The sequence below is a fragment of the Pogoniulus pusillus genome, chromosome 23 (genome assembly GCF_015220805.1).
Source record: "Pogoniulus pusillus isolate bPogPus1 chromosome 23, bPogPus1.pri, whole genome shotgun sequence".
Classification (NCBI taxonomy): domain Eukaryota; kingdom Metazoa; phylum Chordata; class Aves; order Piciformes; family Lybiidae; genus Pogoniulus; species Pogoniulus pusillus.
Window position 1 is genome coordinate 22,388,696 of NC_087286.1, and position 61,845 is coordinate 22,450,540.

At 47.7% G+C, this 61,845-nt stretch overlaps 1 protein-coding gene across 1 annotated transcript; it reads left to right on the forward strand.

Annotated features, from left to right (window-relative positions):
* The first annotated feature begins 29,559 nt into the window (after window positions 1-29,559).
* Window positions 29,560-59,945, forward strand: XIRP1 (xin actin binding repeat containing 1). Its single transcript, XM_064162963.1, has 7 exons — window positions 29,560-29,684; window positions 31,062-31,116; window positions 31,556-31,966; window positions 32,458-32,539; window positions 48,515-48,675; window positions 50,672-50,725; window positions 52,281-59,945. The coding sequence occupies exons 1-7, from the start codon at window positions 29,560-29,562 to the stop codon at window positions 59,943-59,945; spliced, it is 8,553 nt and encodes a 2,850-aa protein (XP_064019033.1).
* Window positions 59,946-61,845: the final 1,900 nt, after the last annotated feature.

Consider the following 61,845-nt stretch of genomic DNA (forward strand, 5'->3'; position numbering starts at 1 on the left):
TAATTCACATTCTCTTAAGACAAGACTTAGGTCATAAAGGACAAGCTCATTATTAATGGTGGGTGTTGGGAAGGAAAGTCTCAAGTGTACACAGAACCTCATCCCTACCTAATTCTCCCATAAATTGGCAAAGATACATCACTGCCTGCAGAGCAGGAGACAGAGAGAAATTGGATGTTAAGGAGAGCTTAGTTTCCTAGGAATACAGATGTGCCATCAGTTGAAGAAAACTGCAGTGAGGAGCAAGGGAAGAAGATACATCAAGGAGGAAGATTATCTCCTTTTAAGGCAAGGAAAACTTACCATGAAAGAAAAAAATAGAACAGATGGAAAGATTGTGGCCACTGCAACTGCAACAGCACAGGGACTGCTGAGCTGATCTGACTGAATAAACAGATGACAAATCCAAGTCACTGTCACCCAGAAGAAGACTGAAGAAGAGAGGAGCCAAGCACCTATTCAGCAGAGAAATGCTGCTGGAGAAAATTGATCATGGTGTTTGGGAGTTGGAAGGAACATGCAATGGATACAATCATGTGCTGTCTCAACACAGATTTAAACCTCAGCCCTGCAGAGAAAAGTTCCTCTGAGGCCACTAGATTGTAGATGGTGAAGAGCTTCCTATCTCTGGTTGGAAGCCCATCCATGTCTATCTCTGTGGCTATGGGCACCCTGTGTTTTCCCACCTCTCAACATACAGTACAGAAACATCCTTGGGGAAGATCTGCTTCCTGCCTGTACTGGCAATGGGTTCAGAAGAGATCTCACAATCCCAACACTAATTGTAAACTAGTAAGAATAACATAACAATTAATAACAATAATAAATATGTCTGAATATTGCTGGAGACACAACTCAAGCATCTACAGCATCCTGAATCCTAGGAACATCAGTCTGGATCTATGCTCTAGGTGAGCATCAGTATGTCATCCATGTGCTTCAGCAACCCACTGGCCCCCCTGCTCTGCACAACAGTAAGCTAGCAGCACCACCACCAGCAGAATCCCCAGCAGTCCAGAGACAAAGTCTCCATGCTGTTGAAGCACAAAGGAGCCTGTGTCTGCTGCCTGGCCCTACAGAAACCAAGCATTTGTATCTGTCCTCAGATACTAAGGCTTCAAGTTAGAGGCTGACAGCAGAAGTGGGTAGAAGATGAAGCATTGCAATATTTCAGCTTTCTAATGGCATTCTCCAGCTCTGCAGGGGCTATTGGGAAAGCAAGAAGCAAGCAGCTTAATGGCTCTATTTCAGCTGGCACCAGCACTGTAAAGCCTGTGTCATGGGCCAGTTTCTCTGCTGCTCTGAGATTTGCTTGGCACAGCAACTCAGTGGGTCTTGAGGGAGCCCATGGCTACTCTCTGATGCTCCAGCTGAGTCCCAGCCAGACCCTGCAGAGCTAACAGCCACCCCTGCCATTGAGGGAGCACAGCCAAGTGGGGCACCCTAGCCAAGCTTTGTCTTAATGCTTGCTCATCCAGTCAAGGAAGAAATGTAGTGGGGAACTGAGCACCACCTTCACTGAGGAAAAATTCCTTCCCAAGAAGTGTATCCAAACACCCTGGTGACACATCAAAGGGGAAAGCTGTAGAGGAATCGCAAAGCTCAGGGGTGGGGGTTCAGAGGGACCTCTGCAGATCATCTAGTCCAACCTCCCTGCTAAAGTAGGGTCACTCGCAGAAGGTTGCCCAGGATTGTGTCTAGTTAGGTTTGGAATCTCTACAGAGAAGCAGACTCTACAACCTCTCTGGGTAGCTGTTTCAGTGCTGCAGCACCCTCACAGGGAGGTTTTCCTTGTGTGCAGATGGAACATCCAGTGCTCTCATTTGTGCCCACTGCCCCTTGTCCTGTCACCAGGCATCAGCAAAAAGAGTCTGGTCACACCCTCTTGGCCCCTTCTGCTTTAAATTTTGGTAAGCACTCTTGGTGTCTGCAGTGAGCTGAAGGCAGAAGGGAGCAGGGTCTTGGCTCTTCCTTGCGCTCACAGGAGCCACCCTTGGTATGAAAACGGCCAAGTGCCCAGTGCGCCGTGCGTCGATTGCACTGCCCCCTGCACACACTCGCAGGGTGCTCTGTCCTCCACAGGAATCCATGGCAGCAGCAGCGAGGGCAGGAGAAACCCCAAGATTGTAATGTTTTGTCTGCTCACTTTCTAAAAACACTTCCTTTCCCTTTCTGTGTGGGCTCAAAGTCAGAGTTGAGCACTTTTAGAGCTCTGGTACCTTCAGTCTGTGTCTCTTTATAGGGATTCCCTACATCACGAACCTCAGGTGGCTTGGAGATGTTCTGCATGTTGCAGACACTACTTAGATCTGGGCAGAAGAAAACCTTCTAACAACAAGAAAAACGCTGCAGTCCCCCATAGGGCTGCCAAAATGGGGAGAGTTAAACCTCTTGCTCGACTTCACCTTCAAGGTCCTCTTGGCAGGGCAATTCAGCAGGAGATAATGAGGAAAATCCTTCAGTAAATCTGGCTGGGCAGGAGGAGAACTGGGGGGAAAAGCAGCTCTATCATCTCTCCACTAGCATCTCTTTTTCGTGGAGACTCTGCACACATCTGTAGGTGTCTATGAATATGTATGTGTGGCACATCATGTTCCAGGCTGTTAGGCAGGTCAGGTTTCTTCACAAGGAATTCGCAGTTTTCCCTAACAGAAAGATCTGCACTCAAGCACAAGCTAAAAACATGTAGCTTTTCATAAGGAAAACTAATCCTGGATGTGGAGCATTCACTGCAATAGTTTATAGTGTTCCCAGGTGGATTTTTGTTGATGTTTGTTGTTTCCCAAGACCCCAGCAATGGCCCTTTTGTGGTCTCTGTTCAGAAGGGTTCAGCTTCACAAACAGTGTGGTTTAAGGCATGACCTCTAATGAACTTGTTGAGGATTTCTGCCCACACCAGAGTGCCACCCCCAGCAGCTATATGCTAGTATATTCTTAAAAGTACTGTGCAAAATGCAACCTGCTTCCTCTGATGCCCAGACAATGAAGAAATGAGGGCAGCAGAGCACATCTTCAGAGGTGTGCAGCCAAGGAGTTGCACAAGTACAGCCAGATCATTAAAAGCTGACATTTCTGTGCAGTCTGATGAATGACAACTGAGTGGCAGACCTCATCAATACTGAGGGTTCACCTCCCAAAGCACTAACGTCAAGGGAAACAATCCCCTTGACTTGGAGATTGAACCGGGCTCCAAACAGGGATTGTGGGCAAGAGCTTGGTTTCCAGGACTCCAACGCAGTAGGTCCTCAAAACTCTTCCACTAAAACATAAAATGGTTTAGCTCCTTTGGGTCTGTTTTCACTGCAGGCATGATCCAGTCAGTCCCACAAGTCCAGCGGCACCAAATTCGAAATCAGAGAACCACTAAACCTTTGCAACTGAACAAAGACTCTTCTAGAAGGTGAGCACTGCAGATCAGGGCCTCCTGCTCAAAATCTGATGTAATCCTGAAGGGCAGCAGTGTGATATAGATCCCAGCAAGGAAATGCAGTCATTGCTCAAGCCCAGATCTCCTGGGAGATGAGAACAAATCTATCCTTCACGAAGGAAAAGGTTGAAGCACTGCTGTGTTTGTGTTCCCCTACAGTGGCAGAACTGGATCTCCTGCAACTGATGAGGAGGAAGGCAGGGTGGGATAGGTTTCACCTAGTTAAAGATGTATGTGGTGAAGTCTTTCTGAACACCTCAGGTGGGACTCCCACTAGAGACAATGGGGGAAACACATCCCTGCAGGGAACATCACAGTTTCTTCTACTTTGGTATCCACCTTAGATAAGAAGAGTCACATTCTGGATCAGACTTCCACATAATGATTGCTGAGGAGACCAACTCCAATGCAGAACTTGTACCTACCCCATAGGTGACTACATCTGAACCACTCACCCCCAGCTCAGGCTGTGCAGGCTCTGTCTCCAAGCTCTGGAGATCCTTGCCCTGTTTTGGAAGCCTGTTAAGGTTCATCACTAAACCCAAGAGCCAGTCCATTCTCTTCTTATTTTTCACCACAGCTAGGGCCACAAAACTGCTTTTATTCCATCATTTTTTCTTCATAAACCTGCAAACTGCACAGTGCTAGCAAGGAACCAGTACACAGAGTCAGAGAATCATTTAGGTTGGAAAAGACCTTTAAGATCATCGAGTGCAACTGCAAGACTATCACTGTCCAGTCCAGCAAAAGAAGTAATGGAGTCACCAAACCTCCTTCTCTAGATGCTCTCTTCAGTGCAGTTGGAGGTGACAGCAGCAAGAGGAGGGTTAGAATTTTTAACAGACTTTCCTTCTAGTTCTTCTGACATTTTATCACAGGCTTGCACAAGCTCCCAGTGTGTTGTTTCCACCTGTAGTCAGACAATGCTGAACTAACACTAGACACTCTATAGATGCTGAGATGCTATATTTAGCACTTCTTTCATGTCCTGCACAGAACACACACACACAAATTCTTGTAAGAGGAAAGGGAAAATCCATCTGTAGTGATTCTGAGGTGCCTGCACAAAGCCCTGAAACTGGTGCAAGCAAATTGTTTCAGACACTCTTAAGCAGTTATTTGACTTCTGCTTCCCTTCCATTGCAGCTGAAGGTGCCATGCTCCATCACATTTGACAGCATGCAGGACAGCTCTGTGCTGTCCAAGGAAATCTCTTTACCACCAGCATGTTGCAGACCCCCTCAGAGATTCCTGGGGTGCATAACTCAGCCAACGAGTGACGGATATATTTAAGAGTTCTGCATGTTCTAAATTGCAGAGCTGCAGGGGGAAGAATGCCCATAGCCACCAAGGTTCTCAGTCACTCAGAAATGGAAAGCTTTCCTCCTTTGCACAACCTCCCAAGCATGGCATGTGGCCTAACTGTCTAATTACACAATAGATCTGAATTGCTTCAAAGGAGCTGCTGTGTTCCAGCAGGTACATAATAAGTTTATGGTATCAACTAATTACACTGTTACATAAGGGTCCAAAATGACTTTTTAAACCAACAGGCAGAACTTTGAGGCTCTCAAACACACACTGTTTTGTTTGGGGATATTTTTAATACCTCATTATGAAGGCAACCTGTGCTTTCTCCAGCACTTCTAGAGGGGATATAAATGTTAATGCTTTGCAGAAAGTGCTAGGCATTATACTGAGCTGGTGCATAGCATCTCCACTGACCTCAGTAGATCATTTTAGATGCCAGCAAAATCCAAATAGCACACATAAATCAGCAGCTCAGAGTTTGTGTTAACCAAGACTGTGGAGACATAATCAAATGGGAATTGTCTTGGGGTAAGCAGCTCCTGCCAACTATTTTCCATCTTGCATCATGGAGGTTTGAGCTCACTTGTTCAGCTTTACTGGTGAGAAAGATGTGAAAGCACACAGTGATGGACTCCACTGAAGGGGTCGTCTGGTCTGTTACAGCAGCTCAGTCACACCCAGTTGTGCCTTTATCCCCTCTGTACATGGAAGACATGGAAATAAAGGTCAGGTTTACCACAAATAGCCTCACCCAGCACTGACCCTTGCTGATAGTCTCTTTCATGGACTCTGAGCCTCTTGAGGGCTCCAGCCAAGAAAAAAATCCACTTCCCTTTACAAACCAGCGTGAGGCACAGGCTCCCCCAAAACATGGGCAACACTTCATCATGTTTCATCAAGGAAAGGTGGTCAGAGTGGAGCAGAACCACACAGAAGGCCCTGAGAAGAGGCATAACACTAGAGAGGTGAGGAACAGCCTCAAAGGTAATTCCTGCCTGGATATCTGCATCTTCTGGAAAGTACCCTATCCAGCAGGAATGGAGACTCAAAGGTGTGCTCAAAGGAGCCCACTAGAAGTCTTCCCCAAGCCTGTGCTCATTTGCTCTCCTGTCATCTGATCCACTTATTGCACATACATCACATAACACCCAACAACCCCTTGCCCCTCAACACCCCATGAAAGGCTTTCCCACTAGAGCAGGGAGAAGTTGAGCTGTCTATCTTGGCAGCAAAGAAAGGTGAAATTAGAAATCACTCCATCAGTCTCCTCGAAACTGCTGTTACTGAAGGCAGCATGGTGGGCAGGACTTTCTAAGGCAGAGATGCAACACGCGTGGGGTGTGTTGCCATCGCTGCACCATTCAGAGAGCAGCTGGGATTCCCCAGCTGCCACAGGAGGTCTGTGGAGCTGTAACTTTCTAAACTCAGCTCTGTCTTTCAGGAAGAGATTACTGATTTTATCCAGGCCATTCATCCACCCTTAATTTGCAATGGAAAGGGGAAAAAAAAGAAAATGGAGAAGCTGTTGCAGGATTATTATTAACTATTGGCCAAGACAGAATGAACTCTGGGCTTGGCTGACTCCCTCTTTGGTAGAGAGCAACTGCAAAGACAGCAGACACATTGCTGGGTTTCTTCCCAAGGATTTCTACTCCTGAGGATGTTTTGTAGCCAAAGTAACAGAAGAGCCTTAATTTCACTGGTGTAGCTACCTTGTCCAAGCTCCACCTCAGACAATTGAACTTGGAGACCTTTGGTCACCTAAGGCCTTGCTCCCCCTCCACTTGCTCAAAGCTGCAGCAGCACTGTCAAGTCCTTGCTCTGGTAAAATGAGCAGAAGAAAATCCCCATTGGCCTCAGGGAGGGTCTGAAATCAGGTCTCAGACACAGAGAGCTGTGTTTCGCCATCAGCTTGTGAAGTTCACGTTCACCCACTCCCCGCCAGCAGAGCGGCACCCCTGAGCGCTTGTTGAGGACAGGATTTATTGCAGTGCAGAAGGCCATGCTCACATCACTCAGTCAAGTGCGTGAGATGATCCTCAGTCTTGGTACAAGGCCAAGGAAGCAGTGTGTTAGTCTGCCCTAGCACTGCTTCCCAGGGCAGAGATGTTAAAGCTCCAAGCTGCAGACCTAGAACCAGCCAGAAGGAAAAGACCTCCAGCTATACCCCTGCCTCGGACTATGCCACACCCTCAAATCAGCTTTCCCAGGAGGTGTTTGCAAAAGGTGGTTAATGACACCTCTTGAGCCATGATAAATCCTTTTCGTACAGCAGGTAAAGCGACAACAGCAGGAGAAAGAAATTACAAGAAGTCCACATGCTGTTAGCTGGGCTGGATTCAGCAATTCCCTTTTAAGCAGGACCATTGCACCCATGGTTACCTTTCCCCTCGAGCCGCCGTACAAACCAGCTACCTTTACGCCTGCTGGTGTAGGATTTGCCATTTGCTTTCACCCTACTTTTTCTGTTTCACCCTGGGAAGAGCACTTTTGCTCGCCCAGCAGGTAAGCTCATTGCTCCACCTGCTTCTGCTGGCATCAGGATTGGATCCAGGCAGCACCGAACAGCCCTTCACCCTTGACATCAGTTTGCACCCAAAATCTGCCAGAACCTCGTCCCAGAATTTCCTACCAAGCCCCTGCCAAATAAGAGGGGAGGGAGGAGACAGAGCAGCCCCCAGAACAATATACCCTGGGCATGAGAGTGTGCAAGGCTGTGAGCTGCAGAGACTTCCATGGTAACTCTGTGGGTAAACAGCACCAAACAGCCTCAAGTAGCGGCTTTCCTTGCGAGGCCGATGAACAAAGTATCTCTGTAGCCTGGCCAAGGCAGCGAGCTCCAGCCAAATGTAAATAGCCCGCAGGGCTTCTTGGCACTTGGCTCTCTGCTTTGCATACAGCTGGTTATGTTCTAAAGGCCAGGCCCAGCCAAGGGTAATGCTGCCAAGAACAGAGCAGGAAACACTCCGTGTACAGAAAAGGGTCTCAGGAGAAATCAGGGAAATCTTAAGACCTTTTGTGTTTCTTTCTCCCTGCCCAAATCAGTGTTTCGTTCCCAGAGCTCCAGGTAGGCTGCCTGGTCTCAAGGGCTGCGCTTGGCGCTGCGGGAGCTGGGTAAGGAAGGAGTCGCTTGGGAGCCGCAGGCGCTCGGACAGCTGCTGCGTGTGGGCAAGCCCTGCGGAACACATCCCCCACGCCTTCCAGGGGAGCACTTGCTGCAGCCAGCTGACAGGAGTGCAAAGTGTGAGGGCTTGCGTTAAGGGAAGATCAGGATTATCGAAGCATCTAGTGACAGTCTTTGGACCTTCGGCAGTGACAACACCAAGGAAATGTCACACAATCTCACCTGGGTTAGGGCAGTGTTCAGTACCAATACAGGCTGGAAGATGATTGGATTGAGTGCAACCCTGTGGAGAAGAACTTGGGTGTACTGGTGTGTGAAAAGCTGGGCATGAGCCAGAAATGTCCACTTGCAGCCCAGGAGGCCAGCCATAATCTAGGCTATGGCAAAAGAAGTGTGGCCAGCTCAGTGAGGGAGGTGGTTCTGCCACTCTTCTCTGCTTTGGTGAGACCTCACTCTGGAGCATGAGAGGGAGATGAACCTGTTGGAGCATGAGAGAGAGATGAACCTGTTGGAGCAGATTCAGAGAAGGCCACAAAAATCTCTGGCTGGATGAGGCTGTGGCCAGCCTGATCTAGGGTAGGGTGTCCCTGCCTATGGCAGGGGGGTTGGAACTAGATGATCTTCGTGATCTCTTCCAACCCTGACTGACTCTATGATTCTAAGATCCCCAGAGGGTGTAAAATCTCTGCTATGAAGAAAACCTGAAAGAGCTGAGGTTGTTCAACCTGCAGAAGACAAGGGGAGACCTCACTGCAACCTTTCCATTCTTAAAAGGGCCTACAAGAAAGCTAGGGACACTCTTTTTAGCAGGATCTGTTGTGATAGGACGAGGGGTGATGGTTTTAAACCTGTAGTTTAGAGGGGAAATGTAGACTAGATATAAGGAACCCATTTTTTGCACTGAGGATGATGAAGAGAGGTGGTAGATGCCTACTAACATTCAAATTCAGGTTGGATAGGGCTCTGAACAGCCTGATCTGTTCAAATCCCTGCTCTCTGTGCAGGGATTGGACTAGAGGACTTCTAAGGGTTCCTTCCAAGCCAGACAATTCATTGATGACTCTATGATTCTGTTTCCAGTTGTCTGGGTATCACTCAGTCTTGTGGAAGACTTAGGGCTGTCACGATCGAGGGAGGCAATACCTACTGCAAGTGCTACTGTACACCTTCTCCCTAGCCCCTTGTGCCTGCTGATCAGAGATTTTCCTCTTCAAAGGAAACTGAGGAACTCAGAGTCCTGCTCTTTTCTTTGGCTTATCAACTTATCACCTCTGTGTAGAGTACAAAAAGGAGAAATTTGGCTCTCCTGAAGCCTCTCCTGCTCCTTTCTGCTGGAGCAGAGGGCTGGGGAGGGGATGCAGGCAGAACAGAAAGGCACAATATTGCAGTCAACATTTTCTTTGTTATCATGTGTGCAAAAATACAGTGTGTCAGGGTGGGAGTTTTGATCTCTTAGCCCTCTCCTTTCAGTCTCATTGTGTTTGAATGTGGCTGTGCGTGAGGACCATCATATCCTAGAGGAAGATCATCCTTCTGTTAGCTGTCCCAGTTACTTGATGACTCAGGGCTGAGCAGTGGGTGCTGGCTGAGTTAGCAGCAGCCATTGAAGCTGGCAGCAAAAGGGAATATATGTCAATAGCTCAGAAATGGGAAGCTGAGATGACTTGGAGAGGAGCTGTCAGTACATCCTCATGAAGTGAAATTGAAAGCTCTGTTTATCATAATTTATTGTTCTTTACTTTGCATTGCATCCCTGTGTGTCCTTCCACAGGTAATTCAAGTGCACAAAGCCTAACAGCTCAAAGTTAGCAGGACCAGTTGCTCTCCACTCACGGCTTAGTGCCCTTCCCTCTAATCACCTTTGGCACGTGTATGTTGGAGCTCCCGTGGGCTGCAGAACCTCCGGTGTTACCAGGTGCCGAGGCACCCAGCTGGCCCTGGCCCGCAGGACGTGATGATGTGCAAACACACAGTCCCAGTCTGCAAGCTGCAGCAAGCACAACTGCCTTTCTGCACTGCACTTCAGCCTGGACAGGCTTCTGGCCCTTCTTGTGAGCACCTATCCCACTCACCCCAAATCTTCTCCTTTCTTTTCCAGACCAGACAAGGAATGAATTCCCACTCCTCTCCTTGCTTTCTATGGGAGTTTTGAAACCTAAATTGAGATTAGGCCTCACAGGAAGAACTTAATCTCTAAAATGTTCCTGCCTCTTCCCTTGAGAGAGAGAGAGTGAGAGAGAGGTGGTACCACAGATCTGAAGATCATCTGGAAGAAGGAGATAAAATCTGTCCTTGTCCTACATTTCTAAATATCCTTTTCCAGTCCTTACAAATGATTGGCACACATGCAAATGTGTCTGCACAGTTTTTGTGCCAAGTAACTTTCCAACCTGCTAGCCAGATGCAGAGGAGGATACCTGATCATCAGCTACACTACATGAACAAATGCAGAGGACAAATTAATTTCCTAGAATCAATTTATCCTTAATAATTTTGCAGCCCAGAGGAGCTGATTCCTATAATCAAACATGGTTACTGGCAAGCCCAAGGAGTGTGAGGAGCAGTGATGGGTTTAGTCAAGGAGAATGCAAGCTCTTAAAATAAGTAATTAAAAATAAAAAAAAAATCAATCGGGAGATACTGATCCACAGGGAAGTGGAGACAGTGCTCATGAAGTGCCACTTGTCAGCACTTACCTTCCTGTCGTACCCGAAACGCTGAACTGTGACATGACTACTGCAACAGGGGGGAAAGTGAAACCTTTCAGACATTCAAGCTTGAATCAAGAAGCAAGTCCCCTGCTTATCAGAACAGCTCCCTATGGGCTGCACCAGCTGCTGAGAGTGACTGGCTCAGACCCACCGAGGGCCTGCACAGCCACTGGGCTTGGACCCGGAGGAAGTCAATGTGGCTTGGGTTGAGCAAACTGATGCCAAACAGGACATTAGCCTGGAGGTGTCCTGGAGCTGGAGTGGAGGCACTGCTGTCCAGCATGACTCCAGCCCTTTGCTGGGCTAGGGGAACAGAGGTGGGATGGCCATGCAAGACAAGCAAGCACAAATGGCTAACAGCTAGATAAATATGCCACATTAATGTGTGACAGTGCAGGAGGCGGCACTGTAAGCTTGTCTTATTGCCCCTTGTCTGCAGAGGCTGACATCACTCACTCCCTTCACCCTGCTCTGCCATTCATGAGTAACGAGCTCACCTGAACACATGCCAGTAAAACCCTTCTCACATCCTGCACTGAGATGTGCAACACCCTGCTGGGTGAGGGCATAAAGGCACTGGGACCTTTATACCGATCCATCTCTTGCTCTCCTGCATATCTGCTGTGGAGTTCACTGACTGGCAAAGCAATCCGATCTTTCATGTCAGTTCCTACATATCTGCCTCTGAGTTCCTTCAGGACTGATATCAGTACAAGTGAACCCAACTCCTGCTGGCAGAGGTCCACAGTGTATTGTAGGCAGCCCACAAGTACAGTCCATGCTTTGGGCTGAGGAGGTCTGTGCAAACAGCCAGCACAATGTCCTTAGCCAGGCAAGCACCCTGGAAGCTGGCGTAGTCTGTCCTGCCTCTCTGTAGGGTAAATGTGGCTTTTGACTTGTTTTGGCTTGCAGTAAGCCATGCAGGCATACTTGCAGAGCCAGGCTGTGCCCAAAGGTGCTAATAAGGCCCTGACTTCCAGTAGGCACAGAAAATCTGCCTCATGGTTTAAGAATCATAGAAGTATTTAGGTTGAAAAAGACCTTTAAGATTATTGAGCCCAGCCATTAACCCAGCCCAGTAACCCACATCTCTCAGCACCACATCCACACATCTTTTATAAGGGATGGGCAGCCTGTTCCAGGGCTTGACAATGCTCTCAGGGAAGAAATCTTTCCTGATGTTAAATCTAAACCTTCCTTGGCACAACCTGAGGCCCTTTCCTGAAGTTGAGAGGCGCACATCGAACAACCAGTGGCTCAGGTGCTGGCAGATGAGAGGTTAACACTCACTGCCTTTTTGCTGAACATCAGCTACTTCTCACCTGCTCCAGAGGACCTTGAACTCATGTGATGTTCCCCTCCTTCAGTGCCCTGGCCAGCCACATCCCCACAGACCACTCCAGCCTACATCCACCGGGAAATGTGACAGGGGAGGCATGTGTGGGACTGACCGTGCCAGAGCCAGGGAGGAGGAGGCTGGATCAGGCTTGTGGATATGCAAAGAGAGGTTTCTGCTGCCTGAGGTGAGGCTGTGCTCCCCAGCCCACGGATGTGCAGGCATGCTAGAGCCCACATCAACACAGCCTCTGCCTCCCCAGGGGAGCACTTCACAGCCACTTCACAGTGGGGATGTCTCTGCCCTGTACTCACAGACTGAGGCCAGCCAAGCAGCCTTCATAGGAGGCAGAGCCAGGGTCATGCAGTTCCTGCCTCGCCCTTTCTGTTGAAGTGTAGAGGCAAAAAGAGACAGCAAAAAGGGAACACGGGTCAGTAAAGAGAGACAGAGTCTGCAGAGCCCACGAGGGAAGATTTCTGCAACCCTGTGCACAGGATATCAATGGGTGCTAGGGTGAGTGTTGAGTGATGCACAGGCAGAGGCCTGGTCCCCAGAGCTGATCCTCCTTCTTCCTGTTACAGACCATGTGTTTGTGTCATGTTGGTCACCATGGTCACAAGAAAAAGGGGAAACAGATAGTTCTTGTTGCCTTCCCATTACTGTGTGGCAGTAGCATCTCCTTAGCTTGCACAGTCTGCATCACCAGATACTATTGTGGTGCTACTTTTTCTGGGCTGAGAGATGGAAGCTGTAAATCAAGGTATCCAGTGGGAGATGTTAAGGGGATAAAGCATTCAGAGTAAAATTTCTCTGATAAGTAGTCACAGTTGAAGCATCACTTGATGAATGGCAGCAAAATCCCCAACGCAAGGTGATGGATTCTGCATGGCTGAGAGCAGTCTGAACTCTGTTTTGACTGTCAGGGCTTTAGGACATTTACCACTTCAGCAGGTACATGTGAGGATGTACCCATCTCAAAACCTGCAGCACAGGTAGCTCTCTCTTCCAGCTACCTCCATCTGAGGAGAGATGAGTTTGTCTTTATCCATCAAGAACAGAAAATCAATTTTAGTCCCACCTTGGGCACATTGCTCTTCTTCACCTCCCAGCCCATGTGATAAAATAGAATAGGCATCTGCCTCATCCATCTAGGGTGATATCTGCAGGGCAGAGCCTAAAGCAGTAGGACCTCAAAATCATTTAATCTTTGCAAATAAGTGTATAAAATATCACTATTTTGCCACAGCACAGTGTCAAAATAGTGGAGTTGCAAGGATCATGACATCTACATTAGGTGCTAGAACATGGGGCACTCACTTTATCAGTGTATGTGCTCTAGAACTGGAGCCAACACCAATACTGAGCTCTCTCCTTTCTCTGCTGGTGATGGTAGGCTGCTTCCCAGGGTGAGCTCAAGAAAGCTCACATCCTGATTAAAGTTCAGCACCCCAAGGATTACTTTGAGGGTGGTGGGAATGTCTTCCATTTCCTGGGATGATCTCCAGAAAAACCAGCATCTGCAGTCACCCTGTAACAAATACTCATCTCCATTTGTGACATGTTGTAGCAGGAAGTATAGAAGATAAAACAGAGAAATGGGTTGGAGGAAAAAACAATCTTTCCATTTCTCATTGGTTTCCTGGAATTACCAGGAATTTCAATAGATGAGGTACTTCTCTACCATATCCTTGGTAGTCTGTGTGCTGAGCATCAGCCCTAAGAATTATTTGAGCCATAAGGACTGAGGTTGTCATGGGAAGCTTCCCAGAACTAAAGAAATGAGTCTCAAGCCCAAAAGCACTTACAGTATCTCAAAGATAAAATATGGGTGCTTAAATCCACGCAGCTGGAATAGATACAGGATTGAGTTTCCTTTGGTTGGTTTCTACCTTGAGATTTTTCCAAGAAAATATAAACTGCCGTTTTAGTCAAAGATTTCTAGAGAAACTGTTTGGATTTTGCCAAAGTTTCCTGCTTTTGAGATTGTGTTTCTCTGTACTAAGCAAGACTCCTCAGTGGTTCTCAGCGGTGAAAGGAAACAATGCATCATTGAGTTCGTTGCCCAGGGCACATGGCCTGGTTATGTATCTCTGCCCACAGAGCAGAGGAAAGAGCAAAATACAACCCCCCAGAAGCTACCACAGTTCCAGACCAGTGCAGCAAATACATGACTTGAAATAAATGTGTCTGACCACAGGTAGAGCTGCATTTGTAATGCTGCACTGTGGTCCATTTTTTCCCTTGAAGCTTCCTGTGCTGCACAGAACCCAATGGCCTGAACCTTAATCCTCTCTCTTGGGAACATCAGCATCTGGGACTTGCTGGACAGAGAGGTCCTACTACCAGCTGTTCTCACCTATGAACAGTACCACGAGCTTGACCTGGTCACGTCACCAACATGCCCATGTTGCGCTTACCAGACCCAGCACAGAATTCTCTCACACGCTGGGGAGGAAGAGATTCATGGGAGGTGAGTCTCACTTTTCAGCTCAAGACTTCAGTGCTCAGCAGATGTTTTTAATGAAAGAGAGGAACTGTCACAGTTCTTAAACAGTGGATTCTCACCAGAAAATAAAATAAAATAAAGAAGAGGAGAAAGGAAGGAAGAAGGAGAGGAGGAGAGGAGGAGAGGAGGAGAAAGAGAGAAAGAGAGAAAGAGAGAGAGAGAGAGAGAGAGAGAGAGAGAGAGAGAGAGAGAGAGAGAGAGAGAGAAAGAGAAAGAAAGAAAGAAAGAAAGAAAGAAAGAAAGAAAGAAAGAAAGAAAGAAAGAAAGAAAGAAAGAAAGAAAGAAAGAAAGAAAGAAAGAAAGAAAGAAAGAAAGAAAGAAAGAAAGAAAGAAAGAAAGAAAGAAAGAAAGAAAGAAAGAAAGAAAGAAAGAAAGGATGAAAGAAAGTGAGTATGTTTAAATCTGATTTCTACTTGGAAAAGCTCTAGTGTCGTTTTGTGACTTGCTGTGGGTGCTGCATAACTGAAGCATGCTAAAAACCAGTCTGATCTGCGCTAAAAGAGGAAAATCTGCATTACAATTGAGCACTCTCTACTCATATCTCCCTTTCTGCAAGGCCCAGCCACAGAAAGGGAGATGATCACAGTGCTATACACCACAGCCACACACCATGCAGAGCTGACACACTATGGTCACACTCTGGAAACAGCCTGCACGTGGCAAGGGCTGTAATGAGCACTACTGCAAGACAAACCCATTCAGAGAAGGAGGCAGAAGTACCCAGACTAACATGACTCCTGCATTAAGTGCTATTTTAATTCTGTTTGCAGGAGCTCTTGGCTGTGTTTGGGTTCACCCATCCCTACAGGTCCAGGTGAATCTAAACCACCCAACATGGCACACGCAGTTCTGGCTGTGCAGCCACCTGGGTAGGGATGTGTTGAAGTCTCAGCTGCTGTGTCACTGTCAGAGCGGTCAAAGCACGCCATGATGAAGGGAACAGTGATGCATTTGCTGCACAGGGAGTCACTGTCCCTGCAAGTGACCTGGTTAATTTGCCCTGAGAAATTCTCCTTGATGACATCTGGATGAGGTCTTCTTTTCAGTTCTGTTTGCTGGGGCAGATATCTTGGCTGCACTGTGTGCTACTCGGATGAGGATGGAGTGCCATGAGCTGCTATCTAGAAGCTACAAGAAGTTACCAAGATTCTTCAGCTTTCTTTTCTCCCTTCTTTCCCAGATCAGGAAAAACTCTGTGGAAGACTAAACTGACCTTGTACTTCCACTCTTAATCTCCTTCTCTTGCTTCAGGTACCAGCCAAAAGAACCAGCACGTACTTGGAGCTAGCAGAAGGGTGACATTAACTAAGGATTCACAGTTTCTGAAATCAAATTTCACCGGGAGAAAGACTTGGGTTTTCTTGTGCATGACCCTAAAACAGGGTAGGTGACTTTGAGAGTCACCCCACTGATGATCCTTATTGTATAAGCTTGTTTGAGGGCTGCCACTTTTACACATACTTCAGCAGATGGAATCATGCCCTCTGGAGCCAAAAATAGTTGTTCCTGCACCCACAGTAAAAGCTTTACAACTGGGGGCACAGCAGACTCACATTCCTGGCAGGGAGGACCCAGAGATGAAATTGTTAGTGGGTACCAGGCAGGAGTTACAGCACCTTGAGCCTTTAGGTAGTCCCTCAATGGTGTGAGCACGACTTCCTCCATGAACACCAGGGGCTGCTCAGGGAGCTGAGATGCATGAGCATCTAAAATAAGGATCAGCTCAAGCACTCAGTCGTGCTTTTGAGTGGACAATACTGGAGAATTGCATCCTTTTGACAGACGTTGACTTGGACCTGTAATGCAAAAGCTGTCACTGCTACAGAAACTGCTACATTTGGGGGGGAGTCACAGGGCTGTTACCATTTAGCACTTTGGCTCTGTCTTCGCAGCAACTTGCCTTCCTGCTAATACAGATTAGATCAGCGCTGACAAGGAGCATGATGGAATCTAACAAAGTCAGACAGTTGGAGAGCTGCTCTGATGATGTTTAAACCATCCGGTCCAATGTGTTCTGGATTTGGGGTTCTGTTCAATGCAGAGGACAGGGCCAACCCAACGCCAGTGGGAATAAGGAAGAACTGGCAATTTCCAAGCAACTTCATCTGCATCTGGTTTTTTTTTCCCTATGTATTTATATGTGTATTTAAAGTCTGCAGCTAAAGTGGGAAGTTCCTATAAATGTCTCTTACACTTTAACACCTTACAAGTGCAATCACTGTCTCCATGGTGTTTTTGCCTTTTGAGGGTCACATCAGCAGCTGGAGTACAGAGCTGTGCCTTGATATCTGCTGCAGATCCAGTTCCAAGCCCTGTCAACAGCAGGAAGATCAGCCTGTAACAGTAAATGAGTGCAGTCTGGATACCAATGATGGAGGGTGGTCCTTCCTTTTAGCCATTAAAAGGGTCCTGGGCTCCTTGATGGGATCTGTCTATCCTAGGTCAAAACCTCCAATGAAGTCAAACAACTGTGACCTTCACAAGTTTTGACTGCAGTAGCCAACCTTGAAGACACAGTTGCTACTTCCCAGCTGGTGGAAGAGGTTATCAAAGATAACCATTTCTAAAGTGTCCATTCAGCAGGATTCGTCCAAGCTGAGCTTCCAAAAAATATTTCCATGCCTTCTTGGGATTTTATCCGCTGAAGAGAAGACTCAGGTCTGCACTGCTGTACTGCATTTAGCATTACTTTGATGTCTGGCTACAATCTGTTTCTAGTAACTGTGCATGAAAGATGTGACCCTGATCACATGTTGGAATTATTCTGGTGGTGGTCAGTGGAAGGAGGACTGGAACTGGCCTTGGGAATCTTGCCTTTTAATCTTTTGTTTTGCTTACTGTGCCAGCTAGCCCTGGTAAAGTCACCCAGCACTTCTGCCTCACCTCATTCACAGGACGAAGAATGGACAACTCCAAATTCCCAAGATGTGTCCTCTGCCAGTGCTTAACTATCATTGATATTTGTCCTGCATGGTCAGGTCGAATGTCAAAAGGCTGCATCTTGGGCAAAGAAAGGGCAAAGTGTGAGGACCTTGGTCTTCATGGGGCTTTAACTGCTTGCCTGCTCAACAATTGATGCAATCTAACTAGAAGATGAGGCTGGAGGAGAATTCCAGCCTAATTACACATTACAATGGTGCTGTGCTTCTTCTGGGAGAGCAGCCAGGCATCTGGAAAAAGGCTTGGCTCTCAGCAGGGGAGAGCTGACAGGGCAAAGGAGAGAAGGCTGAGGAATATGCAGGACAGAAAATACAACTACAGGAGGGTGGCCCAGCTTCAACCAGGGAATCAATGGCAGTATTACCAACACCAGGCAGCATGGACGTGGCAGCCATGTGATCAGTTTCAGAGTTACATCTGGGCCATAGGAGGTTGAATCCAGGTGCCTCCCATTGTCCCTCAGCTTGCTGAGAGCTTTGCACCAGAAGCACACATAATTCATAGCTGCGCTTCTCAATTGCCATGGGCCACCTTGGAGATTTGTTTTTCAGAGCCATCCCAAAACAATGCCTGAGAGCACTGCTCCCTTTGGGCCACCTTGGAGGTCGTTTCAGTGAGTCATTCCAGCACAGTGCCTAGGAGCTCTGCTTCATCTCCTATCGATGCAACAGCCCTGCACGGTCCGTGGAAACAAACTCTGTCTGCATCTCACTGCACCAGGACACGGCTAAGGTCATTCCCCAGCTTCTCCCCACTGGACAGATCTCCTATCCTTCCTACACAGACTCCCAAGGCAGAGGTGCAACAACAGAACCACTTTTGCCACACTTCCCCTCTATCACCAGACTTCCCTGGCTAGGATCAGCAGCTGGGAATGGTCAGTAAACATTGAACTCATGTCCCTTGCGAACAAGGGGTGGTCTTCTCTTTCTTGGCATACAAAGCAGCAGAGGATGGTGCCCTGGCAGCTGCTGTTTGTAAACACTGCTTAAGTGACTGTGAAGAGCCAGATGGACTTCGGCCCTGAAGACTTGAGTGCCCTATTTAGCCACAGAGTGGGGACTCAGTGAGTGACTGCAGATTTCACATGCAGGCTGCCTCAGTATTCTCCAGTCCTGGTTTGGAGGACTTCATCCAGACTGGATCCACAAACCCATTCAGATCTGCCAACAAACTGCCGGAAGAAGCTCGGGGAGCTGAGCAGCAAGAAACCAGCCCATTTCACGAGCCCTCAGATGGTAACAATCCTTCCCAGCCTGTAAGCCTGCAAAGCAGCAGAGGGGAAAGGCTCCAGATTTCATTCTTAATCTTCCAAGTTATTCATACTACCCCCATTCCCCAGCATTAGGAAGGGCAATGTTCCCTTATATGGTCAAGAGAAGTGGAGAATATCTGCACTACATTATCACATCTGTGCTCAGCCAAGCCTGGCCAGCAAGTCCCTGAGAATACAGGGGTCAGAGCTGCCAAAAGCTGTGCAGCAGAGTGCCTCCACCCAGGCATTTTGAAAAGGCAGGCACGGGGATAAATAGGTAAAGGGAGGATACATTGCAGAATGCATCCCATTAATAAATGCTGCTCAAGGGTTCACAGTATCTGATTTGGGATGTTTTCCTGTGAGAGCATGGAGCCCAGTGGGAAAAAACAACTTGTAAATGTGAAAACAGCACTAAGAAAATGCTACAAGGTCAAGTCCTGGAGAAGTACCTAAAATGGGGCATGTAGACCCCCAAAGGACCCAGGGGATAACTGGTCCCATTTGCTGTGAAACTCCCCAGCATCAACTTGTCTGATATGAAAGTCAAAGTTTTAAGCTGTGGAGGCTTAGAAGGAAGAAGGATGGCTCAGACTGGCTTTTCTGGGAGAGGGGACAAGAACATTGAGAGGATCTTTCCACCAGGCAGCATTAGAGTTAGAAAGAGGTAGGTGTTGCTGCATTTCTCTGCTGATGGAGAAATAAGTGCTGGTTTGGAGTTTTAAATACCTGTGCCACCTCCTGTACAAGAACTTGACCCACCTGGAAGTTTGCCCACACAGTGTCCTTAATCACAGTGACTTCTTCCACCTAGCTGTACTATTTCTTTCAGAAGGGGTCAGATGTCTGGGGGATGGATTTAGCTTCCACAGAACTCGCATGGAGAACCAAACACATGTTAAAGTGTAATCCCCAAGTCTGAAAGGCCTCTGGGCTGTGTTCCCATGGGATGCATTCCATCTTTTCAGTGAAATCCAGGGCAATGTGACCACATCCAAACCAGACTTAAGCATTGCCTGGGGCAAAACCACTCCGGATCAAAGCAGAGACAGGGTGCATGCTGATGCTGAAAAGGTGCTTGGTAGCAACCTGATGGTCTCCAAAAAGGATCTGCCCAGGATACAAACTATCCTACTATCCTTCTCGACCCTCCTGCTACCTTGGCCTTGGCTCTGTGGCCAAAATCCCTCAAGCTGATGGTGCAGAAAGGAGGCCATTAGGGACCGGGGCAGCGAGCTGCCTCAAAGGTAGCTTGAGTTTCCTCCCTGCCTTCCCCCTCCAGCCCTGTCAGAGGCTGCAGGCCCAAGAATCAAGCTGGCATCAGAAGTTGCCATGGTTGGGGTGAGGCCGAGGGAGAGGCTTGAGGCAGGGAAAGGAGGAGATAGACACAACCTCATCTTACTGGCAACGATTTTTTTCTTCTGATGAACATTTGGATTCTGCATGGGATGAGACAGTAGAGAAGAGGGGGTCTGGTTTTGTCACTTGTGACTGGTTGAAAGGGAGCAAACAGTTCCAGAGCCTGGCAGTGCTTCTCACAAGGCCCCTCACCGACTCCAGCCCCAAGAAGCTATGGATGCTCTGCAAATCAGAGCCTTTCTGTGTCAGGCTCCCTATTTGAAGACTTAGAGGTCCTCTGGTTTTCCAAAGTGCCTTTAACATTTCCCCCTCCAATGTTTTTTCTTGCTCTTTTAAAATTAGAACACTTTTAAAAATCCTGTAGCAGGTTTGGGGAGTATGCAGTGCAGAACAGTGCTTTACACACCAGAGAAGGGTCTGCTTTTCAGGAAAGACTTTTCCTCCCATCAGCAGTTCCCGCAGGACAGGCATCTTAAACCATCTTAATGCAACAGTCTTTTTCTTTTTTTTATATTGGCTCCCAACCCATCCAGTGTCAGTCAGCACTTACAAAACCCACCACTGTCCATATCCTCGAGGCTGTGCAACCCTAGGAAAACTTAAAGCCCTGCTGGTAGGATGAAAAATGTCCCAGTGCTTGATCTTCTCTCAAGTGTCGTACGGAGAGACGTAGCTGGCAGCATGTTCTGTGCCCTTCTCCAGATCAGCCTTGCTCCTGCTATAAACATTTTGTTCCGTTCTGTCATGTCTGTAGCAAAAGCATCCCTGTCCAAACACAAGGAGGAAAACCTGTGCTGAAATGGAAGTGATGGGACAAAGATGCAGAGGAAAAGCCTGGCACTGGCTAATTGGGCTCTATTTATGAGTAGGCAATTAGGTGCAGTTGCAGAACTCTCTGCTCCCACAGCTGCAATGAGACAAATGTGTTCCCACTGCACTCTATACTCCTCTGGGAACGGCCTGTCTGGAACAGCCTACAGCATCCCTTCAAGGGGGATAGAGGAAGGAAAGCAGACTCCAACACGGGAGACTCCTTCTGGGTCCCAAGAGGGAGGCAGCACAGGAAGACTGCCTTTATGCTATCCCTGCTGTGCAGCTGAAACATGTGCAGGCTGTTGTTCAGACACCAGATCTGGAGCATTTGGGTATAGCAGTGGAAACAAAAATAAAGAAGATAGCTTTTATTGCCATTGTTGTGATTCTTGTGTGCATCACAAGTCAGCATGGAGATCAGGGAGTCCTGTGTCTCCTCCACAGCATAGCTGGGATACAGCCAACAGCAGGTTACCACCTTCTGATAAGAACACTGGGGTGAAATTACCTTTATTAAATGGACATAAGCAGGGTGCTTTCACAACTTCTCACAGCTTTCTTACGTATTCTGCCTCTCCTCCTTGGTGGTGAGGAGACCAGGAACTCACTGCACCTGCTGCTGCACCAGCCGTGGCAATGAGCACAACATTTGTCCCCTCTCGCTTCACATTGTCTGTTGCTACCTCAGCTTTTCCCTGCATCCATCAAGTCTGTTACAGTCAGAGAGGATCTCAGCGATGCCATTTGGACATATCTGTGTTTCTCACAGTGAATCATCAAAACTAATGGCATATCTCAGAGCAAGTGTCCCCTGAGATACTGTTTGAAAAGCTACCAGACCCTGGAGTGGAAGCAGCCCCTATTTTGCATATATACGTACCGTTTAACTACTCTGTGAGAGGTTCTGGAAATCGGGCAAGTATTCAGCTCAATGCCTTGCAAGCACACATGAGAACGAGTTCCCTGCTTTAAGGACCTTCACTTAACCTTCTCCAGACGGTGGGGTGAAAAGCAGAGCCCTGCCGGCAGATGCGGACGTGCGCCGCAAAAGCGAGGTGGAAGCGCCCTCTTGTGTCCTTGCAGGAGGCCAGGTGGGCTTGGCGCCCAGAAACAGACCCCTTGGCACAAGTCACGAGGATGGGACTCGATGACCTTCGGAAGGCACTTCCAACCCAGGGCATTCTGTGATTCTAAGTCGGGAACACCATCGCTTCCTAAAGGGCAGAAGGTGGGGGAACAGAGAGTTGTGACGCTCTGGTCCTGAGAGGAGCATCATCTCTTGCTGTAAAAGCAGCAGAGGTAGCACGAAAAGCTGTGCAGAGGTAGCGTGGAAACTGCTGCCACTGTATTGTCAGTGACCCCAGCACAAAAAAGCCACCATGCTTCACCAACCTGTCCTCAGGCAGAAAGCTGTAGGGGAGGAAAATGCCAGATGAAGAACAGCAGTGAGGGGGTTTGGTAAAACAGCACAGAAAGCTAACATGAACTGGAAGAGGCTTTTTAAAGACTGGCTTGGGGCATCTTTCAAGAGAGATTTTATGCCCTGAACAAGCTAGTGTGCTTTTGTGCTTCCCACTTCCCAGATGTTTTCCCTCTGCTTGACATGGTGCTCTTCCACAGAAAAGGTAATCAGGAAAGTATATGGCACTACCAGCATCCATCCATGGAAAAGAACTCTGACCAAGATGCCTTGTCCCTGGAAACACACACACCTTTACAGGCAGGACTCCTGAGCCTTCCCAGAAGAAATATTTGGCAGACTCTGTACTCTTTGCTCATGCAGCTGCGGGTGAGATGCACCAGGGAGAGCAGGAGGCGGATGCAGATCTCGGAGATAGACAGCTCTGGGCAGGTAATTCAGGACAGCTGACACAGATAGCAGATCTGCTTGGAATGCAGCTGTTTGGAAACAATAATTCAACAGCTGCTCAAACGCAGCGTCCTCGAGGGACCCTCTTCTTTGGGCAGACAAACTCCCCCAACGCACTTTAGGAGTGCCCTCAGCTACAAGAGACCATCTAAAGTCAAGAGATAAGAGAATGCATAGTCCTTCGGGATAAAGGGCTTACAGGAGCCCATAAGAAAGGAGAACACGTGCAAACTGTTTGACAGACGCCGTGTTCGGAGCATTTACTGCCGAAGACATGAAAACACGACAAGGGTTGTAAACAAAGACACGAAGCTTAGAAATGCAAAGAGGTCACAAGCAGGGAAGAGGGCAGCAGGAGTTTGAGCCTCTGCAGCTGAGGGTTTATTCACATAGCACCTGTCCACAGGTAATGCTGGATTTGCTGTACAAACAGTAAAAATACCTGGTTGAGCAGACAGCAGCATGGCCAGACCTACCTCCGCCAGCACCACTGTGTGTGATCTGTGCTCGCTGACTCCTCTCCAGCAGCAGCCTGCAGTTCCCACGGGCTTTTCTCTTGTCAGAAGCGTGTTAAGCTCCTGAGGGCACATGCTGTAGCACTCCTGCCGACACACTCTTCCATATGTCCCCACGTTGCTGTAGCTAGACGACCTCTTTCCTGGTGGGGATGTCCCCAGGGCTCTGCACGTTTGACAGGTGTGGGATGCAAACAGGCAGCCTCTGAATCCTTTCCTATGCCATTTCTCATGGCCGCAGATCACTGTGTTTTGAGTAAATAGTGGTGGAGCTGCAGGCTGAGAAGTTTCAGGCTTCACTAATCTTTCTCTACAGGAAGAAAAGGGCTCAAAGAGATCTCTTTTTTTACCTTTTCTGCCTTTCAGAGGCTAGCAGCAGCACATCACTGTTAATAACTGCAATAACACTGAATAAATCTCATTCAGATCCCGCTTTGGTGTGCAAATGTTCCCTCTTCATCCACGTCTTTCCAAAGGATCTTGCAGATAGGAAGCCGGATCCATCCCTTAGCAGCTGTATCAAACTGGCAATAAGAAGATCTTCCAGTTAACATCACAGGGGTCAGGAATACACCTCCCGAGCAGGGATGTGCAGGCACTGAAGTGTATGAAACTGATACCCAAACAGTTCACCTATAGCCTGCTTGGAAAAGCCAATAGAACCACAGAACCACTATGGCTGGAAAAGACCTTTATGATCACCAGGCCCAACCATCAGCCAACACCACCATGCCCACTAAACCATATCCTCAAGAGCCATGTTCTCCTGATTTTTACCAGCATGTATCTGCACCTTCCAACCTATAGGTCATCCTGGTATCTGATCTTGGAGGTCAAACCAGGCCTGATGGGAGCTATAAGCTGTCTTTTTAAGACAGCAGCAGCAGCCTGGAATACTGACATGCAAGAGTGATGTAATTCTGCCCCGTTCCAAATCCTCTGGTCCCAAACCCTTTTCTTTACTCTTAACAGCACACCAGGAGGTAACTGAGCCCAGGGACTTGCAAGAGGCGATGACAGCTGCAAGAGCCCCAGCCAGCTGGAGAGAGGCTGAAGACGGAGCAAGGCTGTCTGGGCTGGGCCCTGGGGAGGTGCCCCCACCTCCAGTACCGCTGGGTCCTCCTGCAGCCATTAAGCTCCAGATACACTCAGGGCCAGGCCCACAGCTGAGAGCAGTGGTGCGACAAACATTTTCCTCCATCGAGTCTCAGGGATGAGTGGAGCTGGGATTGCTGCTTTCATGGCATTGGTGCATTGATGCAGGACTTGAGCTGCTTCCTGGCCTCTTGCCTGCTCTGCTGAACTCAGAGAAGGAATCATCTCCCTCTTACCTAGACTTGTACTTGCTCAAGTTCCCAGGACAGATTGTGAGAGATCTCCCACACATCTGCTGCAAAACTCATGGTAGGGGCTGGCAGACACCTCCCTCAAGCTGCAAACTGTATAGGAAGGAGCATTTGCCAGGTAGGAGAGTGCAGAGATGCTGAAGAGTTGCTGTTGCCTCTCCTCTCCCTCTAACATGAGTCAGAGCCCTGTGTATGCTCCAGTTCATTCTCAAAAGGGAGGAAAGCAAAAGCCTTCGCCCCATGTCGTGGCTGCACCCAGCTCTGATGCATGCCCACAGAGTACTGCAGCACAGAATGTGCACACTGTGTAGTTTGCATACACACACAGAGCCCCACAGTCTCTTCAAGGCAGCCAGGAAATACTTCCTACTCACAAGAAATGTATTTTTGCTGGTTTTAATTTTCAGAGCTTCCCAAGAGTGAAAAAAAACAAACCAACCACAAGATAGTTTTCAATGAGAACTGAAGCCTGCACAATCTGCAGCTCTGCATTCTGCTGAGGAGGGGGGAAGAAATATCCACCTCCAAAAGCTTTCATAACACCAGCTCAGGCCTCACCCCTTTCACAGAGAAAAGCCTGCAAACAAAAAACATGATCAGCCCAAAGGGACATTGCAGTCCTGTCCAGTCATAGTAAGATGGTTTATACACCAAAGATTGAAAACACATAGCCATGCCTTGATAAAAGCAGTGCATGGGACAAGCTGAGAGATCAGCTTTTAGTTGCACAGGCTTACTTGTATTCAAAAATTAAAGGTATCTCTCTCCCTTCCTTCCTCCCTCCTTTCCTCCTTCCTTCCCTTCCTCCTTCCCTCCCACATTTTGTCCTACTCTACCACTCATTTTTCATTTCCAGATGGGGCAATTTCTCCTTTGCAATGAGTGAGTGAAATGAAGTGTTAGAGGCTGTGGCTTCTACCCATAGAAAGGCACAGGAGAAGTCAGGATTTGCTTTCAAGAGCAGCCCAGGAGGCCCTCAGAAGCCTTGTCTCCTTTTGAGTATATTTGGCACAGTGTTTCCTTCTGTTACAGACCAGGCTGAGCTTCACCTTCACATACTCTGTGGTGGTGGAAGAGCAACACCACCTCCTTGAGTGCCACATCTTAATTCCACTGAAGTCCAAGATTTGCTGCTTTTTCTGACAAGGTCTCTGAGAAAGCTGAGTCCAAGCAGAATCTGGGGTTGACCTCAGATGTTTGTGCACCCTGAACTCTAAAACCTTGGCCAGCCCAACCTCCACCTCAGCTTGAGTCTGGAGTCTGAAAAACTTCAGCTTTTGGATCTTTTTCTTTCCTTAAGGAATCCCAGAGGCCATCCTACTTCTTGAAACAGAAATATCCAAATATCCTACTATGGTATTTTGAGCCATCACAAAACCCACCCAACCACTGGAGAGGTCTCCCAAACAAATCCAGTCTCCCAAGAAAATCCAGTCTCCCAAGCTTTCCACTGCAAAGAGAAAAAAACACCGGGAAAAGACCTGGCAATCTGCATAAGGGAGCATTGAAAAGGAGCATGCATCCACAGGGGCTCCTGCAGCAGTTTTCCTGCACCTGCCCCTCAGGATCACACATTTGAGGTTCAGCATGCTGGGGTGGAAATGGAGCTCCACAGCCCTGGGGCCACAGGCAGACACATGAGTTGCCTCCCTGGCACGTGGGGGTGCCACAGAAGCTCTTGAAATGGGCTGAGAGATGCTCCAGCTGCAAAGGTGAAGACAGACCTGTTCAAACGAGTCACATCAGTTCCACATGAAACCAACAGTTATGGAAATGACTGTGAGGATCCAGGTACCCTCAACAAGGCAAAGACAGAGAGCAGAGAGAAAGCAGTGCCAGGATGTGAAAGGGTTTATTTTCCTCCCCTAATGTACCCATCCTTAGCAAACTGCTAGTGCAGAGCCCTACCCAGTAGACCAAGAGAATGGAATTGGCTCTGCCACATGCAAAGTGCCTTCAGTGAAAGATTAAACACCTGATAGGCAGCCACATACACAGTCTTGATGCCATGTGGATAAACAGCTCCCTTTGCCCCTAAAAATGGGGAGAACATGCTGGGGAAAGTGCAAACTCTGCCTCTTCTCCCCTGCTTGTAGCCATTTTGCTGTAAATGGGATCAAATCTGAAGGAGATGCACACCTCAAACAGTATTTTCCAGAAAAATGTTAGTGCATCAGTCTGCTTAGAACCAACAGCAGTCTCATTCTGCCAGCCAAATCATTCTGCTCTAAGTTAAATAACAAGTGTGCATCCCAGTTTCAGAGCTTTGCTCTTACCATACAGCCAAAAGTCAGCCTAGTTCACATCAGCCTTATGTCTTGATAATCCAGGAGCTACTAAAGTCATTCACTCCAAGAAGTGAATATTATTGAGTAGGCAACATTCAATGGATCAGGGAGACCTTGGGAGCACAGAAGAAGGGTAAGGATTCAAGTCTGACATAAATCTGAGCACTTAGAAATGTACTCTAGCCTGGTCCCTGGGCAAAAAACATCATCAATAGCATAAGAAGAGTCTACCATATGAGATCAGACTCTCTGTACTCACAGAATAGAGGACTCAAATCCTCACTGTTCCTCAGACATTTTTAGATGCTGTAATAAAAGCTCAAGAGAGTTTTTGGTTTGGTAAGAGTTAAGGCAGAACACATGAAGAAGTGCAAGTTGCTATTTCCTGAAGCAATGACGGAGACTGTTTGTCCAGGTCTTTGTTTTGCCCCAGCTCACTCATTCCTGATGCCAAAGGTTTGTTCCCTGCTGGGTGAATGATTTTCCATCTTGTTCATTATAAACCAGCAGACTGTTACCTGCTCTTGTTCATCCACTGCCTTTGTTGCTTGGTCAACTTTCCAGAGTGTGCAGAATAAATCCCCCAAAATCACTTCATAGAAAACTGGTTATTGTTAGGTGCCAAAGCAGCTCTGGTCGTGCCCATGATGCTTTTTGAGAGGGCTAAGAGATTACCTTTGCCCGAGACCAACTTTAATGAGACCCAGACATTGCTTAAATTGTATGGTCTCAGTCCTGCCCTATCTTGACCCTGATTGTGAAGTCTTTCAATTCATTTCATCCAGGCCTTCCCTCCCACAAGGCCTGTCCTGCCTTTCTGCTTTTTGCCAGAGGGAGAAGTGTATTCCCCGGAGCTGTTAACACCACAGAGAGATGCTGTCTCCTGCAGCTCATGCAAAACCTCCCCAGCGATGCCTCCGGCACAGAGAACCATAAGCTGAGATGAGGAATCTCACTGGTTTGGAGGATGAATACATGACCTGTGCCAGAAGCATCCATTTAGAATTCCACACACAGAGAAGCGCATTTCTGCTCCATCTGAAACAGGGTGGGGAGATGGATTCCAGCAGATTTCCACCCAAATCAGGATCTAGCCTTCTAGATGGCTGCTCATGCCCCAGCTGAGACCTGAACTTACCCAATGTTTTTATAGGGAGGAATGAGACCTCTGTAATTGGCAATAGGCTGACAGGATCAGGGAGGAGGCTTCATCTCCTTCACTCTTCAGTGCCAGCTCTCCAGCTCACACCATCCCCATTTGCACATCAGCTTTTAATATTTAATTGCAAGCTTTGCCAGGGGACTTTGCCTCCTGTTTTGTGAAGAAGGGGGAGAGGAAGGAGTCAGAAGTGTGGTACTGAAAAGCCCCAAGGAGACTATCCAATGGCAGATTCTGGGTGGAGGAAAGCGCTGTAGCATGTAAGTGATTTTACACAACCCCCCTCCCAGATCACAGGAGATGGAATGAATTAATATCAGGAGAACCCTGTAAAGCCTTAGCAACTGGGGGATGCTGTGCTGGCTGTGGGAACTGTTCGGGGTGGGCTGAGAAGGCTGTTTCCATCAAGTGCCTGTACTGTATTTAAGGAAAAGAGGGGGAACATTCCCCTAACAGGCTCATTCTGCCACAGAGTAAATCTCTGGAGGGCTCTTCACCTGGAATTGTTTAATGTTTGACACCATCACAAAAATGGAAACAATCCCTAGTCTGTGGGAGGTGGGAGCCTGTGTTCTAACAAATCTGTCTCTTCTCTAACAGCATGGGAAATTACCTGGAAAATAGGGGAAAAAAGGAAATTTCTAAAGCAGCTTGTGGGAAACATACCTCCCTCCCTCCCTCTGGTCCTGATTTCAGATGTCTTAAAGGCACGAGATGGGAGGCAGAGATTCATAAAGTGCCGTATGACATCCCTGTCCCTTGGAAAGTCTACCCCTCCTGAGCGCATCTCTAAGTGGGCATCCAAACGTGGGTGGACAATGGCTCTGGGCACAGCCCAAAGCTCAGACAGGTGCAGGAGGAATAGCTTATGAACTGTGTTTGGGAAGCAGCATGGCTCTTAAAACAAGGACTTCCAATTATCTAAGAATTCCATAGGTTGAATGTCTGTGTCAGTAATTAGAGAGCAATTATACACAACTTGTAGGTCCCTGGAACTCTGTCTACATTCAGAAAATGAACCCCAGATGGCCTAATGTACTTCCAAGTATCAGTGCAGTCAGTGCAAATCCAGTGCCTGGGACTTCTGCTGGACATTTCTGAAGTCTGGGAAACAAAAATGTCTTTGGCAGGGGAGGGTGAGAGGTGCTCACTTCTCCAGTCACTGCCTGAGAGCAGAGCTGGTTCAGCTCTGTGCAACAGTGGAAATATAAGGAAAATGTAACCAGTGATGCCTACAAAAAAATTTCTATCAGACAGATTTTACATTGTTTAAAATTAACTATTCTTCAAGCTCTTCTCCTGTCACAGAAGTGGGTGATCTAAGAAAAGAACAGCAGTGGTAGGCAAAGGTGGAAAGATCCATTCCCTCCATTAGGAGTGATTTAATTTGTGTCTTTTTTTGACCCTATTTTATTTCTTCGAGAGCAATTTTGTGTGGTGAGGTTTGCAGTGAAGACAACTTTTGATCCATAGCCTTTTACTGATGGACTAATCCTATGACTGGAGATGGATGCACAAACTGTTGGCCTCTTTTCCCTGGATCTTCACATCCAGCACTGTAACCTTTGCTCTCTCACTTCGGTGCAGCAGACAGAGAACATGGAAGAAGCTGAGAAGCTGAGTCCAGCTCAGTCCTTTCCTTTTCTGTGCCACTCTCCAAGGAGCAGTCTAGAGTGCAGAGCAGTTCTGAGAAAGTCTGTGTCCGTCTCTGAACTGGTTGCCAGGTGTGTAGTTAATCTGTGGTTGCTTTTCACTTTAGATCTGGGGACTTCCAAGGTGCTCTCTCTCTTCTATACAAGGTCTTTCCCAAGCACAGCATCCCAGTGTGTAAGATCTGGAGCTACAGGCAAGTACTTTTCTGCCATAAGTGCTCTTAGCTGTTCTTAGCTGCTCTTAGCTGTGGGTCGTTTAGTCTTGGAAGACAAGTCTTGATTTAAAATCCAGATCCACTCAACAAGCTTCCCCAAATACAATGACACAGAGGAATTTGCCCTTGACCCCAATGGTTGGAGCCTTCCCAAATGGATAATTAAAACTTTTAGTCTCTGTTGTCTCCAAGGTGCCACAAGGGAAAGCAGCAAATTCTGGAGAGATGAATCAATGAGGAGACAAGAGGGCTGTGGGCATCTCATCCTCTCCAGGTTTCTATCAATGTCTCTAACCAAAATGCTCCAGGGAGAGTCATATTTCAACCCAAGCCCAACCCAGGCCCTTTAAGGGCTGATTTCTCTTCTGGTTACAACCCATAGCTGAGATCAGATTACAATACTGCCAAGAGTGAGACAAGTAAGACTAGCAACAGAACCCACAGTACATATCCCTCAACATGCAAGAGTGACAGGGCAGCTGTCAAAACTGTCTCTTGAACTTCCCCTTGGGACAGTACAGTTCCGAATATCCCAGACTTGGTCAGTTTTCACTGTGAATAGTTATCTATGACAGGGTGTTTGGAGAAACCTGAAAGTGCACTTCACAGAACCACGGAAACCTTCAGGTTGGAAAAGCCCCTCAGGATCACCAAGTCCAGCCAATAACCCTACTCTACAAGGTTCACCCTAAACTGTATGCCCAAGCATCACATCCAAATTACTTTTAAATGCATCCAGGACTGGGGACTTAACCACCTCCTTCACTTCACACAGCAAGGAGGAGGAGGTCTCAGTCATCACTGGTGTCACACTAGGTCAGGTCCTGACTTGAATCCCTTTGGGTTAAAGTTAAATGAAAAAGCAATGCATTGACCTTCTGGAAAGCCTGGCTTCAGCTGCAAGCCACATGTCATCAAAGTGCAATAATACACCACTACCAGCCAGCATAACCCCCAGCACGTCCCTCACCAGTGGGGAGGTGGGGTGCCTCCGGGGCATGTCTGCACAAAGCTTGGGAGGACTGCACTGAACTAATCCATTAGACCTAAAACCAGTCCACTTTGGAGGATTCTTGACATCTCACTCACTCTTCAAGGCTCCTTTTGAAGCCTGTTGGGTTTGCTGTTTTCCAGAGGGTAGGGAAAGGAAAGGAAGAGACTATCTATCCTATCTACTAGATGGAAAAATGCATTTGGACTAAAAGAGGACTAAGGCTCAATCTCTTCCCTAAAGGTACGAAAGCATCTTGGACTATGAAAGCAGCATGTCAAAGAAAGAAGACCCCAAGGTGAGACCCAAAGGCTTCAGGCCGGGTGGGACAGAAAGGAGGATTTCCTGACTGTTTGGAAGCACAATTTCCTAGAGATAGAGGACGGAGAGGGGGATAAAACAATGATTCAAGACAGAAGAGCACCAGTGGCCATATTATTTCCTGCTCCAAGGCTTCCTTGCATGGCCATCACAAATGAGGAGGATGCACTAGAAACAGGCAAGACAGAAATGCCATCCACATTTCACAATGGGCTAGAGTTTATATGTATTGTGTCCCTGACATCCAGCCACTTAGTTCAGAGAGCATAAAGCAGAAAGTGATGGAGCACTCATACCACAAAGTTAGAAGGCAAACATGTGATGCTTGGAGTAGAATGGGAAATAGAAAGTTCAGAAGACTTCTTATTTAAGCCAGGTATGAGCCTATTGTGATGTTTGTTTGGGACTTTCTTTAGCTCATGGAGAGAAGACACCAATCACAGACTACTGTCAGTGCAATGGGGAAAAGCTATGCCTTACCTCAAACCCAGCCCAGCAACACACGCTTGAGCAGATCCATGGAAGATCTTCCCATCCCTAACAGCAGTGCTCCAAAAAGGAATCTCAAAGGATTCCTGACCATCTTTGACACTCCTAAAGCCAATCCACAGTGTGAGAGTTTGCGTTTTTCTCCACTGAAGACACCATCTTCCAATGACATTTTGAGAAATGGGGAGACTGATAACAGGATCACGACAGGAATCCAACCCCTGAGAATGGAGACCAGATCCCATAAAGATCCATCCTTTCCTTCCCCTCTTCGAAGCATTCAGAGAAAGTCACAATGGAGTCCTGATACCATCAAACAGAAGGAGTCTCCTGCAAAGGTTAGTGGGTGCTCTCCTCCTAATGGAGATGGGGGTGCTCTCCTGGAAATGTTTACTCTCAGTGTCCAGAGTCACCATTGTAAGTGGTTGGGCTTCATGGTGGTGCTTCATCATCCACTGATGCCACCCCCTGGTAATGGAGGCTGCCCTGTGGAAACTTACGTTTCCATGGTTAGGAAAGGAGGAACAGGTTTCAGGGAGGCTGTGTCATCTCATCAGGGCTGGATAGAGAAAATGCTACTTAGCTCTGGGAACAGAGAGGGCCCCAAAAAGCTGTGAAGCACTGTCCTTGGAGAGAACAGAGCAAAGCCAAGCTGACATCAGGCCATCCGAATAAAGGTCCAAACCACAGACAATGTGGAGGCAATGTCAGAGCCACCTTTGCCTCTGGAAAGCCTCTGTTGCAGTTTCCTATCCTTGCTGAGTGTCTGTGCAGTTCCTCTCCTCTCTTTATGGGAATTTACCTGTTTCCCTGCTGTCGTTCCACACAGGCAGGGAAGCTGTCCCGCGGCTGGCGAGCGACCATCCCCTCGGCGCCAGATACCGCTGTTGACTCAGCCACAGGCAGAAGCTGTGAGTCGGATTTATTTTGGTTACCATCGCTGCTCTGCTGCCAGTTCTGTACTTGCAACTGGAAAGGGTCTACTTGGTCCTTGCACCAAGCTGCATTTCCCGTGCAATCCCATAGCAGAGGGATCCCAGGCAGTTCTGGCAGGAGATCGTGTGGGTACTGCCAGGAGTGTGGCCAAGGACCGGGAGTGCAGAGAACAGACAACCCCACGACTTCACCTTCCAGCCCCAATCAGTCCCATTGCATAGAGCTGGCAAATCCCAACACAGCTGGGACTTGGGCCAGTGATGAGTGCACAGAGCCACGCTGGCTGTGTTGTTATCCCAGCCTTTAAAAATAGCTGGTATTAAACACTGATGCATCCATGTTTAGTTTGGGATGAGTAATACCTCCCTGCACCTCAGCCTGAGGAGAGCAAAAGGGAGAGGTTCCTTTGCACCTAAGAGACTTGGCTGAACTCCTTTTGGAATTTGGCAGTGGCAGTGTGTCAGACATATCATTCTTGGCTTAAGACAGGACATGCAAGTGATCCCTAGCTCTATGATATCACTGGGACTAAAGCAGGTCAGGGCTATTTCAAGGCAAGAGGCATCTGTGAACATTAAGAGATCCAAGCTGAAGCTTTATATGGGAAGAGGTTGGGTTTTACCAAACTTTCCTGTCAGGAAGGTTTCATAGGTTTGAGACAGAAAGAGAAAGCTCTTTAATAAATCTCATAAGGACTGAACTGGAGGCTGGGGCACCATCCTCACAGCTTCATGTCTGGACTGAGAACCCAGGGATCCCACAGACCATCCAACTAGGGTTTGCTCTTTTCCGTTTCCATTTCTTCCTTTTATTTTCAGACAAAAGAAAAAGTATGTTTAAAATCACATTTCCTGGGCTGGAGACTCTAGAGCGAATGAGCAAGCTGCACGGGCCGAGAAGTCTCTTGTCCAAGCATGTGGGTAGCTGAGGGAGGTGATGTTTCCATAGCCTTGCCGGGGAAGTTTTGTTGCTATCTCAGCATGTGAAGTCACCATGCTGGCTTCCTGAACATGATCAGGGTGTCACTGCAGCCTGCCTTTTACAGCGTGAGGAGCATCTTCTCCTCTGGCTAGCAAACAATGAATCATGGTCTATCTTAGAGCCTCACACCAGTCTCCAGCCCCTGACTCAAAGCCCTTGCTATAGCAAAGGCTTCATGTCATCTCCAGCATGGCTTCTTTGGTAGTGCTAGGATTTAGGTGATGTGGGGTCCTTCTAGGGAGGCAATCACAGCAAGGGAGCTAGGAATAGGACAGCTACCTCTGATGTAGGTGCTGGATTTGCTCAGAGGCAGGAGTTGCAATGCTTCCTAAAAAAGTCCAGGAACCAACTGTCCTGTATCTCTTCTGGAACAAGATGGGTTTGGGGCTATACCTGCACTGTGCTCAATAATTCTCCTGGAGTGAGAGTGGCATTAGTGCTCCATGTGCCAGGGCAGATCTTCTGCAGGAGCCTTCTCACCATCATCCAAGGACTTTCCCACCGCCATTCTGCAGAGCTGAGGAGGGCACACCCAACTGGGTCAGTGACCTGTGGTGTGGAAATCATGCATCACAGAATCATTGAACAATTGAAATTGGAAGAGACCTTTGAGATCATCAAGTCCAGCTGCTCACCTGGAGCTTGCAATCCTACCACTACTGCTAAGCCAAGTAGTTGAATAGTTTGAAGCCACACAATATGTATAAGGGTAAGCATAGAGCACTGTTCTTAGGCCCAGGACGCTGTGACACAGAGGACAACACCATGGCAATGTTTAAGACAGCTCTGCTGACCAGCATTTGGCTTCTCAGCAAATGCATGTCCATGCAGCAGGTCAGAGATGAAGACCAAATCACTAATTAAAGAGGTCTGGGTGGGTACAGTTAGCGGTAATGAGAGTTCACTGAGCAGTGGAAGGGTTACATGACAGAACACACTTCCCAGGCAGGAAGCTGGTGAATCAAGGAACCATTTTCCCCGAAGAGAAACAGTTGAAAGCTTGAGTCCTTTAATATTAAACAGAAGAAGGCATCAGCTAATTTGCTGCAGGTAGAGTCTCCTGAGTACTCTGAGTTTAAAAATTAACAACTTCTAGATGAATTTTGGCAATGAGAGAGAGGAAAATAGTGGCTAAGGAAGAGAAAAGAGAGGCATGCATGTGGGCGTGCTGCTCCCTCAGCTCGCACACATCCACATGCTTGCTCTCCTCTATATTAATACAGCTCCATTATTCAGTGCTTTCTGCTGAAGGCCACGAGAAGATGTCACCTCAGTGCAGTGCAAAGATGCAGCCTGACGTGACTGTAAAGCACAAAGCATCCAGACAGACTCCAAAATGTATTTCATACTCTCCTTCTCCACTCCTTTTCTATTTCGTGCTCGTTTCAGCCTTTACACTCAGAGAAAATTGCAAGCAAGGAGAGGAGGAGGAGAAGGCAGAAACCAGTGATTCCCCTATTGAGAAGGAGGGAGACCCTGGCTTGTTGCAAGGCTTGCTAGTCAGGGGATGCTTTTTGCCTCGCTTGCTTCGCACCCGCACCTTGTCCTGCGAGGAGGTGCGGTGCCATCTAGCGACAACGAAACCAGCCTGCCCCAGTCCCGAACGCTCCGCACAGCAGGCACCAGACCGCCTCGGCTCCAGCAATGGACCGAGGCTGTCACCCTTGGCCTCTCCATGACCTGAGGTCTTGCAGCCAAGCACCTGCCCTCTGCAGCAGCCTGTTGAGCAGGCGGGTTTGGAAGAACATCACTAGTGAGCCGGAGAGATCTGAAAGGCAGGAGGAAAAAGCTGATTTATGATAAAAGGCTGTGCTTGTGCTGCAGATGGTTGTGAGTTCAAGGCAGCACTGGCACTTGCAGTGATAGAGGCTTCTGCTATCAAAATAATCCTTAGAAGCTCATTTCCCTTTCAGCAGTTGCTTTTCATGAGCATGAAAGACAGGAGTTGAAGGTCAGGACTCCTGTAAGCAGCCAATCTTTCCAGCTCTGAGTGCTTTGCCTATGTGCTTCAGCCAGGGGGGAAACCTGGGGTACCCCGTATCGCAGAAAGACGGGGCAGAAGCAGATGCCTTCCATACACTTCCAGCTCTCACAGTCCCTGCAACAGCAAGTTGGCGATGCTGGGGTCACAGGCATCATTTTGACGGCTGTCATGGGACTGTGCAGCAGTGCCCTGGCAGCTGTGCAGAGTAGCAACCAGCCTTCACTCACATCTGGTCAAGGTAGTCCAGGAGCTGGGCTTGCAACAACCATCACAATGACAGACTTGACCCATCTAGTTGGCTTCTTCTGCAAACTCTAGTCTGTTCTCTCCCCTAATTTAATCTAAACATCTTTCTGCCCTGCTGAGTCTCTGCTACCCTCTTCTCTTGGCAACCAGCAAGAGCCACCTCATCTCAGAGCTGCCCTCTGCTCCAGACCCAGGCTGCTGATCTCCCCCTGTAGTGCTCTCAGCACCTCTCAGAAAGGCCCAGTGCCACATTGGTTACGTTTCTTTTTCATTTCCTGCTTTCTAAGTGCTGTCTTCCAGACAGGAGAAAAATCCTTCCCCAGGAGCAGTCAAATAGCTCAGCTCTTGCAGACTTGCAGAGTGCTTGAAGGAGCAGTTTGCTGGGGCGCTGATAGCAGGGATACACATGGAAGCACATGGAAGCACGGCCTCACAGATCAGATCTTTCACTTAGGGATGGAGAGAGAGCAGGAGAGTAAGCAGCCAGCCATGCATGCAGACAGGTATATTGCATGTTGCAGCTAGAAAGACAAATACATACTGCAGATGAAGTAAGAGCTCTACATAGATAAATGTTTGCCCCCTGCATGCTCCTGCTGGGCACATGAATGGCACAAGGATGCACATTTGTGCTCATCTTGAGTTGCTGACTGAGCAAATACACTCTGCCCTTCACCTCCTGCCTCGACGTCGTTCCACCCAGATAGAATGAATCAGCCTCTTCTGTCCCCAGGCTGACACTATGTTTGCTGACACCTTGTGATGGTTTGGATGTTACCTGCCCCCCCCACACTTTGTAGAATCACCCAGACTAGACTCAACGGCTCTGGAAATTGAATGAAGCTTTATATTTCCTGCTTCACGTCCTAGGATACTCAGCACAGACCCCTTTGGTCTGCACTGCCTTGGCTGCTTTGTGCTGCCTTGCTCGCAGCTGTCACTCACAAGGTGGGGTATTCCCCTCGGCACACAGCAGTAACGAGGGTGGCTGCATTTCGCCCCATCCCCCAGGTGGCTACACTTCAGCCCATTCTAATTTAGCTCTTGCCTTTGATCAACTTTTAATGAAGAAAGCAACAAAGAACATGGAGATCACTTCAGAAGTGTAATGTATGTACTTCCAAGGCATTGTGCTTGACACAGACAGCAGGAAACTGCTGATTCCTAGCCTTGCAGGATGTTTAAAGAACCTAGGCTATGGCAGGGAGGAGCTGGACCCTTCTAGAAACTTCAATGACAGCAGATGGTCATCTGGAACTGGACGTGGTGTGATGTTGGTGAACTACCTCACAGCATGCTGAGCTGCAGCCTGGGTGAAGTGTAGCATCCTCTCCAGAGATTGATACCTGCAGAGTCATAGGGAAAAGAGAGGGGCAGCAGTTCCCAAACACCCCTTTAAAACTCCAGCAAAGGTGTCTGGGAGAAGGGAATCAAAACACTTAAGCATCTTAAACTGGAAAATCAGTAGCAGTGCTGCTGCAATTTTTATGTGACCAATGTGCCCAGCTGAACTGGAGCTGTCCCTGCTCTATACATTCTACAAACACATTTCAGAAAGGCTGAAATACCTTAGGAAAACAGCCCTGCTTTGTGTTTCTGATGGTGCGTTGATGCTAAGAATACTTCTGTGTTGACAAATAAAATAGACCCATTTTTTGCCCTGACAACATCTGGTCCAGCACAGCTCACATCCGTGCATCTCTACCCTACTGCTGCAGTCTAGTGTCGAGTGCTGTGGAATGTGGCCATCGTCTGGGAGTACACAAGGCAGGGCGAGACCAGCATGGGGCTTGTGGTCCTGAGCACCTCTAAGTGAGTGTTTTATCTCAGATCATGGCGACTTCTGCTACCAGAAAACCAACCCACATCTACTTTCATGGAATCAAAGAATCATTGGAAAAGACTACTAAGATCATCAAGTCGAACAGTTTCATCACCACATGGTGTTTTTCTCAAGCATCCACTAAAGATATGAGGAAAGTAAATCAAAGGGAGAGCAACTAGACTTGATTCCAACATTTCTGTGTATCACTGCAGCCATATCACTAGCCCAGCCTGAAGAAGGGGGACTGTTAATCCCCAGAGCCACTGGTTAAGTTTGTATTTGTACATCGGCGTGGCCAAGCTACAGTCCCCAGCTATGGCACACGGTTGTACCCACCATTAACATGATAAAAATAGCACCAATTGCTCAGATGAGCTTTGAGGGCATCAAGAGACCTCTGGAGCTGAGCACTTTGTGGTTATCCCTCTCCCAGCACTGCCCAGAGCAGATCTGCAGCACCACATTGCTAAGAGGGCCTGCAGGGATGGGGGTGATCCTCAGCTGACCACAAGGCAGATAGCTCAGCTGTCCTTAGTGGCATGGACACTTCTCCCCATACTCCTGTTTTTTTTCCCTTTCTGAATATTCTGAAATATTGGAACTGATGAGGATTTCTGAACCAGCAAATGTAGCTAACACCTACCCTCTCCTCAGCTTTTCCTTTAAAACTCTGACTGTGGCCAGAGGCAAAGGGGGCCTGGCCATGCAGATCGCAGCCCGAGGACATGAGAGTGAGTCAGGGAAATGCTTCTTCGCTGTGGCACCAGTGCCTGGAAACATCCCCAGTCCCGTACCAGGTTACACCAGGGGTATTTTGAATGACCAAGTTCTGAAAATAAGGCAGGCTCCTAGACTTCCCCAGCTTCTCTGCAGGACTGCTAAAACTCATGATTGACTCAGGCTGGTGGAAGAGCAATTTCACTCTTCCCTAAAATAGACCAAGTGGTTCATCCTCTGAACATAGCCCAGCACTCAGCGATAAAACCAGCTGCCAGAGACCACTGGGAGGCAGTGAACAGGACCGAGGGTGTGGGGAGTGGAGCAGGCTCCTCAGAGGATACACTAAGGGCTGCCTGGCCGTGCTTTTCACCTAGATCTTCCACTGGGGCTGTCTTCAGTGTGACACAGCGACTGAGACTACTGAGACCTCCCTGTGAGTAATTCTGGGGTAGATCAGCGTGGGGTGAAGTGTCGCATGAACGTGAACCTCAGACTGATGCCAAAAAATGCAGGGCAAATGAGGATACTTAGCACCTTGTGCTATGAAAGTCGTGTTGTAGCTCATGGAAAGCCTTGGGTTTTATGTTGTTGGCTCAGAGGTTAGTAAATCCCACCCTCTCCTACAAAAAAAATGCTCTGAGTCCTGTGTGTGATGGCTTCAGTCTGGCTCAGCCTCACTTTCTAGGGCACTTTGGCATCTTCAAGGCAGAAACAGAGCATTGTGTATGTGTGTTTTCTCTGTCCTGAAACACTGAAATTCCTGCCTTTGAGACTTAAGTTCATGGATCCAGATCTTACTGTCTACTCACTTCCCCCTAAATGATGCCATTTACCACAGCTCTGGTCACTCTGACCAGCAAGAGCAGGAAGAATCTGTGAGGGATGCATTTGAGCTGGGTGGATGCTGGGAGTGGAGGAGACATCGTCCAGACCAAAACCATGTTCCAGACTGGTAGGCGGATGGACGCAAAATTAGGGTTAAGGGGAGTGAGCTTTGCTTCATCTTGCATCTCTAGGGAACAGGAGGCAGTGTAGGATTATATTAAGGAGGGAATTTCTTCCCCTCCCTCTCTTCTTCTAGGCTCCAGGGAAGGCTGGGAAATAGTGTTTGTTACCCTGAGCCAAATCAAGGGCTTCAGGAACGTGTTGGGTTAACCTGTTGGCTTCAGCATGTCCATACCACTCCTGGTTTGTGCTCACCTATGGGAAGTAACTCCAAAAATCTCCACAGTTCTAAATAAGATGGAGCAGAAGTCTATCTCTGTGTGTTCGTGTGTGTCTACCAAAGCCTTTCGGCTCTAAGGTCTCTGTCATGGCCAGCAGGAGAGATCTGGGACTCCAGGGTGAGGTCTTGGTGATGCCCCTCAGCCAGTGTCTGATAGGCCAGATCCCAACATCTTGAGCTCAAAGTATTTTTCATGCATTTGACAGTAATTAACACTTCCTCCTGCTGGTTGCTGTGAGAATAATAGAAAATCTTTAACTTCTCCAAAATCCCTCCAGGTATCCAAAATCTTTGCTGGAAAACATCTGAAGTAGCTTCAGGGTTTGGTATTAGAAAACAGAGATTTGGGGAGAGAGAGGTGGAGCTGATGCCTCAGGTACAGATATGACCTGATGAGAAGAGGCAGAATATGAAAAGTAGTGTCCTTGCCCAAGCAAAGTGGTTTATAATCCCCTAGTGACAATTAAGGGATCCAGCATGGGTGGAAATTCATAAGAATACCCAAAAAAATGCTATTTTCAGCCTTTGAATAGATGCAGTACTTTTCAGGATACAAACGCTTCCTTTCTGGGGGAAGCTAGCCAAGGGTGCCCTAACCTTACTGCTGGGAGGACAAACTTATGTTTCTTCAGCATCAGCAAAAACCTCAGACCTGGGTCTGAACAGGGAAGCAGGAATCTCAGCATTAAGTAATGTACAACCTGCATTTTCCTCTTTTAGTGCCAACCATTTCCCTTCTGCCCATATTCCCACTGGCAGTTTGCTTCATTCAGAAATAAATGCCAGGGGAACTCAAGAGCTACAAATAGGTTAAACTTTTCTCTTCCAAGGATATTGCTACATTTTTTGTGACTATGGTTGTTTCTTCCAAAACAGTGTTGAGTTTTCTTGGCTGTCAGTGATAAAGAGGTGACAGCAGCATGGAAACACCACGATAAGAATAGAAAGCAAGGGCAGGGTCTCAACAGCTCCTCAGAGCCGCGTAGTATCCACACAATGCCCTCACGTAAACACCATGGCATGGCAAATGAATGCTTCAAGATGCACGCCACAGCCCTGCTGTGCTCTGCATCCCAGGCAGGATGTGGGCCCAGTGATGCTCACATGGCTCGTACCTACACAGGCATTCCCAAGGTATCTGTTTGAGGGGGTTAGAGAGGGCTTCCCTTAAAAGGTCTGGTATTCACAGCATGCCAAGAAGCCCTCTCCCCAAGCAGAGGTTATTCCAGAGAGGCAGCGTGGTGTCGCTTTCCCAGTGGAAAGGGACTTTTAGGGGGAGGAAACCTGCTATCACAGATAGTCATCCTGCATTTGCAGCCTTCAAGAGCTGAGATGCTGCTCTACCAGCGAATGTAGAGCAGAGCACACAGAGGACACAGAGCTTGGCAGAGGGTTAGGGATAAAATCAGTCCTGCTGCTGGCCAGTGTTCAGGGATCAGTGAAAGAGGAGAAGAGGGAAACAAAAGCAGCTCTCTCTGGATGTCAAGGAGGGTGTTTATCACCGTTTCAGTGACACACCCACTGTATAAATTGCAGCTAAAGAGCTACTAGAGGGCACGAAAATGATACTGGAATGAGCAGGGTGTGATGCACAATTGCCAGCATGTCAGAGGGCAGTGATGGACATAGAGATCCCAGCGATACGCAGCCTGGGGGAGTGATTTAGTAAATGTTTGTTCAGCCTTCGTTAACCCTTTGAGAACAACAGAGGAACATGGAGGAGAGGAAATGCTGAGCAGAGTGGGGGCTGCCTCCACCTCGTCTACACACTTTGTATCCTGAAAGTGGGGAAGTCTCCCAAGTGATGTTGAAGGACCTCTCTAAGCAAACACAACCCCACAGCAGTTGATCCACTCGGGAAGGCCACATCCCCAACCAGCAATGCCACTGGCAGCTGTCTCTCAGCAGAGCTTCTTGGCATTTTTTGGTCCCAGGAATAGAGTCCTCCACATTCTCGCATTTTTGCAAACCCAGAAATAGCCCCAGGCTGCCTTGGGGCAGATACTCCCCTCTGCCTGAGGCTAAATTTTCCCAACACTTCTCTTAGGAGCTGTTTAAATTACTTGGGGGGTTGTGATTTTGTTCCTTCAAAGGAAGGTCCAGCTGACACTGACGAGTCAAAAGCATTTGCAGGAGCGACTAAATATCATGAATCTTCAGTTTAGAGGTGTTAGAAGTTGTAGAGAGATCTGATTATGAAACTCAAAGCCAGGAAATAAGACACTCTTCAGCTCTCCAGTAGCTGGTTTTTCCTGTCACCCCTTCCCTCCTCCTCAGATTTGCAAATGCAATATTATACTTGTGCACAATTTTAATTGTTTAACCACAATTTAGTAGACAATTGCTAAAGCACAGAACAATGTTTTGTGTCATATTTCCTTTGCAACACAGCTGCCCTTCAGTTATTTTGTTTTACTTATTTGCTTAGCACCTTCCTCTGGTTCTGCTGCTTTTCCTGTCTCGCCTCTGAATCCATAGGTGAGTGCTGCGCACCAGAACTGCTCCAGTGATTGCAATATGTGTCTTTGCAGACAGCATAACATATTTCTTAAATCCTTCCAAAAGAATGATTTACTCTTTTTTAATGTGCAGTAGTCATTGCATTTGTCATGCCCCCCCACCTCCGAATCAGGGATCTACTGTATGTGATGCTGTACAAGCTCATTTGCAAGGAGAAGGTCTACTCATCAAAGTTTGGAATTGGGGAAAAAGATCTTAAGTTGTACAATTTTTGTTGGTTACCTAACTGTAGTCAGCAGTGTGCTAACATCTGAGTTGGTGAGGTGAGCATGTGAAAATCTCAGTCCTCACTGCCAGAGGTCCATTCCTAGGCCGTGTAGTTATAACAAAAAGGTAACTTGGACCAATCCAGTGAAATAACAGGTGACTTCTCTTTAAAACACAAACATGTTTACAGCTGCCATGCTCTCACATAATGGGTAAATCCATGGCAGAAACAGGAAAAAGCTTGAATTTCACATCCCTGCTGTCTTTTGTAGAGCTGAAAATGAGAGAAAGCACTGCGGTCTGCAAACAGGGCAAAGTGTGACCTGGGGCATCAGAAGGGAGTACCCACGAGTGTAAGCAGGGTGTTTCAGAGCATCCCTCCTCCTCACTCTGTACTAGAACCTACCTAAAATCCTCTTTATGCTCTTGTCCTGTTTTTCTTCCCCTTTGTTTGGTAAAAAGCAGCACAGGACATTTTGTAACAGGTTCTAGAGCCTCAGAAGTGGGGCATGAGGCCAGTGAGACACAAGCAAAGAGGCTTTTCCATCCACAAAACCTCACCCTTCCCTGCAGCATTCTAGGACCACTCACCCTTTCAGCAGCCTGTCCTGCTTCCCACACCACCTTTGGCATGTGTCTCCTCTGGCAGAGCTTTCCCATGGACCAGAGCCACCAGTATAGGGATTTCAGGCAGAAGTTTAAACCTTTCCTCGCTGATGGAGCATCCCCTATGGTCTGCCAAGCTCCTGGATTAAGCAGCAGCACTAATTTTCCAGCCAGCTTTTATGGATACTTATCCATCCATGCAAATTCCTCCAGCACAGACATGGAGCAGTGCTGGTATTTAGGAGCCCCTTTTGTCAGGGAACCTATTCTCCAGGGAGCAAAGCTGGGAGAAGGATGAGGTAGGTGTGATTCAGGACATTCAGGCCCCTCATCCAGGTAGAGAGGCACTTAGGATGGGATCCTTATCTGCAGGGATGGGCTTCAGCTTCAGGATGAGGCCAGAGAGCTGCTGAGATTTCACCAATAAAAAAGCATGCCCTATGCATATCAGGGACAAGCAGGTGGAAATGAGATCACACATCCAGCCTGAGTCAGAGGACTGAACTGGTAGAGACAATCTGACTAGAAGTAACCTGCAGCCCATCCCAGGCAGAGATAAGTAGTAGAAATGGCCCCAACTTTCCCAGGAAACACAGTCCAGAGCACCTAGCTAAACCCCAGGAGTATTTCAATGCTGGTTTCACCTCTGTCAACTCTGAAAACATTTTCACAATGCAGAGAAACTGCTGTTTTTCTGCCCTGATTTCCCCAGAACATGGAGACTTTTCCTCTCACTGGCCTTAGAGTATGGGGTTGCACCAAACACCTCATGGCACTTGCACTGTGACACAGCCAAGTGAGACCAGATCTGTGCTCTGTGGCATCGGACATGCCAGGCCCAGCAACCATCACAGGAAACCCAAAGCTGATCTGTAGAAGAACAGTATCAGGCAGACACTCATAAAGTGGTGGAGGGTATAGGATGCAGTGATACGATGGTCTCCAGAGACCCCACTCCCCTTGCAAGCCATGGAGGGGGATAGGACCCTGGCACCACTTGCACCACTGGGCTATCCTTTCCCTCTGGCTCGTGTAAGCCCTCTGCAAGACCCTGGCTGATCTCAGGCCCTGTTATACAAGCCCCAGTTCACAGACAGCCGTGGGGTGCGCATGGTAACACAAAGGGCTTTGCTTAGCAGCTGTGTTTGTGATTTTGGGAGCAAAGCCGATGACATGTGGTTGGCCAGGCGACCCAGGACACTGGTGCTGAGCTTGCAGCTTCCTTTTTTAATAGGTGACTCAGGCACTCAGCAGCTCAGTGGGTTGGTGGTGGGAGCCGGGCTGCGAAGGAGTGCCAGCAGCAGAGGTGGCAGACACCAACAGGTGGGTAATGTTGTTTCTTTATAGGCTGAAGTGGTTTAAATAGAAAGCAGAGCCAGCCAGGGCTGCTGTGTTACTGGTGAGATGGGGCTTTCTTTGGGGAAAGAGTGTTGTTAGTGATTTATTTTGCACTTGTTGGGGCTTGGCTGTAACATGATTATGGTTCAAGAGGGCTGTAATTTTATCTTCAGCAGGAAACAGAGCAGTTGAGTGATTTATGGGGAATAACTGAAGAGGAAGTGAGTGGAGTTTTAAATAACTATGTGAGTCTTTACCCCCCATGTTCACTTCTTTTTTTCCCCCATGTCTAAACACATGAATATGAGGAATGATTTCCCCCATTGCAGGCTTCCAGGTCCTGCAGGTGCCCAAGATGTAGTTCATAGGGCAGAGAGGTTGTAAAGCAATCCTGAGCTGTACATATGTGGGACAAGGAGAGCTAGACGAACCTCAGCAGCTGCTCCCTAGGCTGCAACGTCCTAACATTGCAGCCCCTCAGACGAAATGTGCAGATTCATCCAGTGCCAGTCACTGGCACAAAGGACGTTTTGCTGACAAACTCCTTCGGGGAGGAGCATTCCCCATATCCCTCACTTAGACGAGGTGTGCTGGCTGCGGTGCCAGCCGCTGGGTGAGACAGGAGGGCTCCTCAAGAGATCTCTTCTATTTTAGCTCACAGGAGATGCTTTAATGCTCGAGGTATCAAGTTTACATTCCCTGGAGCTGCAGTCAGTGCTAGTCAATCAGCGCTGAGTGGGATGCATTGCTTAGCCCTGGAGTGGATGCCGAAAGTGCCAGCAGCGACCTTTGGCTCAGCAAGCAAGAAACGTGGAGCCCAGGATAGGTCTCAAATTGGACTTCCAAGCTCTCCATCTCGTACACAACAACTAACACCCTAAGCCCGGTCTGCATAACGTCCTTTGGCTTTACTTTGAGGTCCCCAGCTGGGAAGTTTCCCCCCTCCCTCGCTCCCAGGGGGTGTTGTGCAGCTCACAACCCTCCAGATGGCCTAGGTGCTGCCTGGATGTCGTTAGCCGCACACACACACACCAGCTCGGCTTTCTCGTTAGCAGAACGAACTGTTCGCTCTTATCTATAATTGGCAGTTCAGAGGGTGGCAGCAGCCTGCTCCGCCCGGCAGAGCCATGTGAAGCCAGCGCAGAGCCAGCCGCCCGCCTAGCGGCTCAGAACAGCTCCTATCTAAAGCAGGCAGTTTTGGGAGCAGCGATAGGCAGAGCACTGTGCACTGCGAAAATGCCAAAGAGAGGGGGGGGGAAAAGCCAACAAACCAAACAACAAGCCAAACCAAAACAAAAAAAGCCACCAAACACCAAAGAAACCCAAAGGCAGTGATAAGTCGAAGGCTCCAATGAAAGCCTTGTATCTAATTATACCTATCACTAAAACAAGCCCTGTGGCCTTTCATCAATCCGAACTAATGGGTGAAGTAGTAGGGAGCACTGAGGCTGTGCTATTTTCCACTGCATGGACTGGAAATCTTTCTTCAGCTGCCCTATTTGTTCTTAAATTGAGGGTCACATTGCTCTTCTTTGTGCAGCATCCCAAGCCAAGGCTCCCATGGGCCGTTACAAATTATATCAGCTCAGCAGGAGCGCCCATAGCCTGGGCTTGAAGGAAACCATTACACATTACCAGCTCTAAGACATGAAGGGGCTTTTGCCAAGCTCTAAGCACCAAGACAGTTAAGCATAGCAGCGCTGGTGTTGGCATGGGCAGGCCCCCTGCCTGCTGTGAAGTGCTCCCATCAGCTAAAGGTAGATTTTAAGACTTCTGTTTTTTTTTCAGCATGGGCTTTTGGTTATTTTTTTCAACCAAAAAAATCTGCAAGCCTGTGCTTGGGTTTTTTTCTGCTTTAAAGCTAGCAAGACTGACTCTTCTCCAGCTCTCCCCCTTGCTCTTAGTGGGAGCAATAGCCAAACCTCATTACCTTTCAAAGAAGGCTTCTGTTTTCCAGACCACTTGGACTCCTTTTGCCTTTCCAGTAAGTAATTGAGTAATGCAGGAGAAAATAAAGAGATTCCCAGGCAAGATTTTTGAAAGCCCTCTTCAAAGCTTTTGGCAGCTACTTCAGCACATGCTTCAATGCTCTTCTCACAGGGTATGGCCTGTAAGAAAAGGAAGATAAGGAAAGATCATGAAATCTGAGGTATCTCGGTGAGCAATTACTTCATTTTCCATTTTTACAGAGTAGATCCCTTCAAATGGATGCCTCAAGCCTCCAAAGGAAAGGAGCAGATAGAAAGCCTTGTGTTAGCAGATACAGGCAACAGCTCCTGTAGAACAGCAATGCCTTGACCCTCTCCTCCCCATCTCCAGGGTGCTGTTCCACTCAAAAAGCCAAGGATCTAGTCAAAGTTTGGGAGCTCGTTAGCAGAGTAGGGGAAAATTATGTAGTCAGAGTAGATGCCAGCTTTCAGCCTGTCTTCAGATGCACCGAATCTGCCCAGCAGTAACACTGTCTGCACTTACTGTGTGTAGACAGATAATTCCTTTTGACTCGGTGTTTAAATTGTGAACAGCAGAAATCAGGGATAGAGGTCCATATTTGCATGGCACCTTGGAAAAGAAAGAATTAAAGAAATATCTTGTTTCCTCCTGTGATGTCCTAGTGACCTCTGGCAGAACTAGGCAGCCAAATCTGTCCTGCATCCCACTGCTTCCTTGTGTATTCAGCCTCAGTTCTGCATGAAAATGCCTGTGCATCTGCAAGAGCAGCTGGAACCAAGGGCAAAACAAACCTTGGCATTTGGCATCTTCCAGCAGCAGGTTGGCCAGTGTCTGAGAAGCTCACTGGGGCCCTGCTGCTCTTGCCTTCACAGCCTTTTTGTGCATGTTTGTCCCTGCAAGAACAGGCATTTAATTTGAAGCACCAGCTCCTGCAGGCCTGACAATGTATAGCATTAGCTGTTGTCACTTTAAAATAAAACCAAAGTATTTCAGAACTGATAAGTTCTAAAAGATTGGAAAATCTGAAATCAATCCACAGAAAACTAAGACTAAGAGTCGTTAAGTTTGCCAGTTACAGAATCTCATGACCTGGGGAGTGAGATAGGAGGGCAAAGAATGCTGGAATTGCTGCAGTGCTTCTAATGTGCACATATTTTAAAGTCCATCAGCCCTTTCCTGGCTATGCAATAGCTGGATTTGTGGAGAGAGAGCCCATTGTTCAAACAGAAAGCTTTGCAAATGCCTCACTAAATCCCAGTGCAGTAGTGCCCAGCCTGTAGACAAAAGGAGAAGCTTCTCGCGTTTTTACAGCAGTAACTGAGAAAATACAACCCTGACTAACCTGGAGGACTAAGGTGCAACATGGAGCTGTTGAGCTCTGTGTGTCTGTGATGGTCATCCCACTCACACCTAGCAGAGCGGTGCAAAAGGGTATTTCTTGGATAGAAGTTGCAAGTTGCCTCTTCCTTTGAAAGCTGAACCCATCTGCATTTAGGGCTCTTAACTTTGACAGTAACCACTTTGTGGGGTTTTGATCCTCAGAGGGAGAGGAAGCCCATACTGCTTAGGGGGATGAGAACCGAGAAGGATGAACAACAGGTGGGAATAAGGCAGCATCATCCAAAAGTGCCTAATTCAACCATCCAGTCACTTGGTGTGACTCTCAGGAAACCTGGTTATTGGGTCACCTCATCCACAAACCAGATAGGGACATCTTCAGCATGGGAAGCATCTGAATAAAGGTAGGAGGAATGCTGAATATCTTGAATATCTCAGCAATGCTATTCTAGGTCCCTCAGTGGAGCCCCATGCAAGTTTGTGTAGCTCAAAATACCAATCTCTATACTAAGAGCAGTGTTCAGTCCTTTGGCTCTGCCAAAAGCTCTCTGCTACATCCCTGGGCAAGTGCTGTAGCCTCTTCATCTCTCCGTTCCCTGAAAGGTAAATGGATATAGCTGCTTGTGAGGCGTTCTGACAGGAAAACAGTGTCTAGTAAGGGAATTGGTTCCGGCTGGACATGTGGTATTGGCCTTGTAGAGGGATGCAGGAATGGGTGTGGGCTCTGTGCCAGCAGGATGGTGTCATCGGATGACTGCCTGATGTGTTAGCCTCATGAAGGTTTAAAGTCTATTTCAGTCATGACAGAGGTGGAAACGTTCATACTTTCTCCCTAAACCAAAAGGACAGTTGTTAAGCTTTGAGGGGCCAGAGTGGGGAGTGCTGGAGGAATCAGTGTGCAGATGGTGGAGGTGCCCAGGGACCTTTGTAAACAGTGCTCACACTCCAGCCTGGCCTTGCCCTTGCATCTTTAGTACATAGCTCACAGCAAACGTCTGTCTCTGTTTCAGATGAGAGGCCACAGTCATTTTTAGACCTATCAAACAACAGCAGCCATATACTTCACCAAGGACGAGGGAGGTCCTCTGCCCCCTCCGTGAAGGAGCTGTCAGCTCTCTATCTCTCGCAGACAGCTGCTGCTGCTGCTCACACCAGCAGCCCTGCACAGCCAGTAAGTGTTGCCTGCTGCCCTCCTCCCCCTCACAAACCATCGGTGGCATCCGAACAATGTCCTGTCCCAGCAAGTGGTTGTAAGTGGGTGAGAGAGAGCTTGTCTGGTTTCATAAATCTGGAGAAACACAGCATTCAGTGTTCCAAAACTGCCCAGCTTTCCCTTGTCATTTGCAAGTATCATCTGTGTGCTAGCAGAGGTGCTGATGTGTGTGATGTGTAAGCTGCCTATAGGTACGCAGGCACACATATATACACACCATATTCACACATGCACACACACACCAAACACAGACATCCACACCCAAACAGCATTCATGCACAGATAAGATCTCCACTTTATTTACACATCTGCATTTGCACACTCACGTCCACAGAGGAACTGCTCAGCACACAGCAGCACATACAATTGTAGAATTGTTTGGGTTGGAAGAGAACTTTACAAGTCAGTTAGTCCAACCCCTTGCAATAAGGAGGCACATCTGCAGCTAGATCACACTGCTCAGAATCTCATCCTACCTGACCTGGAATGTTTCCAGAGTTGGGGCAGCAGCCACCTTCCTGGGCAACCTGGGCCAGAGATTCACCAACCTCACTGTAAAAGAAATTTTTCCATTTCTCTAGTTTAAATCTCTCCTCTTTTAGTTTAGAATCATCACCCCATGTCCTGTCCTGTCTCAACAGCCTCTGCTAAAAGGACTGTCCTCAGCTATTTTATAGGACCCTTTAAGTACTGGAAGGCTGCAAGGTCTCCCCAGAGCATCTCTTCTCCAAGTTGAACAGCCTCAACTCTCAGCTTTTCCTCATAGCTCCCAAATCACTTTTGTGGCCTTTTCCAAACACACCCCCGTATAGATCCAAATATGTCACACTTAGGTGTAACTTTACAGAGCAACCTCCCTGTGTTCCTCTGTTTAAAGCCCTTGGTCTGGGATCCAGAGATTTAATCATCCACTCCAGACTGATCTTTGGGTCATAGGATGATTCAGATTATGATGGTTATGAGGCACTGACCTACATATTTCCCATTTCCCCAGCTCCACTGATGATCCAGGACCAACGTGGGATGTGATTTCACAGCAGGACCTTTTCCACAGGCACTTTCATGCTCCCTCTCAATCCTCAGTCAAAACAGTCCCTTTACAGAGATGCAGCTCTTGAGTGTGTAGTGGAACTCTGCACTGGAGGGGGCTGGACTGAAGCAGTCCCAGCTGGAAAAAAAAAAGAATAGTGTCTGTAATTGGAAAGTTACAAGCTGTTAGCCTAGGAAAAAACACAAAAGAAAATCTCTAGCAAAGAGGTTGGGCCAGACAGTCTCCAGAGGTCCCTTTCCAAGCTCTGCCATCCTGTGAACTACAGAACAATGAATGGCACAATCCATGATACATTTCCAAATGTAGATCAGTTTTAGGTTTAAAATACTGAAGTGTGAACAAAAAATTGTGAAAGAAATCAAACTTTGGAGAACGTAGTGCTTGCTTTGTTTTTCCCCCAACTCTGAACACTGGAATAGCATTTTAACAGGCTGCCCATGGAGGTGGTGGAGTCACCAACCCTGGAGGTGTTAAAAAAAAAATGTAGACATAGCACTTCAGGTCAGGCTTTGATGACCATGGTGGTGTTCAGTTGATGGTTGGACTTGACAGTCTTAGAGGTCTTTTCCAACTGAAGCAATTCTATGATTCTATGAAATGTTTGAGGCTTTGTTTGTTCACTGGGGCTTCTGAAAGCAAATATTTCTGGTCAAGTTGGAATAAGATCATGTTTTGCAGCTGTACAGGACTACCACTGAGCCATAAAATCCCAAATCTCATTTGTAATGGTTTCCAGGTCTCTGTACTTTTTGTATATATGAGTGTGTGTGTGTGTGTGTGTGTGTGCTCGGCGTGTGCATGTATATATCCACACATGCATGTACTTACAGTTGTACACATAGAGAGAGAGATAATGTGTCTTCCCAGGCGGTTTCATGTCATTTTTCCTTGTGTACTTTCCAGAGCACCGTGAAGGACAACTTCATTCACTCTCCCCACAGACAGGAAAAAAGCAAGGTAAAAAAACATTCCTGATAAGCACTCTTATCTAACTAGATATTTGTGGACTGTGGTGGAATTGGAATGTGATTTAAATAGCCAAGTAAGGCAGTGAGGAGCACTTCCATACTGGATATAGCTATCAGCTGCTCTGTTGCCTTGCCCCACATTCAGAAGTTCTTCACAGATAAAGGAAAAAGAAACACTTGTTTTCAAAAGTGCATTTGAAGTATGCTGGGCCATGAGGAATATTTGCACTTTACACCTGCTGCAGACTAGGCTGGTTTTGGCCAGAAGGATCCACGCGTAACAGAGTGAAATAACACCGCACGCCGCTGCTGTGTGCTACGACTAATAATATTGCAGGCATAACTCTACAGACATAACTCCACAGGCATGCCAAGGGCCAGCAGAGCTGCTTACTGAGAGGAAAGCCACCAGGAACACAGTCTCTTCTAGATGATGATTGCAGGTCCTGGTTACCTTCCCTTTGGACAAATACTAACCCAGTGCAAGTTGCAGGTATTCAGTGCAGCATTCACCTCCCAACCTAAGGAGGAAACAAAATGCAGAGATCAAAGCTCAAAAGTTGCTAAACAACCATGGTCTACTGCATCACGACTGCACTCTCTGTTACTTCTGCACCAATGCTGGTTCTGTATCAATGAGCTGAGCTCAGGCCAGCTGAGTCTAAACAGGTCTAACTTCTGCTGGCCCCAGGTATGGCCGTTACCCTAACCTCTGGTCTCCCAGCCTAGTTTCTTCCTCCTAACAGAACTCAGAATTTGACCTGCTAAGTCCAGTAGTTTGTAAACTTTAGTTAGCCTCATGCCTGTGCAAGCATGAGCTTTAGTTAAGTCTCTGTACACATAACTCTGCATTTACTCTTGTGCAAATGATGATGTAGGGTACACCGGCAAGTCCAACACAGAAATCATTAATCAGACAAACATGCTTCCCCAGACACTCACTCTGGTGCAGTGGGCAGTCCACAGTGCTACCAAAAGCCCATCAGGTTAGCTCACTACACAGAAAGAGGCTGTTCCCATCAGCTCAGTTTGACACTTTGGTTTTATTTTCTTCCTGAGACTTCTTCACAAATAGCTTCTTGGCCTTCCTGCACCAGTATCTTATGTTCTCAGACTCCCTGCAGGTCCTCACACTGCCCTGGACACTTGGGAGCAGGAGGGAGAAATTAACTTTTACCTCTCCACTCTAAGACAGCCTTCACCATGTTATTCTTGTGGTCACTTTCATGCTGACACAGTCCAAACTGGGCATTTCTGTTATGCTGGACTGAATTCTGGACTGTAGGCTAACCACTTCACCTGCCTGGATTAGAGACCTTGCTTTAGAGCGTGTTGCTGTGGAACCAGAGCTAACACCGAGCCTGGAGAGTGTGCAGTGGAATGATGCTTAGGAGTGCTGTGTGCTACTGAACCAAGGTATGGAGTTTCATAAGTGCATGGATTTCCTTTGTTGGTTGGCTTTTCCCTTTACCATGCTCACTATTAACAGCCATGGGGTTGGGGGCTAAGCTATGATGCTGACATTTAAAACTGTTTCCCTAAAGATGTCAGAAGCCCAGAAATCATCTACAGTTGCCACCAAGAAAATGGAAGATGACTTACCTCCCCCTCCAGCCCTTGGCTCAGACCAGGTCAGCCAGGAAGGGAGTCAGGATCTCAACGCACTGCCTGTGCCTCCTCCAAAGCAGGCCTTCTCCAAGTTCTACCAGCAGCGCCAAGTGAATGAGCTGAAGAGGCTCTACAGACACATGCACCCCGAGCTCAGGAAGAATTTGGAAGAAGCTGTCACTGAGGACCTAGCAGAAATGCTTAATAATGAAGATCCCAATGCACAAGCATCTGTGAACCTGGACAAAGTTCTTCCAGGAGAAGTTCAGTCCATGCGCTGGATTTTCGAGAACTGGGCTCTTGACTCCATTGGGGACCATCAGGCCACAAAGAAGCTGGCAGAAGAAGAGATCATTCCTGGTGGCGATGTGAAAAGTACTTCCTTGATGTTTGAAAGTCAGACAATCAATGGGGACAATCTGTCCACATCAGCCAGGATGTCAGAAATAGAGCTTGCCAGGGGGGATGTCCATACTGCCCGCTGGCTCTTTGAAACCCAACCACTAGACTCGTTAAACAAATTGTACTCAGATGAAACTGAAGTGCAGGAGGCAGTTCTCAAGGAGCCTGTGCAGGGAGGTGATGTGAAAGGTGCCAGGCAGCTCTTCGAAGCACAGTCTTTGGATGCTATAGGACGCTGTTACTCAGTGGAGGAGAAGAGCATCCTACAACTCAAGTCAGAAATCCAGGAGCTAAAAGGTGATGTTAAGAAGACTGTTAGGCTCTTCCAAACAGAGCCCCTCTGTGCCATCAGAGACAAAACGGGGAACATCCATGAAATCAAGTCTGTCTGCAGAGAAGAAATTCAGAGCAATGCAGTCAGAACAGCTCGCTGGCTGTTTGAGACTCAACCCCTGGATACCATCAACAAGGACACTTCTAAAGTGCAAATAATCCGTGGGATCTCACTGGAAGAAATTGGAAGGCCAGATGTTAGTGGAGCAAGGTGGATATTTGAAACTCAACCTCTGGATGCCATCAGAGAAATCACAGTCGAAGAACAGGATTTCAAGGCCTCAACAGACTTTGTCACAGGGGCAGATGTCAGCAAGCAGCGAATGCTCTTTGAGACTCAGACCCTCGATTCTCTGAAAGGAGAAGCTTCAGAAAGTGTTGTAGCCAAAGAACAAGTCATTGGAGGTGATGTGAAATCTACACTCTGGCTATTTGAAACCCAGCCAATGGAAACCCTGAAAGACAATTTTGAGGTGGGACGTTTAAAGAAAGTAGAGCTTTCAGCAGAGGAGAAGGGAGACGTGAAGCAAAGGAAGCACGTCTTTGAGACCTGCCCCTTTGGCAGCATCTCCAAGGCATTTGAAGAAGTTCCAGCCACCAGCATGGAAGAGGTAGTGAAAGGGGATGTGAAGTCTTTCAAGACCCTGTTTGAGACTCTCCCCTTAGACAGCATTAAGCAGGCTGATGCTGAGCCTGTTGCCAAAGAAGAGGAGAAGATTCCTGCTGGCTGTGTCAAAGCCAACCAAATCCTATTTGAGACAACACCTCTGTATGCCATCAAGGACAGCTTTGGCAACTTCCATGAGGTCACCTCTGTAAGCAGAGAGCAAATCATCAGTGGTGATGTCAAGAACTACAAATGGATGTTTGAAACTAGGCCCCTGGACCAGTTTGATGAAAGCATTAATAAAGTGGATATAATACGGGGGATCACAAAACAAGAGGTGGTGGCTGGTGATGTCAGAACAGCCAAGTGGCTCTTTGAAACTCAGCCCATGGATGTTATACATCACCAAGCCATGCAAGGTGAAGAGCATCCTTCAGTGAAGCGGGAGATCTCCCAGCGGGGGGATGTGAAGACCTGCAGATGGCTTTTTGAGACCCAGCCCATCCACACCCTGTATGAGAAGGCTGAAAAGAAGCAGGAGGAGGATGGTACTGCCACCCAAGCTGATGTGAAGTCATACACATGGATGTTTGAGACTCAGCCCCTGGACTCCCTGAAAGGTCAGGAGGAGCAGTTTTTGCAAGTCAGTAAGGCTTACAGTCAGGAGGAATTACAAGGAGTTGATGTCAAAACTGTCCGGCACCTATTTGAGACTGAACCCTTGGGCAGCGCTGGTGCTGGTGAAGCTGACCAGAAAAAAGCTCCGGTGCGGTACTCCAGTCGTGTGGAGATGCAGTCTGGGGAAGTGTCTAGAGTGAAAGAGTTCTTTGAAGCTAAACCCCTGGATACAGCCACCAAACCAGCATCCCAGAAGGATGATGGGACAGTTGAAGCTGGATCAGTGCATAAGTTCACTTGGCTCTTTGAGCACTACCCCATGGACTCCCTGAAGGACAGCTCTGAGGGCATCCAGGAAATCCCTCCAGAGAAGGATACCAAGGGGGGAGATGTTGGAGGAAAAAGGTTCGTATTTGAGACATATTCCCTAGACCAAATCCATGACCAAGTGGATGAGACAGAGCTCCAAAAAATCCAGAAAGACACCATGAGTAAAGCTAATGTCAAGTCATGCACAATGCTCTTTGAAAGCCAACCCTTATATGTTATCCAGGACAAAGAGGGGGGATACCATGAGGTCACCTCAGTGCAGAAAGAAGAAATCATGAAAGGTGATGTGAAAGGTGCACGGTGGTTGTTTGAAACTAAGCCCCTGAATCAGATCAAGAAGGAAGAAGAAGTGTTTGTGATTAGGGCTGTCACCCAAGAGGACATCAAGAAAGGAGATGTCCAGGCTGCCCGGTGGAGATTTGAGACAGAGCCTCTTGACTCTTTCTCAGATGGAAAGGCGTCTGTGCCCAGAACAGTAGGTGATGTGCAGAGGGGAGATGTTCAGGCCAACAAGCAGCTCTTTGAATCCCAGCAAGTGGGCCAGAAGAAGTATGTGAGGATGGTGAGCGTCAGTGACGTTCAGCGGGGTGACGTGAGGACGTCCACATGGCTTTTTGAAAACCAGCCTGTGGACTCCCTGTACGGGGATGCAGAAAGAGACTCATCCATCAGCACAGTGCAGAGAGAAGACAGCCAGAAAGGGGATGTGAAACGCTGCACCTGGCTGTTTGAGACCCAGCCAATGGACACGCTGAAGGACCCAGAATCAGTGGTCAGTCCTGGGGCCCAGGAAGCAATTCCTCGTGCAGATGTGAAAAGCACAACGTGGCTCTTTGAGAGCACACCCCTGGATAAATTTAGTGCTTCTACAGGTAGTATAGAAACAGAACTGAAGGAAAGGACAATGAAGGAGACTTTAGAGACGCTCTGCACTTGCCAGGCTATTCAACATGATGGGATCCTCATTGAAGCCAATGACACGGAGAGTGTGAAGATGGTGAAGTACCAGCTCAGTAGCCCAGGTACTCCAGAGATCCTGAAAGAGGAGATTGTGGGAGGTCATTTGCAAAGGATCATGCTACAGCTCCTGCACAGAACTGAGGTGGAAGCACAGAGTGTGTTGGTGGAGGAGGACAGAGAAGGCAAAATCAAAGTAAGCCCATTGCAGTTATTGGACCAAAGTGAAGCTGTTGCAGGTAAAGAGGACTTGAGTGGAAATGTGGCTAAGGCTCTACAGGGTCTCCTCAGTCAAGACACTTCCATCAAAAAAGGGATGATCTTGCAAGAGACAAAGTCAGGATCAGTGAAGATGACTATCTACTCCCTCCTGTTCCATTCTGTCCAACAAAAAGTTGTCAAGGGAGATGTGAAATCAACAATAGGAAACCTGTTGGCTTCTTCTCAGGAGCAGAAAGCAACAACAACTATTAGGCGTGAGGACAATGAGAAGGGAAATGTCCAGCTTTTCGCCAGCTGCATTGAGAAGGGAGATCTAGACTATCTGAAGAATCTCCAGCAGGAGTCAGAGATACAATCCCTCATCTCTTCACAAGCAGAGGAGGGAGCAGATGAGAGTGCCCCACGGGTTGTGCAGGGCACTAAGATCCTCATCTTGCCAAAGAAAGAACAAACAGAGAAAGTCATTGCAGAGGGTGAGCCAGAGGCTACAAAGGGAGCAAAAAAGGTACTTGCATGTGAGAGCATGGGCAGAGAGGGTGTGTTAGAGAGAGAGGCTGGGCATGCAACAGGTGTGGCAGGCACCACTGTGCAGTGTCTTGGGAAGCCCCTGTCCACAGTGACAGGAAAGGAAGAAATTCTGTCGAGAGGGCTTAAAGTGACTACAAAGTCAATCCAAAGGGTTGCAGATGTTAGCAAAAAGGCAGAGAAAGAAGAAACCACCACTGCCAAAGCTACAACGCAAGGCAAGTTTACAAAACAAGTGATGGCTCAGAGGGGAGAAGTGGATGGGAAACAGCAGACTTCGTTGACTGGGGAAACCAACCAGGGGCAGAGAGAAGAAAAGGCCCTTGGGAGTGATCTTCAGGCTGCAATGCAAAGCCTGAGACTAGCAACAGCAGAAGCAAAAAACATTCAACACCACGTCCAGAGCAAGCTACAAAGGACTAGGGAAGAGGTCCACACAGCCTGCAGGCAGCAGACAGCCAGCACACAGGGGACAGTGACCCTTCAATCAACTGTACATCAGCAGGACTCTTCATCCACTGCTCAGGAGAGCACCAGCACCACCATCACTAGAGTCCAGGAGGCATCCAAGACTCATACAAGCATGTCTCAGAAGAGCATAGCATCACACAAAAAGGTCAGTGCTTCAGAGGAAGTACAGGGAGGACAACTGTTGAGCCAGGAGAGTCAAGTTGTGCCTAGTAGAGATGTTAGCATTAAGGATGGTCTTTATACTGCCACCCCCGTGGAAACCTTTATAAGCCCTTTTGTTGAGGCTGCTAACAAAGAGCGATCAGAGCAAGAAGGAAGAGATGCTATTGTCAGAGGGGATGTGCAGACAGCTATCCGAGCGCTGCAAAGTGCTGCCGCAGAACAGCGCCTGGTAGAAAAGGAGGACGTTGTCCGAGGTAATTTAAAAGCCACACTTCAGTCGCTGGAAAAGTCTAACGTTAATGTCTCCAGAGGGGATTTTAAAGCTGCTATGATATACAGGAATGCAGGGCAGTCCTATTCTGTGAGTAAAAAGAAAAATGAGACCCAAATCCTTAGTAACCAGACTGCTGTGGTGGCTTCAGGGTCACAGGCTGATAATGACTTTCCTCCTCCTCCCTCAGTTGCTGTGATGAAAGCAGAACATTGCCCACCCTCAGCTAAAGCGACAAGAGAAGGTGCCCTTTCACTACTAACCAGCAAAGATGAAGCCCCAGGATGTTCTGCACCACTCCAGATCCCAGTTCTTGCGCTCTCTTCTTTGTCCTGCAAACCCAGTGATCAGAGTCCTGCAGAGAACACCAGGACTCCTTCAAAACCAGAATTTATTCCCCTTCCCAGGAAGAAACCTGTTCCCCCTCCAAAACCCGAGCACCTCTTACACAAGGCACATTCTGCCTCTGCAAATAACAGTGTAAGTGGATCCACCAAATCCATCCCTCCACCTCTGCCTCCAAAACCACAAGGCCTGAGAGAGATCAGCAAGCCAAAGCCCCCACTCATGGAGCTGGAATTAAACTACATGCAAGTACATGACCAATCAGGCCATGAGAAGGTTCAGGCAAAGTGCTGCACTTTGGAGACATCTGCAAAAACGTCTGTCACAGCTCAGGGTGTGAGTTCTGAGAGAGCACTTCCAAAAACCACAGCCAAAACTCCTCTTCAAATGGCAGAGGAAAGGTACAAGGCCAGCAAAGGACAAGGAAAGCTGGAATTGGATGGTGCTAAGACTTCAAAGCCAATAAAAAATGGAGTGGTTAGTCTTGAAGTCAAGCAGGGAATGATGAGTGGGAAAGCAGCAGCTCCAAGGACATGCCCAGGTGAGATGCTTCAGAGGCATATAGAACTGTGTCAAGACAAGAATGGGTGCTCTTTGATATCACATCCAGCCTGTCCTGACAGAACAGAGACACTCAAGGTGCCAGGACAGACTGAGCCAAGCACCTCCTCTGTGGTCCACACCACTTTTTCAACAAGAGCAGATGATGTTGTACAAAATGCCTCATCCAAGGTGGAAAGGGAAAGTGTGTCTAATTCTTATCAGTCGTGGGAGAGTCAGAGAGTTGTGCAGCAAGTGAATGAAAGGAGGCAAACATGTCATTCAAAGTCCTTCCATCAGCAACAAATGAACTCCTTTGAGGAGCATCACCAGGGGAGCAGTGGGCAATTGAAATGTCCTGATGGAGAGGCAGTGACAGCTGCCCAGGAGAAGCCAGCAGTTGTTATGAGAGAAAAAAACAAGAAAGAAACAGAAGATGAGCGTCGGAAGAGGCTGTCAGTGCACAAAGAGGAGATCATGAAAGGCAACGTCAAGGAGGCTATGGAGATCTTTGAGAACCTCAGAAGACAGGAGGAGCTGCAAGAGATATTGACTCGGGTGAGGCAGTTTGAGGAGGAGACAAGCAAAGTGGATGTAAAAGCTCTGAAGAGCTTCTTTGAGAAGGTCCCCGAGTGGGTTGTTCGTCAGAAGGCCCACCAGGCCACACAACAGGACAGGGCTGAGATGCTGGCAAAGGAGGACACTGATAGTGTTTCCTCAATGGAGCTGGTCTTTGGGGACCTGGAACGAGCAAGTGCTGAGATTGCGCACCTGAAAGAGCAGACACTTGCCCGGATCCTGGACATCGAGGAAGCCATCAAGAAAGCTCTTTATTCTGTCTCTAGTCTCAAGTCCGAGTCAGACATCGCCAGCCTCTCAGGGCTGCTCAAGGAGTCTCTGGGGGACACCCAAAGCTCTGTGAGCAGCAGCAATATCCGTAAAATCAGTATTGTCTCAAGCAAAGCCAAGCAAGAAGGAATCACACTGGAGACAGGGGAAGCCACACCTGTAGACGGTGCAAAGGTAGCAGAAAAGTCCGAGGTAGCCAAGGCAGAGCTAGAGATCCCCCGGCGTGTTCAGTCTCGTGTCAGCTCTCCCTCCTCACCTTCCTACATCTCCATCGAGTCTGCTGCCAGGAAACCAGCAGGATCACCCAAGACAGCACATGCCCTGTGCAATGTTCCTTCACCAGACTGTCCTGACACTCAAAAAAAGAAGGATGCTTCTGCTCATGACTGCTTTAGCTCCTTTAGCCACCCCTCAGCAGGGTCTACTGGGCATGACAAGAGCCCTTTTGAGAAGAGGCTGGAGCCCATCCAAACAAAAGTTGGGCTGAGCTCAATGAAACAGCACACAGTTGTCAATGCCAACCATCAAACAAGTGAGAAAGACAAGAGCCCTCTGGACACCTCCAAAGGTGGCTGCCAATGTGGGATGAAAGGAGGCTTTTCAGACTACAGCTGCCTGAGTGCCTCCAGCCCACAAAATCCACGGAGGCAGAAAAGCATTTTGGAGCTGCAGACAGGACCCGATGGGTCCAAGCTCTATGGAGCCACCCGGACTGTCATGGAGCAATACGAGGAAATGGACCAATTTGGAAACAAAATCATCACTTCATCCACCACAGTCACCAAGCAATCTGAGACACAAACACCTTCCACATGCGATGTGGTCTCTCATCCTCGATACGACATGTCTGCCTCTCCCATGTTTCAGAGGTACCTGAAGAGCCCAGGTGAAGACTTTCACACAAATGGCAGTTTTCAGGAGCCAGGAGTGGTCTTTGTCACCTTTGGGAACTCCAAGGCAAAGAAATAGGAGATTCTGGAGAGCAAGAAAGAACTGTATAAGACAGAGAAGGAAGTTCGCTATAAAAAATTCTCCTGGCTTATCCACATTACACACAGGGATTCAGCTACACCCTAAGAATTCTCAGGGTCATCATCGTGGTGTTTGCATAGACACAGCACACATGTCATCTGCACTGACACTAGAGAACAGCCCAACTTGGTGCTGCACCATGCTGTTAGAAGCACAAGGGGACAATCCATCCATGGGCACCTTAGGGTAGCTTCTTCCCCCCCCTAGAGTGGAGTGGGAGGAGGTGAGATGTATCAGACTTCTCTGAACTAATGCAGAAGAAAGGACTGGCAGGATCAGCTGAAGAATCAACTGATCTGGTCACTGGCAAAAAAACACCTGTGTGCTGGCTTATTTTCCTCACTTCAATACAGACTTTCCAAGAAGGGCATCCTAAACATATCACATGCACACATGCTCATACTGATGGGTGGGTTGCATAAGTTTTCTGTTAGCTACTGATGAAAGAAAAAGGCAAAAATAAAGTAAAATCTCAATTTGCTGCCACAGCTGGAGCTGGGAGAGTATTTCTCCATTCCTGGAAGGTGCTTGACACCGCTGAAAATTGTCAAGCCAAGACCTACAGCTATTGGCTGTTCCTCTAATGAAAGATTCTCCACTTGAATCAGAATGGTTACTGCTTTCCTTTCTTGATTTTTGGAATTGTAATTTATTATTCAATATATACCAAAACCTTATTTTAGCTTTTCCATGCTTTCCTATGTGTTTACTGTGAGAGTTTGTAAAGCAATTTTCTTTTTATTATGATTTTGTTTTGTACATTCTCAACTCAAGGTTTTAGATATTTTGTGGCTTTTGTTTTTTAACTTCTATTGCTGAATTCTGAAGGTAAACATAACCTCTAAAAAAATGCTTTGGTCTGGTTGAGTTCATTGAGTGCTTGTTTCCTTTCCAACTACCTAGAAATCATCTCACGATGAGCCAGCTGAATCACATACTGAGAGCACCTTAAATCATGGCAGGGATTTAATCTACATCTTTGTGACAATGTGGGAGGATTAACAGTCGGGTGGCAAGCAGCATTTGTACTCTTCTCTGAAAACTGAGCTGAGTCCAGGCTGATACACAATGCCCAACCCAGGACCTTGTTTTAGTAAGCTGCAAGCAGGCTGCATGGGCAATGAAAATTATTCCACAAGAACTCAAACCCAAATATCCTACACTGCCACTGCTTAAAAACACTGATCTCCTTGGTTGTGTTTCTGCTTGTACAGGGTTTCTAAATGTCTCAAAGAGCCAGTTATGAGGCTAGAGCCATTTGAAATGTGCTCTCTTAGTAGTATGTCCATCAGCCATGAAATATCATGAGAGGACAGATTCTGTATTATTTCAGGACCATACAAGTACTGAAAAAGTTGGAGGAAAAACAGAGAAATGCAAAGATCTGAAACTCAACTACAAGCTGAAGGGACAGATCATATTCTCAGACCTTGCATTAATAAACCAGCAAAGCACATACAAACTCTCAAATCCTACATGAGTTGCCATAGCTTTTTCTGAGATCTTTGGATACAAGACATGACATTGTCCATCAGTCTTTGCCCTCATGGTTTGCTACATTCTCACACAGTGCTAGGGAGCAAAGTGCTTCAAGAGCAAAATGGTTGGGAGAATTACTTGGGCCAGTGGCCAAAGGACAGATAGCCTTGTCTTAGCTACACCTCCTTGAGCGGTCAAAGGACAAATTCAGCTGCAGATCTGGTTCTCCTTCAGCAGCAGGCATGATATATGCTGCATCTGCATTGCCTACATGTGGCACCTTCCCAGCTACTGGTCACCCTAAGGATGCTCAGTCTCGGCATGTGTAAATGTGGTGCAGAGGGACATGGTTTAGTGG

Excerpts from the sequence above, each read along its gene's own strand:
- XIRP1 (XM_064162963.1), top strand. The coding sequence starts at position 29,560 with ATGGAAGAAGCTGAGAAGCTGAGTCCAGCTCAGTCCTTTCCTTTTCTG. Across the intron at positions 31,117-31,555 it reads CAAAGAAAGAAGACCCCAAG|CTCATGGAGAGAAGACACCA; the intron begins GTGAGACCCAAA and ends GACTTTCTTTAG. Across the intron at positions 50,726-52,280 it reads ACAGACAGGAAAAAAGCAAG|ATGTCAGAAGCCCAGAAATC; the intron begins GTAAAAAAACAT and ends GTTTCCCTAAAG.